The 72089-nt window shown below is 27.8% G+C and overlaps 4 protein-coding genes across 5 annotated transcripts; 3 read left to right on the top strand and 1 right to left on the bottom strand.

The window, feature by feature from the left end:
* The first annotated feature begins 8067 nt into the window (after positions 1-8067).
* Positions 8068-8780, top strand: LOC136082589 (uncharacterized). The gene is made up of 2 exons (XM_065802005.1): positions 8068-8426; positions 8552-8780. Exons 1-2 carry the CDS (start codon positions 8068-8070, stop codon positions 8778-8780), a joined length of 588 nt encoding a protein of 195 aa, XP_065658077.1.
* A 4082-nt stretch (positions 8781-12862) lies between these two features.
* Positions 12863-13547, bottom strand: LOC136082116 (uncharacterized). Its single transcript, XM_065800679.1, has 2 exons — positions 13092-13547; positions 12863-13005 (listed from the first exon to the last, which is right to left on the bottom strand). The coding sequence occupies exons 1-2, from the start codon at positions 13415-13417 to the stop codon at positions 12936-12938; spliced, it is 396 nt and encodes a 131-aa protein (XP_065656751.1). The 5' UTR covers positions 13418-13547; the 3' UTR covers positions 12863-12935.
* Positions 13548-17339: 3792 nt separating this feature from the next.
* Positions 17340-34122, top strand: LOC100200481 (sodium-independent sulfate anion transporter). 2 transcript variants are annotated; one of them, XM_065801187.1, is made up of 4 exons: positions 17340-17479; positions 18380-18572; positions 32898-33189; positions 33284-34122. In XM_065801187.1, the coding sequence occupies exons 2-4, from the start codon at positions 18459-18461 to the stop codon at positions 34081-34083; spliced, it is 1206 nt and encodes a 401-aa protein (XP_065657259.1). In that variant the 5' UTR covers positions 17340-17479; positions 18380-18458; the 3' UTR covers positions 34084-34122. The 2 variants fall into 2 exon arrangements, with proteins under 2 accessions (XP_065657259.1, XP_065657258.1); XM_065801186.1 differs by lacking the exon at positions 17340-17479 and having other exon boundaries at positions 17595-18572.
* A 19766-nt stretch (positions 34123-53888) lies between these two features.
* On the top strand, positions 53889-59284 carry LOC100208339 (sodium-independent sulfate anion transporter). The gene is made up of 4 exons (XM_065801189.1): positions 53889-53976; positions 54282-55101; positions 58044-58335; positions 58455-59284. The coding sequence occupies exons 2-4, from the start codon at positions 54292-54294 to the stop codon at positions 59240-59242; spliced, it is 1890 nt and encodes a 629-aa protein (XP_065657261.1). The 5' UTR covers positions 53889-53976; positions 54282-54291; the 3' UTR covers positions 59243-59284.
* The last annotated feature ends 12805 nt before the right edge of the window (positions 59285-72089 follow it).

Below are 72089 nucleotides of genomic sequence, written 5' to 3'. Positions count from 1 at the left end.
ATAAAAAAATAAAACCCAAGTGCAATGCTGATAGTTTAGAAAGAGCAATTATGTTAGTATGTGAGAAAAAAAAGACTGTTTATCATGCTGCTAAAGAACGTTCTGTTTCTAAAGAAACATTGAGACGAAGAATAAAACAACAAGAATTTAATGCAAACAAAAGTGAAGGTCGGAAAAGTGTGCTGAGTTATAATGATGAAACTATGATTGTAGCTGCAGCGCAGTATTGTCAAAGATATGGCCTTCCATTAGATTCTCTTGACATTTGTAATTTATTCCTGGGAAAGGTTGGATAATTTATTTTAAGAAGCTTCATGTTGATAAACTTTGATTACACAAACCTGAAATACTTAAATTTTTAAGAGCTAAAAGTTTAACACGTGAAGCTTTAGATATATTTTTTACAATTTTATCTGATGTAATTCATAATAATAACATTGTACCAAGTAATATATACAACCTTGACGAGACTGGGCTCTCCACAAATTACTTAACGAAGAAAATATTTGTACATTTGAAAAATCTGGCATACATTCTATGTGCACGCACCTTTTTTTTATAGTATATATACAAGGTTTTATTTTAAAAAGTAGTCTTAAGATTTTTTTATTGAAAGAGAAAGTGCATACATACACAGCACAAGAATAAAAATTAAATGCTCGGACAAATAAAAGTAAAAAAGTGGTGATTTAAAACAGAAATAATAATATTTTAATAAAGTGTTTTATAAAAAATAACTATTTTTTTGATCACTGCACTTTTATGGCAATTTTGCTATTTTGGGCACCTCATAGATCTTTTTGAGTATTTCTTTGATGCTTCAGTAGAGGTAATAGTTTTTTTTTGTAGATTTTTTTTTAACTTGGTTTTTTTCCTCTCTGACCTTTTGTTCCTCAAGTAACCGTCGTTTGACTTTCTCATTTGTAAGAAGTTCTCCACATTTTGCTTGTAGTCTCTTCCTTTTTTGTTTTTGTTGTTCTATTATTGCTGCTGTCTTATCAATATTTTTTTGTTGTGTTTCTCTTGCAAACCGCTTTATAATTTTTTTCCATTCATTCTTTAATGGTTCAAAGACACTTCTAACGGTTGTAAAGCGTGTGATCAGTTTGGCGGAAGACAAACAATATGGATATGGTTGTCCATGGCCGCTTTTATGGTACCATATTTTAAATGACTGTCACGACCATCATAAAGTGAGAGTATTAGTTTTTGATCTTGGTCAACAAAAATGGTATAAAGTGCTCGACAAGCCTAAACGAAGAAACAATAAAAAAATCTTAAGACTACTTTTTAAAATAAAACCTTGTATATATACTATAAAAAAGGTGCGTGCATATAGAATGTATGCCAGATTTTTCATAAGCAGCAGTATTTTAAACCATAACAATCAATATTTTATGTAGACTCACATTACCCCACTACGTAGGGTAATGTGGGTCTATATAGGCGTCTTCAAATAAAGGCTCCCCAGACCTATTGATAGTATTTTAAGTAACAGTTTTTTGTTAAATTTGTTTAGTAGGATGTCTAATCATGATTTTAAGACATCTTTTGTCAGAAAGCCGATATCTAAACATTTTTTTTTTAACTCAAGGTCAGAAATAGGTAAAAATAAACTCAGATTACCCCACCCTACCCTATTAAAATAAAAATTAAAAAATCTAAGCAGTTATTCATAATGCCTGTAATGTTCTGAATATAAATGTAACAAATAAAAATATAAATGAAAAAATACAAAAATTACCTCTGAATTAAGTCCTTAACAAAGGCTCTGCAATTATTAAGGCCCACAACTTTTACCTTTCTCAATTTTTAACTCAGATAGTCAATTTTCCAACTCGGTTTCCTGACAACCCGAATTATTTACCTTCTTTACTCAACTTATGTCTTGTTTCTGATCCTAGTCACTGCTCAGTTTCTCCACACTCACCGTGTGTGGAGAAACTGATCAGAAACCGTGATCAGAAACACCTTAGGTAACCGTGATCAGAAACACCTTAGGTGCTTCTGATCACGGTTTGATCTCTCTAAAACTATAAATCTCATTCTTCTTTATCATCAGAATCCTTCTATCATCGAATTTCTTACAACTATCTTAAAGCTGACTGAGACTCTCTCTCTGTGATTTTCTTCGTGATGGCCCTTGGGTATAAATCTTTTGTCTTCCTGCTGATAAATGTGCTTCTTGCATGTCTACTTGGATTCAGGCTGACATGGAATCTTGTGGAGAGGTTAAGGCTATTGCATTTGACATTTCTAAAGCTTTTGATAAAACTTGGCATGCTGGTCTTCTCTATAATCTTTCTTCTTACGGTGTATCAGGTAACATCTTTAAGAATATTAAATCCTTCCTAACCAATCGTAGTATAAAAGTTATCTTCGATGGGTAGCACTCTTCTTCATATCTTGTAACTTCAGGGGTTCCTCAAGGTTCAATCCTTGGCCCTATACTCTTTTTAATTTACGTTAACGATCTTTCAGGTAATCTCACACCTAAGGTTGGATTGTTCGCTGATGATACTAGCATTTATTCTTGTCTAGATAAGATCCCTCTCTGATTGGTTGGAGGGGAATTTGAGCTTGAAACAGCTCTCACTTTTGCTACAGCATGGGGTTCACAGTGGCTAGTGAGCTTAAATTCAGATAAAACCCAACTTTTTTTCAGCTAATCGTTGTCGCAATAATTTAGATCTTCCTATATTTATGAACGGTAATCCTTTATCTTCTTGGATTAACTCTAACTTCCAATCTTTCTTGGAAACCATATATCAAATCGATTGCATAATTAGCATTTGCATCTCTTTACCGTGCTCTCTTCTTGATCTCTATAAATCTCAAACTTCATCTTTTCTCTTCCAACTCTAATTGTAGTTGCTTGCAGCCTTTTTAGAAGCGAAGATGTTGGAAAAAAAAAAAATTTTGTCACTTGACATTTAAAAAAATTTTAAAAGATTTTGTATTTGATAAAATTTATTTTGTAAAAATAATATTTTTTAGTAGATTTAAATAGTATATATATAAAATAGTATGAAAAAATGTTTGCAAATATTTTATCTTGCAATGTGTAACTGCTTCACATCAGTGTTGTCTATGTTTAACCGAGAAAACACACTAAATATTACTTTTTGCTTTATTTGGCTGAGATGAGCAGGAGTTGTGGGAAAAAAAGCTGCCTAAAAATTTTTGAAACTTTATCTTTTCATAACTAGATTTTTATAATTGTTTATATTAATTAATATTTTTACTTTTATATTTTTGTTTTGTGTTTTTTTGTATGTCTTATTTTGTATTTATGCATTTCAAATTTTCATTAATTTTTAAAATTGTGTGCAAAAGATCTGGATTTTATTCTGCGTTTTTTTTTTGTATACTTGTGTTGTAAATTCATTAAATATTTTTATAAAGGATAAATTTTTTACTTGGTTACATATTATTAACTTATTATTAAGTTCTTATTAAATTGATAAAAACTTTTATTATTGAGTTTTATTATTTATTACAAATCTTTTATTATTGAAATCTTCCAAGATTGTAAAGACTGGGTACTACTAGCATATTAGTAATGGACTGAAATGTCAACAGAATTTTTTATTTTTACAGATTTAAATATTTTCTATAAATAATTTTTCTTAGATATGTTGGTGTGTGTATTAAAAAACTGTGCTTCTCTTATTTATATTCATTAATATCCATTTATATTGCATGTTCAATAACAAAAGCATATTTTAGTTTGTTTTTCAAAGTTGATAAACATCTGATTCAAGGTATTAGGTATACCTTGTACCAGGTTATAATAATCTGACACAACGTCAGTGATTGGAAAGTTCCTTTTTTAAAGGATCTCAAACCGTTCCCCGTTCATTTTGTAAACAAAGAACTAGTTCCAGTTCGTCGTTCTTTAGTCAAAAAAGAAACTCGCTCCACGTTCCTCAAAAAAGAGAACTCGTTCCTACTTCGTTCCTTTTTTAATACACTTTTTTTATTTTGAAAATTGTAATAGTAATTTATTGTTTCACTTGGGGAGCAATGCTTTTTTAACGTGTTTTATTTTGTTATTTATTTAAATAGTTTTTAAACATTTCTGATATCCTGCCTGCCTAGTCTGCATCAGCATGCACTTTATACACATATAAATGTTATATTAATTTTAATAAATTTTTTCAATAACATTTTCAGTAATTGCAAAATCACCAACAATTTCAATAATTGGATTCATTTTGCAAACTAGAACCGCGTGCAATAAAATTATGTTGAAAATCAAAACTTACAAGGAATTTTTCGGGTTTAATTGGCTACATGTACTTGTATTGGTTTATCTTGGTTTATATTGGTAATCTATATTGGTAACCAATAAACTTTAAAACTATATTGGTAACCAATATAGTTTAAAATTTAGTATATATGGCTAACTAAATATGAACTAATTCCGAACTAACCGACAATCGGTTTAGTTTAAAAATTAGTAGTTACGGCTGTTGGCTAACTGAAACCAAACTTAGATTTGATTTGATCTAAATACAACGCTTTTTGCTTTTGAGCCGTAAAAACAAATTTAGCGAAATCCAAATTTAAAAAGTTTTTAGGAACTGTTACTTTTCGTCACGTTCTTCTAAAAAAGGAATTCGTTCTCTCTCCTCGTTCCGTTATTTTAAAAGGAACCAGTTCCTCAAAAAAAAACTAGTTCCAGGAATCCGTTATTTTAAACGCGTTCTTCCAAACACTGTACAAGGTATCAGATTATTGAAAACCTCGATGTTTGGGTTAAGGTTATCTAAATAAAGCCATGATCCAATTAAATATTGTGAAAAAATAAGTACCACACATGTAATGACTTTCAAAATCGGTACTGCAAGCGTTGTGGCTTGAAAAGCTGCTCAGTTGTATAACTTTTTATCAAAAAATTTGTACTGACAAATATCAAAAAGAATGTCCAAGCAACAAGTATTTTGCTGCGGATGGTGATAGTTTCATTTCATTTCTGAAAACCATTTTGATCATAACTTGATATCAGAAATTTTTTTTGTTCATAATAGTTAACATATTTTTTAGGCTTGGATTTAATTTATATCATTTCAAAATATTTCCATATAACCTTAATGAAATAGATAACAGATTCCAAATATCAAAATAATTTATTTTTATTAGTTTTGATAAAATTACCAGTTATAAAAATATCAATAAGATGACACCTTTTTTAATGCTACGCTTTTTATATTATTTGAATAAATTAAGGTAAAGACGTAAATAGTAGTTTTATTGATTGATTAATTGGTTTAAGTTTAAGTTACTCTATAAGATTTAGTTAAGTTTAAGGTTAGCTATTTATTCCACAACATATTTAAACCTAGGGTGTTCAACAAGCTATGCAGTGTGTGTAGGTTTATGAATTAGAATTTACAAATTGAATGAAAATAGATCATGTTGATAAATTGACAGGACAGTAGTAATTTTTTATTTTTGTTTTTTAGGTATTTGGCAGGCTGTACGTGATGATTTATCTTCCTGCAACAAGGTTAAAACAACCTCCAACTACAAGCTAATTTAATATATTTTTCATAGCAGCATGTTCTAAGAAGAACTTGAATTTTATTTTATAATTAGATTACTTTTATTTCGTAATTTCCTGAAAATGTTTTTGGAGGTTATTTTATGCCGGTTTTTTACCAGATTTTAAGTTTAAAAAATTATTTTACACAGTAGCACCAATTCAGCAAAAATTTAGGTGGGGCAAATTTGTGAAAACAAGTTGACTCCCCCCTCCTCCCATAACAAAATCATAACATTGAGCAGAACATTTCAAGTCCTACGTGAACTAAATTTTTTATTTTTTTCAGTTAATAAAATATTAAAGATCAAAACATTGAAAAATCACAAAAGTTTTATTGCAACGATGGGTAACGACATTGGCGCATTTTGGCAAAGTCATTTACTAAATCGTCAAGGTCTAACGATTTAACTAATTTAGGCTCGAGAGCCATTAGCAATAAAAAATTTAGTCTCTCGTTACCACAAGTTGTTCTGAGAAAATTTTTCACACGTTTCAAAACTGAGAAATCAAGTTTATTAGATGCTGTGGTCACAGGTAATGTCAGCACAATTTATAGTAATTTTAACACTTCTGAATAAGCATTCGACAATTGTTGCAATTTCTGATGTAAATCAAAAATATCAAAAACTTTTTCTTCAGTCTGACAACATGAATTGCATTAAAAAGTAACTCATTTTGCATAAAACGCCTATCAAATTCTGTTACAAATGTATCCAAAATGCCGTAATATGAGCTTTTTAATTTCTCAAAAAAACAAATGGGCTAACTTGTCACATCTCTTTTTCCAGTTGTACTACTTGATAAATATTCTTTTAAAAAAGATGAAATTTTCTGTGATCTAGCAGCTCTAGATGATGGTTCATTGGGTATTGAATCAAAATTAACGTCATTGGATATTAAATCAAAATTAAATATACCGATAGATGTTGCAAACTCTTTTGACTTCCTAAATAACGCATTCCACTTAGTTTCAGATCACAAACCTTCAAGGTCTTTCAGAGTAGCAGCAATAGAATGTTAGGCATGCAAAAGTATCAGACTTTTTAATTGAAGCAATTCAGATCATGTGTTAGTTGTTGATAATACTTTTTCCGGAATGTGTAAATACAAGATGAATGATGGCGATGCAAATTTTTTTTGTAACCAATTGCCACTGACGATGCGTCATGGTTATCGATTTCCATTACTGCTCCCCCAGAACCGCAAGTATTGCCTGGTAACGAAGTATAATTTTGTTAATTGATCTGTACCTGTATAACCAACGAATTGCTGTTGTCCTTTCTAGTGATAGCACGTTCTCATATCCCATGTGCTTTTGAAACGCCACAAACATCTCGTGCCTAGTGTTACTGTTGGCTATGAAATTGTACTAACTTCGGATGGCGTCAAAAAATTCCGACAATTCTTTTATGCCGGAAATTGTTGCAATCAAAACAAGATTAAATCTTTTTTGTCTTAAAGTCTCTTTTGAATTAAATTTAGGAGATTTGAAAGAGTAAAACAAAATCGTCAAATAAAACAAAAGAATAAGTACTTTTGATACTTTTGTTTTATTTGACGTGATTTTTTAAAATACTTTTTATACAGAATGAAATTTTGTAGTGATTAATACAGTGCAAAGTTTTCCTTACTCATTTAAAGAAAATTTTAGCACGTTTAACTTTATTGTGAAAATTGTTTTTACTGGCGTGTTAATTCAGAAATACTAAGAATTTTAATTAAATAGCAATTACGAAGTAGTATAGTAACAAATTAACTGATTTATATTGTGTTTTTATACTAATAGAGTGTTATTATTTATATTTATGGAGCTTTAAAAGTTTAAAAATGTATCTTTAAAACTTTTATAAAGAAGTAAAAGTAATATTATATTTAATTAAAGATATTAAAGAAATAGGAGGTGATCATTTTAATTATTTTTAGCAGTTTCCTTCGATACTTCAATCCACAATGGCAGAAAGAAAAAATTGCCAGGTGCGCAATTTCGCAAACTACGGGCTGCGAACGAATCGTCTGTAACAAAACAGGTTGGTTCGCTGTTAAAGTATCTATGTTCGCCGCAGAGAATTGATAATGACACAGACGAGTTAAACAATCAAATTGAAGCAGTCAAGGAAGTCGATGAGATGACAGTATCAGAAGAGTTTGAGTTACATAATATAATACACGAAACACACAATGAATCTGAAGCACATAAAATTGATAAATTCTCTGGTCTATATGCTAACTATAGCGATACAGCTACTTGAATCGTATTTGATGATGAAATGCGACAACTTTTGATCAAACATGGACCAAAACAAGTCGATCAGTTTGACTTTCCTAAGGACAGTATGAAAACAAAATTATCAAAAAATCATTACAACCGCCGGCTTGTCAATTGAAATGAAGTTCACAGACATTGGCTGCAGTATTCTGAAAGTAATGACTATGTGTATTGCTTCTGCTGCTAACTGTTTACCAGTAGCACAACAGGTGCGTTATCTCTTTCTTCCAATGATTTACATGATTGAAAAAACATGTCTGCAATTCTGTCAGGGAATGAGAAAAGCAGTGAACATCTACCAAATTTTCAGTCATGGAAAGAGTTCGAACTGCGACTGCGAAACAATAAAACAGTTGATGCCGAACATTTGCGTCTTGTTAAAAAAGAAGGACAGTATTGGCAGCAAATCTTGAAGCGGTGTATAGCTTTAGTTAGAGTTCTTGGTATACAAAATCTTGCTTTTCGTGGAACACATGAGAAACTGAATATTGCTGGTAACGGAAAATTTCTGAAATTTGTGGAATTTTTAGCTTTATTTGACCCACTTATGGACCCACGTATGACTGAAACTATCATTAAGCAGTTTATAGCAAACGCTATTTCTATTTTCAAGTAGGTAGAAAATTTCAAAGTAAACTTTAACTTTGTTATTCTTGACACAGCAATCGGTTGAAGTAAACTTTTCTTCAACCAATACAATTGGTTGAAGAAAAATTTATTCTTATGTAAACAATAAGTTCGTTGTTTGGTTTTCTCTATGATGTTCACTGTTTACAGAGTGTAACTAGCAAAGGTGTTATAGAACATTGCTTGAATCTTGAGAAAGCTTTGCAATATGGAGACTCCAAAGATATCCATGCTGTTGATCTATGTAGTGAACTGAAATCAATTGCGACTATATTTACTAAATTTTATATTAAAAATAATCTAACAGATTGTGTCCCCAACACTGTAATAGCTTTATAAATTCTCTTGACACTTCTAGTTCCGTGGCTAGCGGTGAGCAAAGCTTCTCAAAACTCAAGCTGATAAAAACATATTTGAGAACTCTATGCAGCAAGAAAGACTTGCTGGATTAGCTACTCTGTCAAGTGAACATGATATTGCTGGAAACATTAAACTGACATTTACAAAAACAAAAGCACGAAAAGTAAAGTTTTGAAATTATTTATTAATACATTATAAAGTTACACGAATATACGTTTACTTATGATTATGCATTTATTCATCCGAATGTAAATACAAATGTGAAAGTAAGTTGAAGGAGGGTGGTGGAGGGGGTGGGGGCACAGTGTGTCAGATTCGCCTAGGGTGCCAAAAACTCTGGCGCCGGCCCTGAATATTGTTAAAAATATATTTAAAAAGTTTTGTTGAATTTTTTTGTTTGGGAGTGGGGGGGATTTTTAATGATTATTTACCAGTATAATCATAATAGGAGTGTCCATTTTTTGTAATAATTTTTCTGAAAATATCAATTTAATATTGTGTTATCAATGTGAAGGTACAATCTCAAAATATTATCAAAAAATTGTAGGATGAAGTATATAGACCTATGATCAATACGCTTGTTTTCTTATGTTTAGCGCAAAATGTCTGTGCATATAGAAACCACTCGCAGAAATTTTATGATATTGATTGGTCTAATTAAATTCTATACTTATTTATACATGGTTTCCACTTACTAAGAGTGTGAGTTAGAAAACGCGCAAACTGGCAATCGGGTGATTTTTGAACAAAAATTAGCGCCGTGAATACTTTTTATAATAAAAAGGAGTTAAATTTAATTGAAAAGTAAAAAATATTCTTTAAGTTTTTAAAACGCTTCCATGCCCTCTACCTTATATTCTCAGTCTCAGTGAAGTAGTATAAATAAATAAAAAATATGTTTAAAAAGTATATTGCTAAGCATGCAACATTTTTTTAACTTTTATATCATATTATGAAACACAAATAGTGGGAATCAAAAGCATACTCGTAGCAGGTAGGCTTTCAACCATTTCCTAAAATACTTGGCGAATGACTTGTATATACTCAAAATTACATTTCGAGTTTATAACATAGTATTTACTATTTTCCTATTGCATATTTTATAATGAAAACATCAAAAAGGATATGTTTTTGATACATTTTTGCGAATCTTAGCTTCTTATTAATACTTGAAAATACAAGTTGTAAACTCAAAGCACGTATTTTTACCAGGGCTGGATTATAACTGAGTCATTTCAGGCACTTGCCTTTGACCAGATTTTGTAAACACACTTTTTAAAACTTGTTAACACACTTATTAAAAAAACACGTTTTTTTACTTGAAGTATTTAGAATCATATGCCATTGGAAAGAACTAGAAAGGAAGAACAATTTATAATATGTTACTTTTAATACACAACAACAGTTACAAAACTTCGTAACAGCCATGAGTTAACTCAGTTGAGAGTTGAAATTCACTGCAGTGGCTTTTTACACACCTTGCTTTAATCATTCATTAAATTTAGTAGGCAAAAATGATACTGGTTGTTTTAGTGCAGCAGTTGGTTTTTTTGATATTGTGCATCGGATCTACACATTCTTTAGTGCCACCACTCATTAATGGACAATCCTGAAAAAAGCGCAAGTCAAAGACAAGACACCAGTGCCTAAAAAACTATCAGACATACTTTGGTCAGCACATGCTGAGGCAACAAGTGCTTTGCGGAAGTGTTACATGAATATTCAATCTGCTCTAGATACCATTGCAACTTATGAACGTACAAAAGGTGAAACCCGACAAAAGGCGTTTGGAATAGCAAAACATCTCGGTGAATTGAAAACTTGTACTTTGACTGTCTTTTGGTACACAATACTGCAAAGATTCAATAAAACAAGACTAGCTTTACAAGGTGCTACTTTAGATTTTAAAAAAGCTGTTGGTTTGTTACATTCATTGTCTGAGTATTTTCAATCATTGAGATGTTTGACAAAATTGGATAAATTTGGGAAGCATGGAAAAGAGTTCTTCAAATGTAAAGTATATATAAAATAAGTCAATAAAGTCAGAAACAGAAAGCAACAGTTCGATGAAGTTCCTTCTAAAGAAGTTCTCCTGCTTACAAAAGATAAATATCGAGTTAATGTGCTGATTTATATTATCAATCAATTAAAAGCAGCAATGGCTTCCCGGATCTGTCGCATGTTTAGATTTGACGAGCAGATTTGGTTTCATGAACAGTTTGCAAACATTGAATCGTATGGAAGTGATAAACTATTGTGATTTTACATCATTTACGTATGGAATTGATAAAGTATTGTGACTTTAGCAGCACATTACTCCAATAACATTAAGGTCAGCCTAATAGTGTCAGAATTTACCTCAGCCTAATGGTGGCAAATTGTACAAGAGAAAAAGATTCTTGCAACTAAAGTGTATAAAAAATGAATACTTTAATGTGTATTGAAAGTAAGGTGACTAGACAACTCTCATTCGATAACATTGTTGAACAATATGCAAGACAAAAATACAAAAAATCTCACTTTAATTTTTAAATACATGACTGCAATATTTAATACTACAATTCACTTTTTCTACAGTCAAAATGGCCCCAAAATATTTTTTCCTCTGGCCGCAGGTAGCCTTAATCCGGGCCTGTTATAATTACGTGATTGCCTTTTTTAGTTGGCTTATTTGTTTAAACAAAGCTACCCATAGTATTACATTCCGCAAAGTTTGAACAAGATATTACTACACGGACACGAGGTTGTGAGAAGAATGATCTTACCTAATGGCATGCTCTCTAAAGAGACACCGAAGCACTAAAGAAAAAATTTAAAGGTTTCCGTGAAAACTACTCTCGCAGATTCAGCCGTTCGTAAACAAACTATGATATGTTATGCCAATTTTTGTGCTCATTAAATTGATTATTAGATGTGCTAATCATATGATTTCTTATTTTATGCATGTATGAATGTTTTACAAACTCTTGATGCATTTTAGATTGTCAATGTGTTGTTGCGCAATTTTATTTTATTATTGATGACCTAAATCTTTACCTAAAACTATTACATAAATATCGAATATTTAACACGTTCAAAACCCGGTAAAAATTTATTCAAAAATTCAATTATCTGTGTACAACTAAGGAAAGTATCTGGCTGTTAAGCAGTAAGTTAATAATAAACTAGGTATCCATAGCAACAAAATGATAAATATTCCCTCTAAAGAAGAGAAAATTTCATATTAATGCACAAACTAATTATAGAGTATATTACACGCATAAAATATCTGCAACTACCAAAGGTAGGTTATTTTTGCTGAGCAAAATTAGGTATCCATGACAACCAAATATAAAAATATCACTTTTGTAAAGAAGCGCTGAACCTTATATTAGTACTTATGCCAATTTTAGTAAATAAAAAACCCAATATTTAGTTAGTTATTAATTTTGTCCATTAAAAGTGAATTATGGCCAATTTTGGGGCGCTCCTTTTTGTTTAATACAGTATATTAGGGTGGGTCAAACGCCCCTTATTTTTGAAAATCAAAAGGCACTGTTTTAAATGTGCTGTGGACGTACTCTAGGATCAATAAAAAACAAAATTTAACTTATTTGCTCAAATTTTAGACCCCGCTTAACATGCTCGAAATTTAAATTTTTGCCCTAAAAAGTCATCTTTTGAGTAGTTAAACCCCCTTAATTAATTTTTGTTTTGTTTTGTTTTGTTTAAGTGAATAGGGACATTTGTGTGATCAATTAAAACAATAATTCAGCAAAATAGAGGCTATTAGGACAGCTTCAGGTGTTGTTTTTTATGTTAAGTTTGACCTGGTTTCTCAAAAAAACTCGGTTTCTACGTAATATTAGACTTAATAGCTAACTATCGACAACAGAAGAAATATACAACTAGGGATAGTTTTCTTATTGTGTTATGCATAGTTATGCATATATGTGGGTTTAGAAAGCTTTTTTAAGCATATTTATAAATAAAAATTACAATTTTTTTAAATTTTTATTTTAAAATCATGTTTTAAAAATAATTTTTTTTATCAATTAACTTGACATAAATTTATGACTTGACATAAATTTATGAAATTAGATAACTTTTTACAATTTAACAATCTTGGATAAGTTTACTCCTCTCTCAGCACAATCATTTACTACAGTTAACTTTTTTATGAATTTTTTTAGGACTCGATATCCTGAAAAAATTATTCCAATCTCTAAAATAAAGTACATACAGGCATTTTTAAATATTTTAAATGCTAAAAAATTTAATACAATTAAATCAATTAAGAAAAAAACTTACTTTGAGCTAACTTGCATCCATTTTGTTTCTATTGCAGATAGATTTAGCTGTTGAATTAGAATCCAACTTTGAGGTCCAACCAGTTCCCATAACTCTGGAATTTTCGTTATGTTGATGTTTGAAAAAGATGATTTTCCTAATGTTAAACTTGAAGGTTTAGGGTATAAAAACAATTTTTTGGCAATTTTTTCTCTTGTGTTAATGTCTAGCGTTTCATCGCATATAGCAAGTACAACATTTCGTTCTGTAAGAAACCATAAATGATTTTTTAAACTTTTAACTGCTGCAGTTGAAATTGTTTTATTAACTGACACATACTTGATCATGTCCCTGATTGCACATAAATCTAAGCAAGGAGAAGAGGCTGCCAATGGTGCTTTCAGAAACCATCTTGCATGAAATAGCCCAGTAAACTCAGCAACTTGATGAACTGTTGCTATTTCTTCTGCACTAATTATACCAAATTGTTGTAAATTAAAGTAGTTCTATTGTCATTTAGTAGATAGCTTTTGATAAAAATCTTGCATTATAAAAAGTTATAGGTTTACAAAACTTAAAATTTGCTAGTTTATCACTGCCTAGTCAAAGCAGAACAAGCTCTGCCAAATGCTTGTAGTCACCACGTGGAAAATTGTCTGTGAACAAGGAACATTCAAGATAAATTTTGGTTTCAAAAGCCTTTGAAAAAATGTAATTCAAATTTGTTAAAATGATTTTTTTTTAATTTAGAAAAAAGAAATATAAAAATCTTTACATTTTCTTCTAAAAATGTTCCGTTTTGCTTGCTTCATTTAAACCTGTTAAGGTTGTTCATTTTATTTTCAATTTATGTGCAGCTTTATATTTTCCCAGAAATTTTGAATTTTTTTGAAAAGACTATCAACTGGTCCGTTTGAGACTATCCCAGAAACTGCAAGTGCTGCATGCTAGATAATGACAAATGAGAAAAAAAAAAAGCCATTTGAACAGAACTAAAACAAAAGTATTTTATAAATAAAAAATAAATAGTATGGTTCCAACCTTAATATGGAGCTCATATATGTGATGTCTGCAAGCAAACCATATTAACGGTCTGCACATCCATTTTTCAAGCAATACACATGTACTCTGCACCCAGCCTTTATTTGATTTATTTATTTGAAGAGAAAAAAATTAAAAAGTATAATAAAAATTATAAAAACAACAAATTACAAAAGTATTATCTATTATACTATTAGGTACACAAATTTTCTCACCTGGATTTGAAAATGTAGTGTCAAAACATACACTATGTATTAAATCTCAGAGATTCCAAGATTCCAATATTTGCTTAATAGCTTTGGCTTGTGTTTTTCCACGACTATCTGTTATAGAGAGACCCCAATAAGTTGTTCTTTATCAATACTAGGACTTGAAATCACTAGCGCTAAGCGCTCAACATTTCTATTTTCACCATAAAAATACTCTTTTACTAATTTTGTATCAAAATGAACAAAAAGTAGTTTTCCCTGGGCTATTTTAATGAAATCTTCCTTTATTTTTAAACCATTATCACGAATTGCATCATTTGAATGGACCTTTGCTGACTTAAGAGAAATATCAAAGTCTTTTAGGTTTCCACCAGCTGAGTTAATGACATTAGCCGAAGTAGCTGTATGTGCTGAACTCTGAATACCGCATCTCTTTGCTGTAACAGCAGTAGCCTTTAAGATTTTCCTAGGTAGCATAACTTCAACAAAATCTGGTTTTCTTTTATGAAATCTTGGTTGTTTGTTTTTTTTTAATTCAAAATTTTGGTTATCCTCTTCGGATTCTGATTCTTCACCCTCTTTTCGGTAAATTCAATCTCCCTTTGAATTCTACAAGCAGTAAATAAGTACTTCTGTCTATTCCACCCATCACAACTTTACGCTCTACTCGTTGATAATTCAAAAAATTTATATCGACATTTCTTTCCTCTTTATTGATTTGTTTGTTTGATAAAATTTTTCGCTGCACATCTTTCACACTTATATCAAATAAGCACTTTATTTCACATTTGTAGTTATCTATAGTACCTAAATTTTGTGGTGTTTTACGTGATCTGTTTTTTGATAGCTTCTTTCTACGATTTTCCAAGCACAAGATCTTACTTCTATATAAAGAAAACAATGTTGTAGTGTTATGGTAAGATTCTTAGAATAACGTAATAAAATGTAATAAGATTTTCATATATATATATATATATATATATATATATATATATATATATATATATATATATATATATATATATACATATATATATATATATATATATATATATATATATATATATATATATATATATATATATATATATATATATATATGTATATATATTTGTTTTAGGAAATTAGATTCAAAAATAAAGATATTATTTACCTAATATATTGTGTACCATTTCTTTTAGGAAATAAATTCAAAAATAAAGATATTATTTACCTAATATATTGATACACAATATATTAGGTAAATGATATCTTTATTTTTGAGTTTAATTTCCTAAAAAACAAATATATACACATATACATATATATATATATATATATATATATATATATATATATATATATATATATATATATATATATATATATATATATATATATATATATATATATATATATGTATATATATATATATATGTGTGTGTTTATATGTGTGTATATGTGTGTATATATATATATATATATATATATATATATATATATATATATATATATATATATATATATATATATATATATATATATATATATGTATATATATATATATATGTGTGTGTTTATATGTGTGTATATGTGTGTATATATATATATATATATATATATATATATATATATATATATATATATATATATATATATATACATATGTATATGTGTATATATTTGTTTTAGGAAATTAAATTCAAAAATAAAAATATCATTTACCTAATATATTGTGTATTATTTGTATCACTGTATCATTTATCTAATATATCAATTACCTAATAATTGGTCAGCTACTATTGGAAGTGAACTTCTGGCAGAAGTTCACTTCAGATTTTCTTCAGTGACAAAACAACACAAGTGCTTTTAAGAAAAACTTAAAACTTCCATCAGGAAACTATATCACTGAGTTTATATTGTAATTTTTCTTTTCTTGCTTTAATTAGTTTGCCATGTAAATATTGCAAAACTTGCTCTCCAGTAGGCAATTGAGATGATGGTATCATTGTCGAAAAAACTTTATGTTTCGATCTTTTATCTTTTCCCATTTTATTTTAAATATTAATTTATACTTGTTTTTTCTGTTAATGTAGATATATTATTTTTTCCTCTAAAATAAAATATAAAAAGGAAAGTAATAAAAATTATTTTTGATTTTTCTCTATGCGAAAAAATCAATTTTTCTACTTTTAATGAAGCTTAAAAGCGTCATAAATATTAGCGATCTTAATAAAATAAACACACCGGCAACGTAAAAACCGTTCAAATTTTTAAGAAAACGGGTCAAAACTCAGGGTCCAAAACGCTTAAGCACAGTCTAAATTTTATTCAATTACTATCAGCTTAGGCTTAAAATAATCATATAGACCTACAAATTCGGATAAAAAACAGCGCCTTAAAGATATCCATATTTAAAGTTATTTAACCGGTTATAATATGATTTTTTGAGGTGAAAATTTGATCTTTGAGCCCATTGAGCAGGGTCAAAAAATTGTGTAAATGAGTTAAATTATGTTATTAATTGATCTCAGAGTACACCCAAAGCACAAAGAAAACAGCGCCTTTCGATTTTCAAAAATAAGGGGCGTTTGACCCACCCTAGTATATATCTTTTGACCTGCAGGCTCTTCCTGCCAAGCTAAAAAAAAAAAAAAGAAATATTATGGTTTAAATTCTGAAAGAATTTAAATAAAAAAAAATCCCACGGACAAGCAGGATAGTACATGCTTGGCAAACTTTGTTCAAAATTTTAGTTTGAGTTATAAAGGCAAAATTAAGTTATTTGGTTTTGAAGCTTTGCAAATGACTCAAGTTTTACAACGCATTTTCAGCTGTCATATATGAAAAAAAATACATATATATATATATACTTTCTTTTATTTTAATATAAATTTTTTAAACTCGGAATATTGTATAAAAAACGGTGTATTATTTTACAACGGATTTTAATGATCTAGATTATCTGTAGTGTCGTAATCAACACATTTTTTCTTCAAAACACTATAAAGTTAATTACCTAAATACCATTCATAAATGTTGCATAGTTATATTTTTATTCAATGGAGTTATTAAATATTTTAAAACAAAATTGAGATTACATTCAGTGGCGATATTGGAAATCAGTTTGTTAATCGGCTAGTTTTACTTGCAAGCGTAAACATACAAGTTTAAAAATAAGTAAGTTTACATTCATAAATTATAAATGTACGTTTAGATGTGAAAATGACAATTTTAAAATAAATAAGACATTTTTAAAAGTTTTTCTTAAATTACTTTTTCTTATTTGAAGATACTTAAACACATTTTATAAAAAGAAAAATCAGAATCAGTCGTTGAAAAAAAAGAAATACAACTTTTTTCTATAAGTAGGCATTTTCTCAACGAAAATAAAAATCGATTTTTCAAAAATGGTAGTGTTTTTTTATAAAAAGTTAGCTGATTTTTTTACAGCACTTTAATAATGATTTTCTCAAACATTAAGAAAAGCGATCTTATAAACTTACTACATAGATTTTTACCAATATTGGTCTGGCTTCCTCAATATAACTTGATTAAATTGCGTGGAGATATTATCGCCGGGATAACATGTGGATTTGTTGTTATTCCTCAAAGTATTGCGTTTGCAAATCTTGGAAAACTTCCTGCACAAAATGGATTATATGCTTCTTTAACGCCTGGTTTGATTTATGCAATTTTTGGAACATCAAAAGATGTCAGCGTAGGTACAGCAGTTACTCTAGGGTTATATACATCAAGTTTTAACTCGACTCATAGCACTATAGGAGCATCCCTTCTAAGCTTTTTATCTGGTATTATTTTGGTACTGATGGGCATATTTAAATTAGGTTATATGATCAAGTACGTACCTCAACTAGTCATTAGCGCGTTTGTTTCAGCGACGGCTATTACTATTATGGCAACACAACTTTCGAATTTATTCGGAATTAAAAAAGCTCCTCAAAATGTGTTTGAAATTTTAAAATTTATCATCGTGAACATTAAACGTACCAATAAATGGGACTTAATTATGAGCATTTCTTGTTTAGCATTTTTATTGTTTTTTGTTTGGCTATCTAGCAGAAAGTTTGATAATGAAAAGCAAAATAAAGTTAGAATATTCGTAGCAAAATTAATCTGGATTTTAAGTGCATCTAGAATGGTTCTTGTGTGTTTCTTGGCAACAACTGTTGTCTACATATTTCACGTAAATGGCTTCAGAGAGAAGTTCTCTACGGCTGGAATAATTCCAAAAGGTTTGCCTAAATACCAGGTAACTAATATAAAAGTGTCACTATTTGACGTTTAAAAAGAATATTTTTTAACTAAGGAAAATTGTTACTGAGTAAAAACTAATTAAAAATTAAATTAAAAGAAAAAAAAAATTAGTTATTTCAAGTAAAATTATCAGATAGCAAGATATTTTGATCTACATAAATTGCGCATGTTTTTTGAGAACTTTTTATATATTTAGACTGGTCTATTTTGAGTAAATCTTAAAATCAGACCTATTATAAACAATGCGATAAAAAATATCAAATTATAAAGGAAATAAATTGTTGATATTAAAAAAAAAATCAATTCTAAAAGTGTTGCATACAGTAATTTTCAAATTAAAATAAATAATATTCAATATTATCCGTCAAATATAAAACAAATAATATACAATATTACATAATATAATTTTATCATATAATATTTTATATATAATTGTTTAATTTTAGTAACTTGAATATTTAGTTACTTAATTCAGACGAAATCTGAAACTTAAAAATAGCGATATAATGTATGTTTCTGAAAAAACTGACTATACAAAAAAAAATAAAGACACAAAAAAAACAACAGTTTAGGATACGTTTTATTGACAATTTTTTTGTAACCATGACCGTTGCTTGGGACAAGTAACACACTAATGATTCAGAAAAAAATCATTTATTCCATTATACATGGTAATTTTTGAATATGTTTTTCAGGTAACAAATCTCTTCAATCACTATTACTTCCTAAAAGTTATTTTGACGTACCCATTAACAACCTAAGTAACAAAAAGAAGTATTATTTATTTACATTATTAGTAATATTTATTTATGCTAAAATTTATCGAAATCTATATAAAAATTTTAATACAACAAAGCAAAACTTAATGTACTAACACAATTTTTTAAAATTGATTTAATAGCACAATTCATTAATAGATGTATGCTTAGAAATTACCTGGAACAGCATATAAATTTTATTTACGCACACACATTTACATATGAAAAGAAGTAACATTTTCCAAATATAATATGATCTAAATACATAGCAATAACCAACCAAATCCCCTACTATATATTATAGGACGATCCCCTACTACTTTCTTAAAAAAAAACCCACCTCGTCCTCTCCTGAAATCGCTCCTCGTAAACATCTTATTACAGTGTAAGCTGTTATATAATGTAACATTGTAATAAAGTGTAATACACTGTTAAAAAAATAGCGCGTTTTTAACAGAAAAGATTCGATAGCTGTCGATGACCAAACTACCCGTTATTTTACGGAAAAACCCATCGCGCCTAAAGACATTAAGTTAAAAAAAAACCGTTTGTTAACGGAAGTTAACAGTGGGTGCGGATTCACAACTTTTGCGTAACTCTTGCGTAGCTGAGCAAAAGTTACGAAAAACTTACGCAAAATATTTTTTGCGTAACTATTTGGTATTCACAACTTTTTCGCAGCATTTGCGTAAAGTTAAGGTTGCGCATGAGTTACACAAAACTTAGACAAAAACTTACGCAAAAACTTACCCAAAATTTAACTATTTGTATAAAGGAAGTAGTTAGTATAACTAATTTTTTTTTTATTAAGACACGCAGGGCAATGTGACCAAACAGTGAATGTTTCTTTTTCAATGACAGGGCTTAATCTTACATACAATTTTTTTTGTTTTTGTTTTTGTTGTTGCTATATTTAAAAATGTAGCGAAACCATATAGGGGCTATTCAAATAATACGTGACATTCTTATATGGGGTGGAGGTGTTTGAAAGTATCACCAAATATCACATGGGAGAGGGAATGGTTAGCCACATGACAAAATATTTAAAATTTAAATTCTAATCACAGCGGAATAGTAAACCTTTAGCATAAAAGTACAAACTCAAAGATATATTTGTTGAAAAATAATGTCACGTTTCAAATAGGGCGGGGAGATTATAAACAAAATTTCTATTGTCAGAAATACAAGGAACATTTTGAAAACATAAGCAAATGTTCAAAAACTTTTCCATAACATACTATGAAAAATACATTGTACTTTTCATAATATGTTATGGAAAATGTTTCAATTGTTTTAATTAATAAAAGTTGAGTTTGAATTAAAACCCACTTGTTTTTTGTAAATTTTTTTTCAGTGATATTTCAGATTGAGAATTTATGGATCCATACTTGCACGAATAAAAACATGATTTTTATATTTGATGGATAGCATAAAGTTAACTCAGGTACATGCGGTATAAAAAAGTTTGACTCTTTGACAGAGCAAGTATTGATTAAATCATAACAACAAGTATTGTAGAAGGTTTTCAAGACACCAAATACAGTATAATCTAATAGCTACAACCAGTGTGAACAATATGCTTTCATCTCAAGAGTTGTAATACTATTTTCAACAGCAACAGATAATAATTTTACTGAATTGTGAAAAGCACTATCACTCCATTTGGACTAACTGGTGGATCAAGGAACTTTTTATGGAATTCTGCTCTTTGCAATAACAAACTACACCAATGAGATTTCATATAGATATACAAAAAAAAAAGATCTACCAAAACAATTTAAACTATAACAGAATATGTTTATTATTTGCAAATAACAATATTATTTACCAAGAAATTAGGCTTTAAAAAAAAAATTTTAATAATTTTTTAATAACTTAACTTATCCATAGATATTAATATCTCCTGATAATTGAAATAATTAAAAACAGAGCATTATTATTCAAAATAATCTTAATATTGTTATACCTTTAATACCTTTGAATAATTAAAATTATCGAAAAACATAGCATCATTATTCAAAGTAAGTTTAATAGTTAGTTTATAATACCTTTTTACTTTAATAGCCTGATTACTCAGAGATAATTTTTGCATTATTCTATTTTGAAATAGTCTTGTTATCATTTATAAATTAAAAAAAAAAAAAAGATTTGAAAAACTAATAAATTGATTACATATTTTTGTTAATATTGTATCTATATTAGAACAAATATTTTTTCTCTCACACAGAGAGAGTGAGAGAGTGAGTCTCTCTCTCTCTCTCTCTTTATGCTAGTTATGCAATTTAAAGTATATACTTCAATAATATTATTGTATATATTTTTGTATAATATAGTATAGATAGTATAGTATAGATACAACCATAAGTTAATACAGTATGGATACATCATTATGATGTATCCTTTATCCTTATGATGCATCATTATGATGTATCATTATTATGATGTATCATTATGATATGATGATCATGTAGCATTGATGTATGACAATAACTAGTTATTAAGTTAATTTATTTAATAAGTTATTGGCATACTGCAAAACTATATGATATATCCGTACTATGGTCGCTCTACTTGTTTTAGCTAGGCTATGAGAGAGTGAACCATCCATTATATAGATTGAGTGTATATTTTTTTAACCTTGAATTTAAGGTGAAAACAAGTTTTATAAAACACGTTTATGTAGTACATCTAAATTTTTGGTAAATATACTGCTATTGTTGTTTAAAAAAAAACTATTTTTGTATTATTTAAATAAATAACTTAACGTATAGCAGCGTAAAATTAAGATAAAAATATATTTTATTGGCAATAACAAACAAAATCTGAAATCTTTCATAATAATAAAAACGCCATTTTTAAATATTATTAGATGATTAAAAGTTACGCCAAACTTAAGTCAGAAAATAGCTGACGTAACTTTTCTTGCGTAAAGCTTGCTGAGCACTTTTTAGGAAAATTTTGTGAATACCGTTTTTTAGACTTTTTGCGTAAGGAATAACTTATGTCAAAACTAAGGAATTTCGTAAGTTTTTGTTTACGTAAGGTTTGTGAATACGATATAGCGTAACTTTGAACTTAAGCAAAACTTACGCAAACTTTACGCAAATTTTGGACTTACAAAAATGTTGTGAATCCGCACCCTAGCTGCTGGATGGTTTTCGTAAATAAAAGTAATGTTGCAGTTTATATTCCGTTCATTTAAAAATTTAAACAAACTATTTCTAGCAAATATTATATATATATATATATATATATATATATATATATATATATATATATATATATATATATATATATATATATATATATATATATATATATATATATATATATATATAATCGGTTGTATGTTTTTAAAAATATTTTCTGAAAACAAATTTTCTTTGATTTACATAAAAAATATTAAAAGATATTTCCGTAATTTACATTTCAACATTTTACACTTCAACATCAAATACACAAATAAATGATAAATTAGTAAAGTAATAAACACTTTCAAAGAAATTATTAATAACTTTGATAAAGTATATACAAGCACATAATAATATAATTATATTACATATCTCTATATACATTTACAATATAGATATGGTTAAAACTTTTTAGTAATGTATATCGGTTAAATATTAAATACAAACATAAGTAAATCAAACCAAATACACAAAAATACAGTCTTAAATACAGTCAAAAATACAGTCAGTACAAAAAAACAAAAAAACAAAAAGTTTTTGAGTAAGGAAAGATTTTAATATTTAACAAAGTTATAAATTATAAAAAACACTCATTATGTGCAATGGTTATCTTAAAGTTTTACTCAATATGAGTGATTTAACTAAGGCCAAGCAACAAACAACTTTGGATAAAGTTAAAAGCTCCTTTGAGCAATAAATAAATACCTACAAGAAATAAAAACTGATTCAAACAGGGGTTTTAAAGTGCAATGTAACCAATCTCAGTTTGTTTGTCATTGTAATGGTGATAACCAAATTTCCTGGTTTTGCCATTGTTTGCGCCATATGCCATTACTCCCAAATTTAAAATTAGTTTTTTTTATATTAATAAATAGATAAAATCTTTACAAATTCTTTAAAATCAAATTCCAATAATTAATAACTAAATTTACTTACAAAATAACTCAACTATTTAACAATAAAACCCAAGTTTACTTTTGTGTTCTATAATGAAAACTTAATTTATCAAATTATTATTTTTATTTAATATAAAACCATTTCAAAAATCAAATTTAAAATTTATAATTAAGATACATACTTTGGTCAGACCTTTAGCAAGCTAAAAAAAATTATAAAACATATCTATAATATAACAGAAAATTAATAATTTATAAATGAAACAATTTTTACCTATCTGGTCCACTGTCATCACTAAAAAAATAAATATGAAATCAATAAAATACTTTTTATCATTTTTAAAAAAAGTTATTTTTTTTTGTTCATGCTTAATTTAAAAAGTGTTAAAAACCAAAAGTACAATACCTATCTTGAATCTCTTTTTACACCTTTGAGTGTAAAAAGGGATTCAAGATAGGTATTGTACTTTTTTTTTAAGTTAAATATTTTAACAATGTATCATTTAATTGACTTTCTTGATATCTTAAACTTTCTAGATAACTCAGAAAAAATTGGTGGTTTGTCTTTTTATTAATAAGTTTTTCATCTGAAAAATTTGACATAAATTTAGCTTTAATGGTTGATGTCAATGTTCAGGTTTTTTGCCATTTAAATCATCTTTTCTTTTGATTCGAGCCATATTATTTTTAACTCAACTAATGATGGTTATTAAAACATTGTATGATTCCTTTTCTAATAATTTCATAATTAATCTATACAAATATTCAAGTTGTACCTACAATAAAACGTTCTTTAATAATTTTTGTACGTTCTTTAATATTTTTTGATTTTTTTTGTCGAAATGCTTTGTTTACATAAATCTTTTTTTCCGCTAACTACTTTAAATATTTGATTAATGGTATAAATAATATTATTAAATATTGTTTAATTAAAAAGTAATCAAAATTCAAAAGCTTTTTCATATATATATATATATATATATATATATATATATATATATATATATATATATATATATATATATATATATATATATATATATATATATATATACACAGTAGCGTGCAAAAGTAACCGGACAAGTGCATAACTTGAGATAACTTTTGAATCAAAAGTCCAATTTCTTTCAAGTTTTCGCTGAAATGTCAAAAATTTGATTGCAAATCTAAAAACAAAAGAATTTTTACTAAATCTAAGCAATTTAATCTTAACTAAAATTAAAATATGCAAATATGCGCGTGCAAAAGTATCCGGACAAAAAAAAAACTTGAATAAGGTATTTTTTTTCAAACATTTTTTAAATTGAAAATGCTTTATTTTAAAGTATTGCTTTACTACTTTGTCGAGAAGCCCTTAGCATTTATTACTGCTTGACAGTGACAAGGCATTAAGTCCACAAGCTTCATAATCACAATAATTTTGATTTTTCCCATTCTTTTTTCAGAGTATTCAATAAATCATGTTTACTTGTTAGTTTAAGACCTGAAATTTGTCGATCAATGAGCTTACATAGACATTCAATAGAATTAAGGTCAGGACTTTGCTAAGGCTATTCGATTAATCAAATTTCATTGGTTTTGAAAAAGTTTTTCACAAGGGTTGAAGTGTACTTTGGGTTATTGTCCTTCTAAAACATCCTTCCTCGAGGCATTTTGTCTTTAGCATGTGGTAGCATAACATTCTTAACGATATATTTGTACATATTTTTGTCCATTATGCCATCAATCAAATGGATAGGACCGATACAATCTCTATTTAAGTTAGCCCAGTTCATAACGTTTCGACTTCTGTGCTTTACCAGATCCAAATAACATAAACTTAAATTCATCACTAAAAAGTACTTACAATCACTGTTTTCTAGCCCAAATCAAAGGTTCATTAGCAAATCTTAGGCGTGCTTTTCGATTCTTTATATAAATAAAAAGTTTCTTTGTAGGACGCCTTCCAAGTAGATTTGCAGACCTCAAAAGACGTTTGATTGTGTCAACACCACATTTTTCATTATAAAGTTCTTTAATTTCAGCATTTACCAAGACAGCATTTTGGCGTGGAACATTTTTCAGGGCTTGAGGATGGATATTTCAGCAGGATAATGACTCAAAAGACATTTCAACCTTATAAAGGACTTTTTCAAAAACAATTAATGGAATTGACATAGCAAAGTCCTGGCCTTAATTCTATTGAACATCTATGGAAACCCATAGATTGACGAATTTCAGGTTGAAAATTAGCAAGTAAATTTGATTTATTGAATATTCTGAAACAAGAATGACGAAAAATCAAAATTATTGTGATTATGAAGTTGGTGGACTCAATTCCTTGTCACTGTCAAGCAGTAATTAATGCTAAGGGCTTTCCGACAAAGTACTAAAGCAATTTACTTTAAAATAAACTATTCTTAATTTAAAAAATGTTTAAAAAAAAAATCTAATTCAAGTTTTTTTTTTCTGTCCGCATACTTTTGCACGCAGAAATTTTAATTAAATGAACTTTTAAGATTAGACTGCTTAGATTTTGTAAAAATTCAGTCGTTTTTAGATTTGTAATCAATTTTTTGACAATTCAGTGAAAATTTGAAAGAAATTGGACTTTTCATTCAAAAGTTATCTCAAGTTATGCTCTTGTCCGGTTATTTTTGCACGCTAATGTATATGAATATAGACATCAAACATCATCAAAACATATTGAAAATTAAAAAAATTAGTTTACTTTAAGAGAATTTTCATCATAGTCATTTAAACAATCTCGAAAAAAAAACAAGTTTTCATTTCATACTTAAACTAAAATATAGTAAAATCAGCTTATGTAAAGATGAAATATTGACAAATAAAACAAAAATAAAAATAAATTAAAAGTATAAAATACCAAAAAACTGACCAAAGCAGAGTATCTAATTTTATCTAAATCTAATTTAAAGCAGAGTATCTAATTTTATCTAAATATAATTTTCACAAAAATATATTTACATTTCACTTAAGTAAGTACAAAAGCATTATGTACGTCATCAATCATTTAATCGTATATATATTCACAAGATAAATTTTTATGGATATTTACAAATAGTAATAAAATAATAATTTTAAACACCATTTAAGTATACATTTAACATTATAATGTTATAATTTATAATATTACTTATAATATTAATTTATATTTATTACTTAAAATTTATAATAATATATATATATATATATATATATATATATATATATATATATATATATATATATATATATATATATATATATATATATATATATATTTATATATATATATATACAGAGGTTAAAGTAGAATAGAAAACCAAGTGGAACGGTGTTTAAAAGTTAAAATTGTTTGTTCAAAGGGATGCGGAATAGCCCATTTGAGTGCGGAATCAGTCCTTCAAATTTTATTTTTAGTGTATTTTTGTTAGATGCATTTCGAGGTGTCGCATGATGACTAGATGACTTCCGTCCACAATTATTTGCTTATGTCAAATGTTTCAATTAAATAGTTATATTTGGGAAAAAACTTTAAAATGAGCTAATTTCTGGTGTTCAAACATAAACTTAATAACATAAACAAGAAATAGTTATGTCTATGAAATTATTTTAGTAAATTAACAATTTATTTATGAGTATTAATAATTTTATGAAAAGTAATAAAAAATGTTTTATCAACTTGTTGTTCTCGCGTTAAGGGCAGAGGAATCTCAATTTTAGGGCTTTTTTTGTTCCCAGGTTTTCTTCATTACAACTTTTTGATAAGTATCTTTATTTGACATAAGTATAAACGTATAAATGTTTTGAGTTTTCCTCGCGTCTGGTTAGCTAGCTCATACGAAAAGTTAGCTATATCAAACACAAAAAAATGCGAATTTTCTTAAAATCTTAAAGAATTGTTTTATTTTATTACTAATTCTTTTAGATCATTCATAAATTACGTTAAAATTTATTTGTAAGCAAAAAATTAAAACTTTATTAGCAAAAATTAAATTTATAGCTATTTAACTTCAAGAAAAATCAGCTGGCAAAGTGAAAATGATCTACTACTTTAATGAGATAAATTAGGCGTTGCGTAACTTATGGACAATATCATTGTAAAAAAAAAAAAAAAAAAATAAACTCAAAAACGAAGTGGAACGGTTGGAAAGAAATAATGAGCAAGGCGGAACGATTTCTTGATTTTTCGACTAAGGAGGAACGGCGTTCCCCCCCTACTTTAACCCCTGTGCGTGTGTGTGTATGTATATATATATATATATATATATATATATATATATATATATATATATATATATATATATATATATATATAGATACATACATACATACATACATAGATACATACATACATACATACATACATAGATACATACATACATACATACATACATACATACATACATACATACATACATACATACATACATACATACATACATACATACATACATACATACATACATACATACATACATACATACATACATACATACGTACATACATACATACACACATACATACGTACACTAGAATTGGTTATATTTAAAAAACACGCTAGCTAAAAAATCTAAAATTGCATTTTAATGTGATGTAAATGAATGAATATAGATTATAAACATGAATATTTGTCGTAATGTACTAAAATTGTCAAAATAAAGTTCTTATATTTATAAATAACGTAATTATTTAAAGATATAAGAACCCTGCAAGCGTAAGGTTTTAATAGTACAAGATTTAAATCTCGTTACGCTTTAATACTATGTACACAATAAGTTGTAATATATGTTGGTGCTATTTCTTGAGAAATTGTTTTGTTGGTGCTATTTCTTGAGAAATTTTTTATTGTAAAATTATCTATACATCTAAAATAATTTTTTACATAAGAAAAAAATTGTTATATTAGAAAACATTGGTTACTCAAGAAAACAAGTGGCTGCTTTTGACTTAGCTCCATTCCAAACAGAAATTTGAGAACAAATTTCTCTTTGGAAACAAATTGGCGTTCAAAAAATGTACAAATGTAGAAATCAAACGACTTGTATATTTGTTGAAAAACTTAAACACCAAAACGTTTGTCTTAAAAAAACTAATGTTTTAGTCTTTTTTTTCTAATCTATTACATGTCTAAACTCAAAATAAAAGCAGATCTTTTAATAAAGTAGGCTTATTTCCAATATTAACATTTTTCCTTTTATATAATTAATATATTTGATAATGTTTGATGTATTTAAGTTTAACTTTTTTTAGGCTGTAAACGAGTTACAAAATTCTAGAGCTAAGTGTTCAAAACCCTTTATAGAGAAAATATTTGTTAAATTTAATGTTTCACATTCAACCAAGCTAAGCCAATGAACTGTTTTAATATTGAAAATGAAGTCAAAAGCGAGTGACTTAACGAAGACTCAAAGACAAAAAAAAAAGATGTGCGCCATACTATTTATAAAGTTACACCTTTTTTTAAGTAAAATGATAAGATAATAATAAATCTTATTTATCTATATAAAGAATTGCATTAATTTAAGTATATATAGTTTCCTATATATTTACATATTATATGCAAATAAATAAGAAGTAATGTATATGGAAATAAACGAAAAGTTATGTATATGTAACATATACACAACTTTTTATTTATTTACATATACGTTACTTCTTATTCATTTACATACACACAACTTCTTATTTATTTACATATACATTTATTCTTATTTATTCACATATACACGAAGTCTTATTTATTTATATACATAACTCCTTACAGGGGCGGATCCAGCATTTTTATGGTCTTGGAGACGGCTAACTTCCAGGCATGAAGCAAACTTCAAACATTTATATGTTTACTAGCAGTAAGCAACCCGTAATATGGGTTAGTAATGAATAATTGACAATTTAACTTGATATAATATCTGAAAAATATAAAATACAAATTCAACTATATATTGAGCTGACATTGTCCCAATTTTTCCGCTGAGAAACGTTATAAAAGTTTTAATTAGTTTTATAGAGGAGAGCGTTGCGCTCTCCTCTATAAAAATCGGGACATTGGCAGCCTTATCTATATAATACAATCTTTTTGGTTTTGTTAGCTTTTATTGGCCTTGGCATTTAGTAAAGACCACGAAACTTAAGATATTAGGTTCTTTTTAATAACAGCAAGCACGAGAGAAGAAAAGCCAAGTACAATTTACCAATACCTAAAAAAAAAAAGATCATTTAAACTACAAAAGCATTATTTTACATATTTATTATTGTGTTTTAGAATAAGTAAGTTTATTAATAAAGGGAGCATTATTTTACATATTTATTGTGTTTTAGATTAAATAAGTTTATTAATAAAAGGGATCATTATATTACATATTTATTATTGTGTTTATGAATTAGTGGCTCGTAAAACATTTCTTAAACATGGTCATTATCAATATGGTACTAAAAAAAACACAAAAGCTTTGTGTTTCCAATAATGCTCTTCTTTATTAATAAACTTTCGTTAAACAGAGAGGAGACAGACTGTTTTAAAGGCACTGTGTTAAAAAGACCACAATAAATTATTATATTCATAACTTAAGTTATTGTTTTTAATGATAATGACAAAAAGTATATATATTAGCACAAAATAGCTATAGCACAATTAACCATTAAAAAAAAAGGCTTTTTAATGTTACTAATAAACAAAATTATTTTTAAATTAGTTTGAATTCCAATTTCTTCATGACTATGAAGAATGATTAACACAGTAAATTAATGTAAGTAAATTAATGTAAAGTAAAAATAATGATTAACAAAGTACCATATAAATTTACTAAACTAAAACCATGGTTCAACAGTAAGCAAACTTAATAAAGCAACGACAACTAAAAAGAAAAAAAAAAAGAATTTAATTATGTTTGAATTTCAAAAAAAATAAAAAATAAAATCATTTCATTTTAGAATAATTATAATCAATTATATGAAAATTTAATAAAATTTAATTCGTAAAAAAATGTAGTGACTAATATTAGAACTAAAATATATAACAAACTTGATAATAGTCTAATTAATTACAGTCATAAAAGTTATTCTAATAATCTTAAACTTATTAGTCTTGATATCGTAGTCATGGTGATATCGTAGTAAATCTGAAAGATGAGTATAATAAAAAGTATATATACGTAAGGTTGAATTTCAATTAAAATATAAATAATCGCACTTATCTGATGGGTCCAAGAAATTAAAATTAATAACTTTGAAAAAAAAAAAAAAAAGATATGTAGCTCAACAAATCCTTGTATTTATATTTTGATGCTGATTATAGTAAGATTTATACTTAGTCAGTTCCAAAGTGCCCCGAGTAAAAAATAATTAACAAAAAAGACCACCCGGCCCTATATAGTGCCAAGTAATACCACAACTTAGTAACATCTCATCACTGGCAAGATAACAACAAAAAGAAAACTATTTAAAAAGAGCAAAAGTAAAAAAATAAAATACCTTATTTAAAGCAATATATATATACAATATATATATACACATATATATATATATATATATATATATATATATATATATATATATATATATATATATATATATATATATATATATATATATATATATATATATATATATATATATATATATACATACATATATCAAAAAAATATATATACATATATATATATATATATATATATATATATATATATCAAATGCAATTCTTTATATAGATATATATGTATATATAATTTGCTAAATAAAAAACAATACAAACTGAATATTAAATAAACTTAAATTTATTTATTGTATAAAACAACATTTATTAGTATCAATTTTTTTTAATGTAACAAAAAATCCAGACTACAATGCACAACATTTTTAATAAAAATGAAGTCAGTATATATTTATCTAAAGTAATGAAAAATATGAAACCATTTAAAATTTCAAATAAATTCATATTCAGATACCTTAAAATAAAGTATAACACAACATTATTTTGACAACTTCCAGCAGAATTTTTTTTACTTTGTTTATTCCTTATTATTTTTTCTAAGAGAAAATATACATATAGATAAAAAATAAAATAATACTTGCTTAAATTGTTCTAAAAGATAAGGACAAAACTGAAACACAGAAGTACGTGAGACAGATCAATAGTTTGAGGGGTTCAACTTTGTGACGGTACTTTGCCAGCTTTAAGCAATTCAGAGAATATAATGCTTAGTGGGATAGCAAACCCTCCAGCTTACTATTTCAGGACGCGTGGGTAAATGCCATCGAAGCCCATTGATTTGGTTTTGTTTAGGTCCGAAAGTTTTTCTTTGGCGGATTCGTATGATGCGAGTGTGGATGGTTAGTTTATGCTTGTGGAACGAGGGTTGAATGTTGGAACAGGCCCTAACGGCTCGATTTCGAAAGCTGATTGAAATATTCCTTTAGTGTGTTGCAGATTACTTTAGGGTCTATGGCAGCTTGATTATTAGTCGTTTCAAGTTGACGGATGCGGTCGTGTGTTTCTTGTTTGCTTTTGACGTACGAGTGGATAATTTTCGGGTTATGCCTGCTCTATATATATATATATATATATATATATATATATATATATATATATATATATATATATATATATATATATATATATATATATATATATATATATATATATATATATATATATATAAAAGAACTTTTTTATCGTTTAAAACATTAACATTATTAAATAAAGTTAATGTTTAAACAATAAAAAAGAACTTCAAACAATTAAAAGAAGTTCCAAAAATTAATTTATAAAAAATTAAAGTGAAATATGAAAATGTGGAATGTGAAAAGTACTATGTAATACAATTAGCCACCATGGCGTATGGTAAATGTAAAGTTTTCAATAATTTAAGTAGTAGAGTCAAAGTAAAGGAAAAGTAGAGTTGTATTGCGAAGAAATAACACTTTAAAAAACGTGGAAAAATGAACGCTTCAAAAAAACGAAAAAATAGCTTACATGTTTTTACATATGATCTTATTATATACCAGTTGATCAAATGCAAGAGTTCCTAAACTAGGTTATCAATGGTGATCTAGGTGATCAAATGCAAGAGTTCTTAAGCTTGGTTATCCTGGTCAAACTCTAATTTTAATTGAACTTTTATTAAACTTTAAAAAAAAACAAATAATGGGTAAACTGTTTATTTTTGAAGTTTTCAGTTTTATTTATCATATCTTATATAATTATTATACATATCTAAAATAATTGCTTTATGTCTAGCAGTAAGCAATTGAAATTTATGGAAATAATTTTTTTTCCATCAAATATTTGCCACTTTTTTATTAAAAAAAAACAACAATAAAAATAGTCAGTAACACATCCATTTAAATTTGGATGTCACAATCCAAATATCTTTCCGTTATAAGCTAATTTTTAAGATCAAACACTACACTTTTGTATTTATGACTTGGTCTTGGACTTTATAATAACGAATAAACGCTGTAGTCCTTTTTTTAAATTGCGCTTTATTTATAGAGTCCATTTCAACCATACAAAAATGGAAATGTTACCGTTAAAACAACTGGTCAACTAATAGAAGGCTTTGGTGCTTCTCTTATCATATTACCCATAATCATGTTTATTGAACAAATGTCTATAACAAAAGCATTTGCTAAAAAGTTCAATTATAAAGTAAAAGCGCAGCAAGAGTTGATTGCAATCGGAATGTGCAACATAATTGCTTCTTTCTATGGAGGTTGGATTGTAGGTGGTGGCTTTTCGCGTTCTGCTCTAAATTCTATGAGTGGTGCTCAAACTCCTTTAGCAGGTATGTTACTTAATCTTATTCAATAAAATGTCATTATCAACAAAACTCATAAAACAATGACATTTATTTACTTAAAACTTTTTGATTTAATTAGGTGCAATTTCAGGACTGATTGCGTTGATAGCTCTTGAGTTCATGACTCCAGCCTTATATTATATTCCATCAGCAGCTTTAGGAGCTATGATGGTGATGGCAGTTGTCACGATGATTGAAATGAGTATACCAAAACATATTTGGAGTTTGCATAAATGGGATTTGGTGCCATTTTTTGCTGCGTTTTGCACAAGTTTTTACAAACTAGAGTATGGCGCCATTGTAGGAACAGGTTTCGCAATCTTAGTACTTCTTTCCTGTGAAGCGCGTCCAAAATATTTACTTGAAAAGAATGAAGCGGAGAAATATATGAAACTACTATTGTTAGAAAACTTGACCTATCCTGGTGTAGAAGCAGTGAATAAAACAATTTATTCTGAAGTCAATAACTGTACTTGGATTGAAACTCTGTTTTTAGATATGTCTGCCATGGTCCGAGTTGATTTTACAGTACTTAAAAACTTTGAATTTTTAAAAAGCGAATTTTCAAAAAAAAACATTTTACTATGTTTCATAAACTTTTCTTGCATTTCTGTACAAAGAAAATTTTTAAAGGCCGGTTTAATTGACGTGGAAGAAGATTTGACAATAACAAAGGATTCTTTAGCAAACACAGTTATGTTGATCGCAAATGACAAACCATTTAGTGAAACTAAAACTACGAAGTATCTGAAAACTGGATTAACTGAGGACGATGATTTAGAGTTGAATACCAACAACTTGGATACAGCGAGTAGTACAAACGAAGAATACAATTTCAACCATAAGATTGACTGTTACTTATTAAGCAAATATGTATAAATTCAATACAAGTTAATATTGATATATATATTTTTTGAATACTTTTTTTAACTAATTTCGACTTTAAAATTTATTAAATTTAAAAAAGAGTTGTGCTGCTTGTTACCCTTTTGCATTTTAGAAATTTTTTAATATGATTTTTTTCCTCATCAAAACCAATAAATAACAATAATTTTTTTCTTAAAAAAAAATCTGATAGTAACTGTAAAAATTTTTTGTGAAATGGGATTGTATTCTGCTGCATAGTTTAAAAATTCAAAATTTTCTTTTTTGTGCACTAAGCTCTATGACGACCAACCAAAAAATGAAAAGAAAAATCGTTGCATACAGGATTTAGGTTAGTTTATTTTGTTATATTATATATGGGTATATTAAGACCAATTTTAAAATATTGCTCTCCAATTTGGTCTCCTCGCAGCACTGAATTAATAAACGCAGTCAAAAAGCTCAATGACAGTTTACCAAACTTAAATTCGTAGTTCAGGAACTGCTAGATATTCGTCTTCTATATCAAGACTTTATTACATATTTCAAAATATCGAACAATTTAGTTTGTCTTAATATATTGAACATCTTGTTAATTAATAACTATATTTACACTCGAGGTTATAAAATTCAAGTGTCAAGTCCATGTTCGTAAATGTTGTTTTCCCCTCAGTATTGGTAATATTTAGAATAACTTGCTAACTGGCCAAAAATATGAAGTGCTTTAAATTAAAATTAACTTCATCAATTTAAAAAAATACTGTTCCTGCTAACTTCATATCCTGTGTCAAGTTTTGTTTTGTTGTTGTGATTTGATATTTTTTTTTTTTTGTATATTGTTCTAATACTATGGGATTGCATTATTGCACTAGTATTATAGATTTGGGGGCATGTTGTCACGTTTAATATCCGCAAGCTTTGATATCACCAAGCAGTGCTCATCCTTTAAACTTATGGAGATCTTTTAAATTTATGTGAATCTGATCATTTATTAGATACATGTAACATTTTAGCAACTATGAAAGAGATATATAACATTTATTTATTTCATTTATATGCATTTAAAAAACATATAAAATACAAAACGGGGAGACAGGTAGTTGCTAAATTATTCTTATGGAGCCCCTAATAATAGTAAAACTCCAATAACAGTAAGTGTGAAAAAAAAAGTTTATAATCTGCATATTCTAGATCAAACTTTTTAAAACTTGATTTGAATTCAAACAGTGATTTATTAGTGATGAAGGATTTTAAAAGCAAGTAAACACGAAAGTATGATGTATTTGAGATACGAGAAAAATTATTAGAAAACTTAGTAATAGAAGACATTTGATTTCAATATCCTGAATTAAACGAACAGTGTCAATATTTATATTGAAACTGTTTATTTAATTCAAGATATTTATATTTTTAATATATCAATATATTTATATTTTCAATATAGCAAAAAGTTTACCAGAAATAAAAGAACCGAGTGTTGAATTTATAAAAACTCAAGCTGAAATTGTTTCAAACTTATATTTTAATGACGTATGCGCATGGCGTACTTTATAACAGGCCTATTCACCGTGCGGATGACGTCATAAACTGGAGGCGAGTTTTTTAAACAAAAAATACAGAAAAAATAACCTAAACTGAACATAAAAATTAATTTTTAAGGAAGAAATAATAATAAACAACAAAAATGCATTTAAAATATATTACAAAATAATAATACTTTTTTCTTTTATTCTATTATAGCGATATACAGTATAATTATTTAAATTTAACAGTTCAATTTAACAAAAAAACAGTTGCTTTCGACCTTTGTTATTTAACACTAAGTTTTAAAAGTTTTTGTTTCGGTTCTTTTTCAGACCTTGGAGAATATAAATTACAATATTTCTTAAAGAAAACATTTGAAAGTGTAACACCATAGTTTCTACACATATTTAATTTATAGGATTCTGATACAAGCATCATTAGATTGCACAAGGAAGATATGCATGTATTATCAGCTACTTCACGAAACATAATATAGCAATATATTACCCATTGACAAACTAAATCACCAGGTATAGTTAATCCTCCACGACTAATTTCTTCAGTAAAATCTCTAAATTTCTCATAATAAAAATATGAATCATCTGAATCTTTGTCATTTCGGACAACATAACCAGCTATGTAAATTAGAGTCATTTTGACATCTATAGATAAAATATTTTCTAATTCTGGCAAATTATCAAATATCAAACAATTTTCTTCATTTTAAGTAAAAACTACATCTTTCACAAGAATGACCTGATGTAGTAAAATCAAGATCAACACCATATTTGTCTAATTGCAAAAGTAGTTTTGTTTTTTTGATACCTACTTTCTCTAGTATTTGTTGAACAGTGATAAAATATGTACCTCCTGATCCCTGTCTCAGTTTTCCAAACTGCTTTTCTAAAGGATCAGTGTGACATTGCAAAGTACTCAAAAGCTCTAATCATTGTTTCAACAGAATACTTTTTATCTGTAACAGGTTTATCGTTCATTGAAAAAAGTTGCTGTTGAATAATTTTTTTTTTACTGCTTATCTCATATGAATTTAAAAAGTGAACTGCTTTTTCAATATTCGACCATCTATTCAATAAGGTAATTCTGTTCTGTGAGAGTGTTTTTATTAAGCATTTGACTCCAAAGTGAAAAGATTCATACTGAAAATTATTATTTATTTTTAGAAGAAACAATGGAACACCTGTGTCATGAACATATTCTAACGATTGAATCAAAACTTGATTTTCTGTTTTAGTATTAAATATATCAATTCCATTAAATTTATAGTTTTCTATGTTTGTTTTCAGATCATTAAAAGATTTTATAACATCTTTTAAATTAAAAGCAGACAACTCGTCAGGTTGAACATTTCTAGTTTCTGCATGTGATCTTGAAGTTGTTCTGGGACAACCAGATGGTTTAGGTATTAAACTTGGTTTTACACACTTAAACACAGATGGAGGATCACATGGTCTTTCTTTGCCATAATCTTTTGTCGAAATGTATCCAACAGGCCAGTGCCTTTCACAAACAACGGTGTCTTTCTTATCTGGTATGTTGTTTCTTGGCCAACCACTTTTTTCTTTCTTCTGGTGTTTGAGGAAGACGAAAGTTTTTTCTTTGGAACTTTTATCATAATTGCCGTTGCAATTCGTGACACAGCATTTACGACCCATGTTTATAACAAAGTAAACTAAAAATTTTAAAATTGATTTAAATAATTTAGCAAGCACTTCGACTTTATGTTACAGAATGAATAAGGTAATAGGTTCGCCTCCAGTTTATGACGTCATTCGCACGGTGAATAGGCCTGTTATAAAGTACGCCATGCGTATGCGCTATTAAAGGAGGTTTTTTTACAAAATATTATTAATCCAATAAAAAAACTGCAGAAAAATATTATTCAATAATCAAATATGTATTCGTCTTTAAATACGCATTACGATTTTTACGTCAGTGTTATTAGGAGAAATATTTTTCAGCAATTTAAATTAATAAAAAAGTTAATTACGTTCAACAACATAATAGAACCGGCTTAACTATTTATAATATCTTTCGATCGAACATAAGTTAACAAAGAAAATAGATTATGATATGTTATGGAGAGCTTTGTTGATAGATTATGATATGTTATGAAGATTATGATATATTATGGAGAAAATGATATGTTATAGAGATTATGATATGTTGTGGAGAGCTTTGCTGATAGATTATGATATGTTATGAAGATTATGATATATTATGGAGAAAATGATATGTTATAGAGATTATGATATGTTGTGGAGAGCTTTGCTGAAAGAAAAGCTAGAAAAGCAACTTTAAAACTTTTTTATTTAATTGTAAAGTATTATAAATACATAATAAAAACAAAACAAAACTTGCTTTTTCTTGCTAACAAACCAGTGTAATATCAAAATTTAATTATGTCTCATGTCTGAAATAAGCTCGGAACGACCAGGGGCAATTCTAGGAATAAAATGAGGGAGCAAATCCTTAAAAAGTACCAACATTTAAAGGGTTCATCCCTTTTGCAAAAGTACTAACAGCAAAAAAAAATCACCGACTGAAATGAGTCAAAGGCCCAATATTCCTATATTCCTCAAAATCCGATTGCATCTTGAAAATCACCTTCTTAGAATGCGGGGAAGGAGGGGGGGGGGAATAACACCTCTCTCTCACAGACATACCGGTATAATTGCCTCTGGTAACAACCTTCATCAATCCTATATCGAATACCAACAGTAAAACTAAATTGAGCATTATTGGAAAAATCTAGCAGTTTCTGGTAAAGGGATACCCAAAAACCAAAACAAGTTGTGTTCATATCCTTAAAAATAAGTTCTATTCAATTAAACTTTCCAAAACAAATTATTTACCAAGATATTAGCAAAAAACTTTTTAAACTTTTTTCTCGAAGGTAAGTTCTGGCATTTTAATACTAAAAAAAAAATATTGGTCTAATTAATGCGCTTTTGTAGTTAATAAGTATCATTTAACTTATACTGGATATTAGTCGCTGCAGAAGTGGTATTAAAATTATGGCAAAGTGTTTGAATCCGTTAACCATGATGCTGACATTAGGATCTTCTGACAGAGGTCTCTAAACATAAATGGTAAAAGTTTTTTTTCAACCCAAACGGAGATCCAAAAAGATGTAAGAATTGATAGAATCAAAGTTGAAATCTTTGTGGCAGCAGTTTCTTGTTAATAAAGACCAGCCTCTAAGTCTTGAATTCTATATTTCACCAGTCTTCTGTTTAATTATTATATTCTAGTTCATAGTTTGAAATACATTTGAAACTCTATGTATACTTTTGTATACATAGAGTTTCAAAGTTTTTAAAATTTTTAATATATATATATATATATATATATATATATATATATATATATATATATATATATATATATATATATATATATATATATATATATATATATATATATATATATATATTTAATTTCAAAGACCAAAAAAATTTTATATTAAAATTTTTTTTTTTAATTTATTGATAGACTGCCTGCTCAAACCAAACCCTCAGTCGATGTAGCAGCACTCCGTTGCGAGTCAGGCTATAAGATAGTTGATGTAGCAACACTCCGCGCATGTTTTACAGTTAAAAAATAAAAACATTCAAAATGTTTTTAAAAACATTTAGAATGTTTTAAAAAACATTCTAGTCTTTAAGTTTGCGTTTTTGTGGTTTAAATACTTTCTGCAATTAAATTAATGTGCTTTGACATAATCTAACCTTAATTTTGTCAGCTTTAAAACCACAAACAAGCAAAGAGCCATTTTTTAACACAAACACGTTTTTTTAGCCGTAAGGTATAGGAATTTATATATATATATATAATTATATATATATATATATATATATATATATATATATATATATATATATATATATATATATATATATATATATATATATATATATATATATATATACACACACGCATATATCGGGACATCATAACGGAAGCGAGTCATCGCAGCCCCGCAATAGACGTAATATACACAGACTTTGTGAAGGCGTTTGACAAAGTACTGCATAGACTGGATCTCAGCATGGTTACGCAACCAAATTTAACGATTAGTCATTAATCTGCATCACATCTGAATGGAAAGTGGTCACTAATGACGTGCCTAAATGCTCGGCCTTGGGCCCATTGCTCTTTGTAATCTTCATTAATGAACTGTCAGAAAGCATTACTCATCATATGAAACCGAGTCGGACAGCATATGAGTCGGACAGCATCACTCTCCGAGTTGACATTGACAGAGCAGTAGAATGGTCGCATACTTGGCTCATGTATTTCAACATTGAGAAATGCAAAGTAATGCATGTTGGCCGCGCATCTAACAAGTTGACGCGCAAATACTCAATATCTGACGTCGACGGCAATCATTGTCCACTCGAAAAGACTGTAGTCGAATAAGACTTTGGTGTGATGGTCTCTAATGATCTAAACGTCAGACCAAAAGTAGAGTCAGTGGCATCAATAGCGAATAGAATGCTAGGGTGACTCAAAAAACATTTTGCAGTCGCAGTTTTTATTTATGGCGCACATTTTATCTCATTTACATTTACCCCCACCTTGAGTTTGCTGCGCAAGTCTGGTCGCCGTATTCAAAATCCGACAGAGCTATCATCGAGCAAGTCCAACATCGAGCAACAAAAGCAATATCATCTGTTAAACACCTATGAAAATCGAATCCAACAGCTCGGTCTAACAAAACTTGAAGAACGTCGTAAAAGAGCAGACTTTATCGAATAATTTAAAATCACGCACCAACCCGAACTTGTCAGTTTTTTGTCCCGCAAAAACTTTCAAACAGTTAAGTCAAGTGCATTTTGAGGGGGCATAACTAAAAACTAGAACGCCAGCTTGTATAAAATTGTGAAGAACGACATAACCTTTTTTTCAAACAAACTCTCATGGAATGCACTTTCCTAAGCAGCAGTTAACGCTCCATCAATTTATGGTTTCAAAGACAGCATAACAAAGTAACTTTTAGAGACATTATTGCTGCTTTATCTGCAGCGTTTATGTTTTTATTTTTGTCAGCAAAGAAGGGCCTGGTGTAGAACCTTTTTATCAAACTATAAATAGATTTATTGTATTTGTTTTTATTTTGATCACTGAACTAAATTAAAAAAAATATGTTTTGTAAAAAAATTATTTTCTTTTCTTTTAAAATTTGTAATGCATTGAGTTTTATTAAACATTTTGTTTGGAGACAGATCTTATAGAAAGAATTAAAGATTGATTAGTTTGATCAATAACCTTGTAACCTGTTTAATAATAATGGTCAATAAATTGTAACTTGATTCTATGGTCGCTACATATGCTAGTATGTTTAGATATAAGGAAATTTTCACATTTCAAAGCAACAATCCATCTTTTACACAATAGATTTCTTAATAGGAAATTTATCGAAGGATTTTGTGTCGTTTTTTAAATGCAGCACAAAAAACCCTGATTCAACAAAACTTTCGCAACTCTTGCGTAACTTACGGAAACCGCACGCAAGTATTTTTTCGTTACTAGGAGAGAGTGATCTAAAACGGGCTCCTTTTCAAAAAATCATAGAATCAACTAGCTTTAACTAACCAAAAATTACAAACAAAGTTTTTTTCAGGAAATTCAATCTATGTTTTACAATTTAACATCAGAAAATTAAAGGTGTAACTATGTACATTACGTTAACTATGTACATTACGTTAAGAAACAACCGTTGAACAAAGTTATGCTAGGAGCCCATTTTCCATGGTAATCCTTTTCCATGGTTATCCAAGGTAATCATGATAATCCTTTTCAAGTTAATCATGGTAATTCACTTTCCATGGTAATCATTTTCCATGGTTATCCAAGTAGCCTAAAATGGGCCGCGTAATTTAATTTCTGAATAAAATCTGATTATTAATCAAAAATTGCCTATAACTGATTTGTAGATGGTACATAATCTTCTGTTCATTATTCACATTAAAAATTGTCACTCTGAGTAAAGAAAAATTTACAATAACTTCAATTTTAGTCAAACTAAAAAAAAATTTAGCTCAAAAAAATTTTAAAAGTAGCACTTTCAAATATTCTTTTTGCCAAAAATTAACAAAACTAAAAAAGACTATTTTTCGGATGGTTTTCTTAAATGCTTATGGTCAGCTGAACAATATTCTTCAGTTAAACTTGTTATAATTATTGTTCAAGCAAAAGATTTGATAGGGGCCCATCTAACCTTAGGGGCCCGTTTTAGACCACTTTTTCCTATTTGGTATTCACAAACATTTCGCAGCGCTTACGTAAAGTTAAGGTTAGGCAAAAGGTACGCTTAACTTACGCAAAGAATCTGCAGATTTTTTGCTTAAGTTATAGTTAAATTATAAACAAATGAGAAATCATTCGTTTACATTTTTAACTAAAATAAACAAGGTAGCATAAATGTATCATTAGAGCAACTATTATATATACACAAATACTTTTGCAAATGCTATAGTTTTTTTTTAAGTGTAAATTAGTGAAACTTGACAAAAAATTATGAAATCAATTTTTTTTACTTTAAATAATATTTTAAATGATTATAGATACATTTGAAATCTGTATAAAAATTTTTTTGAGACTCAGGCTGACAAACTTTTGAATAATTTTTTTTTGACAGCTTTATGAGCTTTACCCTAAATGCAATAATAAATCGTATTATTCGTTTAGCAACAGAAAATTATTGTTGTTGTTGGCCTGTGCAACTATTAAAAGCACTATTCTAAAGAAGTTATATATTTAGAAATGAAATAATGTTCTTAATATGCATTAGTTTTAATGATTAGTAGGGTTTTTAATCTAGTTAAATGAAAACTGCTATTAGAGTATTAATTACCTGTAATAAATATTTAATAACTAATATAAATTTAATAACATCTATTTATCAATTACAAAAAATTTAGGTGGTCAAATTTATAAAATCATTTTTTTTCAACAATCATTCTTGATTTTACTCTACCCTAGTTTTGTGTCGCTAACTAAGCTTAAAAAAAGTTAAAAGATTCATGGATAGGTATTGAGTTTTAGATCCTATGAAAGCTCAAACTTTCAGTGTTTTCTTATAATATAACAAGATACTCATTGAAGTAAAATCATAAAGTCAGTTTAAAGTATGAATGTAATAAAGTATGATTTTAGTATAAATAAAGTATAAACAACTAATTCAGAGCCAACAACACCGGGGGGCTCCCACGTGTTGAAAAATTCTAGATATAGAAAACTTTTTTTAAAAAAGTTGACAATTGTGTCCCCCTCCCCATCACTTCGAATCCCGTGTCGTCGGCCCTGTAATAGGCCAAAACTTATCCCAAAACGCTTTCTTTGGAACTTAATAACTCTGCTAAAGAATAAAATTAAAAAAATATATTGCTTCAATGAGTTTATCATATATATTACAACAACTGTAGTTTATCATATATATTACAACAGCTGTACACAATTACAAAGCAACATAATGAGTAGTTCTCAAGTTATTTATTGCAGCATGCTAAAAAATGACATTCTGAGAAAAAAACAATTTACGATCATTTAGATAAAATAAAAACATGTTAAAATATTAAAATAAACTGTTATTTAGTTTCTAAAGCTTTGTTATCACTCCTCAATGTAAGAGGAGTTGTCTAATTTTATAAAAGCAGTTGTGTAAATTTATAAAAGTTTTGTATAAGCTTTATTTAACTATTTAAGTTCCATACAGTAAATAATATTCATGTGTAGCAAAACTGAAAAATGTTGAGTTTACAAATAAGTATCTATAAAATGTAAATTCCCAAAAAAAATGTAAAAAACTTCCAGCATCATAAGTTATTTCATCTCTTTCTTTATCTTGATCAATTTAAAAAACTTTTAGCATCATAAGTTATTCCATCTCTTTCTTTATCTTGATCAACTTAAAAAACTTCACAAAACCGCAGTTTTTGTAATGTTCTTTTCATGCATTGCAATTACGAAGTATAGATTTATATCCAAAATCATCAGAAGTTTTATTTGAAACTTTTTTACTTATATAGAACTTCATATTCCATAAACATTCAGTGCAATTAAATAGCAACAAAGAACTTAAGCTTTTTTTATTTTTATAATCTATATTCATGTTTATAATCTATATTCATGTTTATGATCCATATTCATGTTTATGATCGATATTCATGTTAAAAGACTTTATCTCACAGGGCATGTTTAAACAAAGTTAAGAGATTGTATAATCAACATCAAGTTAAATATTATTGGACTCATTTTGATTATTGTGAGGTTGTGGGATAGCTTCATCATTGACAATAAAATTGTTGATTGAGATCGTTAAGTGAGAAAAAAAAAGACAATTCTTCATTACAAAAGTATCTATAATTCAAGAAAAACTGGCATTTTTGATTTTCTTTATCCTTTTTAAAAAAAACTTAAGAAGCACAAATTTTTTTTCTCCTCAAAACATCAGTTTTTATAATGAACAATTAGAAATAAAAGTTTTATTTCATACTCCACTTTACATACAAAAAAAGAATAATAAAGAATCATACTTAGGCTAAATTTAACATCAACTAAAAAAGATAACATTAATCAATCTACACTTAAAAAAAATTAAGTAAAATTTCAGCACAGTAAAGTGGTTTGGTGATATAATTTTTATGAAACTAGCCGAGTTTTTACCCTTTTGTTTTTGAATCCAAAACTTAAACCTATTTACATTTATAATGTGAATAGGTTTAATTTTCTTGAATAATTTTATGGCTAAGAACATGTATTACCTTGAGATTACTAAGAACATGTATTACCTTAAGATAACTTTTTCTCGATTAGAATAAGGAGCTTCTGAATCTAAACAAAAAGAATATTACAAAAGAAGAGAGGATAGCAAATTTTATCTCAATATTCATGGTCCTAACCTTTTGATTGCTGCAAAATCAGACACTGCTGCAATCCAAGTTGTTTCAGAAATTGAAAAAAAAATCATCTTTTATAAATTGCATAATATATGATCAATATTATAGGCTTTTTAAAATCTCTCTTTTCAGAACCAGCACTTCTTTTGGCAGATGGTCTATCTGGAGAGAATCGAACCAGTAGCTTCAGTAGTTTTTAGAAGATGGGAAAAACATAGTTGGTACTTAGATTCTACAACAGTTTTCTTTGCCCTGACTTTGATAAGTCTAGACTTATCAAAGTCAGGGCAAAGAAAACTGTTGTATAGACTTATTTCGTTTTTTCGTACCTATAACGTACGAAAAAAGAGATTTCCAAAAAAATGTTGTAATTTCCTTGACCCAAAACCTAAGATTTTAAAAATAAAAATAATTCTGGGTTTTATAAAAATTAAGGAAGAGTTTATCCGTTTCGAAGTACTACATACCCTTGCAGATTACGTAAGTTGTAAATCATGGCTAGTTTTTGATATTCTGGAGCATAAGTAACAATTCAAACAACTCTTATTCCCTTTTTAAACATAGAAAATTGATCCTAGCTTCATAGCATTTCAAGTTTTGTAAATATCTTAGCGTTAGGTTGTCAGCAATGTGGCCGAGAGAGCTGTAAAGTTCTTTCAAGGAGCGTTGTTAATGACTTATCAAGAAAAATAGCTACAGTATAAATGCTCCTAGTCAAGATTTAGTTTCTCCAGCTAAAGCACCACATAAGAAGGTTGCTAAACAGCTATCACCAACAGAAAAGCTAATCTTATCTATGAGAAAGAGTGTTTTTAGAAAGCTGAATTGCTTCTATCCAGTGATAGCGAGCTGAATAGCAGTATTGGTATTGTAGAAGATATTCAGGTTTACAAGACATTATGGGCCGAAAATGAGTTTTAACTCAAATATTAATGCAAAATATTGACTTATAAGGTATACACTTTATTTAGTATTAATTTAGTATCAGACGAAAGGAGGGGCTCTACTGACATTTCTGATCAGTTTCCAGAGTTTGTAGTGTCACAAAAGTGCGATAATATTTTAGTGCCCAAAAAATGAAAAGAACAATAAAAGTAATAAATAAAACTATAGGTACCGGAAAAAGTTTAGAACCACTTTACAATTTTCCGTAATTTCATTATTTTTTCAATGTATGAAACTAATATTGAACTTTGATGATAAATTATATATATATATATATATATATATATATATATATATATATATATATATATATATATATATATATATATATATATATATATATATATATACATATATATATATATGTATATATGTATATATGACATGCTTTAATTAAAACCTAAAGGAATTTACACCGCATTCAATTGCATACACATTAAGCGATTAATAAACAAACACACACAAATTGAGTAATTTTATGTCAAAGGATATTTAATAATACCATCACATAAACTAATAAATCTTTATACCGTAAGCAGGTTTGTGATTTTATTATATCGAATTACAATTTTATTTCAATATTCTAGTATTTTCCAATGGGTAAAAGTAAAAAAATACCAATTGAAGTTCGTTCTCAAATTATTGCTTCATATAACCATACTTTCAAATCGCATAGGCAAATAGCGACAGTTATTGGAGTTTCCCATAGCTCTGTGACCAAGATTATTAGACTTTATAAAGAAACAGGGGAATTTACTTTAAGATCTCGAAGAATGTCATATATATATATGAATATCATATATATATATATATATATATATATATATATATATATATATATATATATATATATATATATATATATATATATATATATATATATATATATATATATATATATATATATAAAATAATGAAATTAAGCAAAATTGTTAAGTGGTTCTAAACTTTATTCGGTACCTGTACTATAAATTGTTTTCATACCCTATTATCTTTTATAAATTGAAATCATCTTTTAAAAATTACAAACGTTAATAAATTATAGGATATGTTTCTTAACAAGTTTCAAAAGGTTTATAACAAAGTTTTTCCGGAGACTACAAAATTTGTCAAAACAAAAATGCTCTAAAATCCTTAGATAACAAAGGTATTCTAAAATCGTCCAAAAAAAACAGCGCTAATATAATAAGTTTATAAAAAAAAAAATGATATAAAAACTATAAGCGTTTATTTAAATTAATTTTAAGGCGTTCTAAAAAATATTATTACTCTGAACAGTAATACAAAAATTATAGCATGATTAAAAAAGTAACTGGAAAAAACTTAATCGGAATAGCCTATTAATTAATCTTAACTCAAATAATGAATTTATTACAGATAAGTCTTTGATTGCATAACAATTTAATCAGTATTTTGTTAATGTAGTTTCCAACTTAACATCAAAAATATAGAAACCGCAGAAGTAAAATTCGAATCTTTTTTAAATTTTAATAATACCAATGTAATGAACAAAAAAGAACGTAAGGAAAGAGAACTGTTAGATGCAGCGTTTTTTTTAAACCTAAAAAAAGTTTAAGGTATGATGATATCAATAGTCGTGTCATTATAAAACCAATAAATTATATAACTATTCTACTATTGCACATTTTTAATCGATCTTTAAAACAAAGTGTTCTATAAAACAAGGCGTCCTGAAAAACTTAAAATTGCAGAAAATCTTAGATATAGAGGACTTTTTTAAAAAAAAGAGCGATTGTGTCCCTTCACTTTGAAACCCGTGAATTTCGGCCCTGTGAGATGATGAAAAAAATATACAGTAGGGGTTTTAATAGATTTCAGCAAAGCGTTTGACACAGTTGATCATATCATTCTTCTTGCTAAACTAAAACAATATGGCATAAATAAATCAAACTTGGTTTAAAAGTTACTTAGCAAATAGAAAAGAATATATATCGTATGACGAAGGAAAATCAAAAGTAATATAGTAATATTTTCAGTATAAATTTTATGATACGATGGTGTTTGCTGCTTCTATAATATCAGTGGTCTTCATTCGGAAAAAAAAAAGAATAATCTAATAAAGATTTTCAAAGACAGTTTTAATCTTAAAATCACGATCAGACCTTAAAAACCGTAAACATTTTTGATATCACATTTAATCTTTCTGAGAACTCTTTTAAAAATTATAGAAAACCAGGAAATAACCCTTCATACATTAACATCAATTCCAATCATCCACCAAACTTCATTAAATCGATGCCAAAATGATCTCTAATCACATCAGTAATATAACTTTATGCAAAGAAGCTTTTCATAGAGCCGCACCATTTTACAAGAACGCTCTCAATTCTTGTGGATTCAAAGATAAGATCAATTTCATTCCAAATATCCAGATATATAACACAAAATCTTGAATAAGAAACATTATCTGGTTTAACCCACCTTATTCGCTCAACGTCAGAACAAACGTAGCAAAAACATTTTTGAGTACAACTGATGTTTCCCTAAAGGCCACAAGTTTCACAAACTTTTTAACCGGAACAACTTAATGGTTAGTTATAGCTGCCTTCTAAACATCAAGAGTATATTACTTCTCATAATACAAGTATAATATTTCATTCTCATGAAAATGCCAATCAATTATGCAATTGCAGACAAACCGCCCACTCAATAGAAAATTCCTTACAAAAAACCTTATTTATGTTTGCAACGTAAAAACTCACCAAGAAGAAGATTATTAATTAATATTAGAAGGTATTATTACATTGGGCATAATGTTTATACCACCGTATAAACATAAAAACTCTTTTGTTTATGAAAGTAAGACCAACTCCACTGAACTTTCGCAATTTGTGTGGAAATGTAAAAATAAAGCTTTAGAACCTATATTAAAATGGAATATTTTTGATCAAGCGGAGCCATTCAAACCTTGTGGTAAATTTTATAATTTATGCTTGACAGAAAAATACCACACTATTACGTCACCATTGAATTTGCTTAATAAACGAACCGAGCTGGCGTCAAAGTGCCTCCATGAAAATAAATTTCGAATTTATAACTTTAATGTCATTAAAGCGGACACTCCTCAGCATTTTTTGTATACAATTTTTGCCGTTACTTTTTTTTTGTTGTTACATCTGATGATCGCTATTGCGTGAAACTTCTAGTTATGTAATTTTTATTTAATTTTATTTTTTTTGTTTTTTCCTTATGCGAACAAGCTTGCATTTTTCTGTTCTTGTTAATATAATCTTAAAACAATTTAAAAATAACCCTTAATGCTACATGACCGACGACATGGGTTTTGAAGTGGAGGAGCACAATCATTAATTTTTAAAAAAAGTCCTCTATATCAAGCATTATATCAGAAAAAAAATAGGCCGTTCCAGCCGCCCCCCCCCCCCTCCTTTCTCCGCCGGTATCATTGGCTCTGTGCTATTTATAATTGAAACTTTAAATCATTTTACTGCAATACACATAAATATAAGAAGTATAAATAAAAATTTTGATAAACTAAAACACTTTTTAATAGATTGCAATTACTTATTTAGTATAATTTGCATAGCCGAAACGTGGTGTTCTGATGAATCATTTCAAACAAACTCAAATTTTCAAATTCCAAATTGTAAACTAATATCTTTTGGAAAAAAAAACAAAAGGGGAGGAGGGATCGCAACGTATATATTCGAAATGATCAAGCGTTTAAAGTAAGACAAAGCCTCTCCATCTTTGACACTGATAGCGAAGTCTTTACTATTGAGATAACGGGTAATAAATCAAAAAATGCTATAATTTCCACATGTATAGACCTCCAGAAGGTGATATAGTTAAATTTTCAAATTTTTAAATAAAATTTTCCTCAAAATAAATGACAAAGGAAAAAATATTTTTTTTATAGAGGATTTAAATATTAACAGCCTAAACTAAAAAGAAAATACCATTACTAAACTCTTTTTTGATAATCTGTTTCAATTGTGTATCCTCCCAATCATCAACAAACCTACCCGGGTAACCTCAACCTCCGTCTCTGCTATCGACAGTATATTAACAAATACATTTCTAGAAACTTCTTTAAATACATCAACAAAATTTCTATTGCTGAAAACTTTAAAAGTTTTTTTGCAAACATTGGCTCAAAAATTCAATGCCCTGATATCTCCTTCAAAACCTATACCGGCAACCAACATTTCTGTTTAAATATTTTCTCTGGACCAAACCATAAAGAACTAGAAATTGCAAAAAACTCGCTTAAGACAAATAAGGCTCCTGGGATAGACGATATTTGTTGCTATATAGTTGTAAATGTGTTTCCGGTGATAAAACAACCAATCTATGAAATATTTAAATCTTCAATTATTACAGGAACTGTACCCAATAAATGAAAAATAGCTAAGGTGATACCAATAATAAAAACCGGGAATCATTTATGTTATCTTAATTAGGAAAATGAAAAAATATGGGATAAAAGGTGTTGCCCTAAAATGGTTCAAAAATTTTTACTAGACAGAAAACAATGCGTTATTACTCATGAAAAAAAATTATCAAAGTTACTCAAGATAAAATATGGTGTTCCCCAGGGTTCCATTCTTGCACCTCTCTTGTTTTTGATATACATTAACGATCTTCCTAAAGCCTCAAGTAAATTGGATGTCATAATATTTGCAGACAAACATTATGACATCCAATTTACTTGAGGCTAAATTTCTAGGGATACTTATTGATGAGAACATCTTATGGAAATCACATATAGATATATTAAATACTAAAATATCAAAAAACATTGGTATCCTTTCCAAAGCTAGTTCTATACTGTCTCCTGATAATTTAAAGTTTCTATACTTCTCGTTCATACAAAGCTACTACATATACGCCAATGTTGTATGGGCGAGTACTCATAAATCCAAACTAACCACACTATATTAAAAACAAAAACATGCTGCAAGAATAGTTTTTAATAATATAGACTCTCGCATGCTGAGCCACTTTAAAAAAATTTGAAAGCATTAAATGCATATCAAATCAATATTCCAAAATTTGTTGTTTATGCCTAAATATAAACTTGGACTTGTTCCTTCTCACTTTTCAAAGAATTTCTTCCAAAGCAGCAAAAGTAGATACCATATCAGTGGAATGGCAAACTTCAACGTACCTTTTAAAAGAACTAATCTCTCCATTTCGTACCGTGGTCCTTGTCTACAACTCTAATAACTCTAAAAGCTCTAAATAACTCAAAAACAACAACAACAACAACAAAAAACTAATAATATATAATAGGCTTATTTGTCAACACGTGAACGACTATGTGTTACCTATTTAGCAAATCGTGCACCCACTCATACTTATGTGTATTAAAATAAAATTAAAAAAATTAAAAACTTCTTTTTGTTTGCATTCTTTGTTTTTTGCATTTTGCATTTTTATTTTTATTCTGTCGAAAGTGATAACATTATTTTTTAAATATAAACTTAATTCAAATTGAAGTATCCGAAATATTAGAAACGCATAGTGGTTTCTTGATGACAAGACCTTCGGTCTACCGCAACTTTCCCGCGTTCTTTAAAGTAATTTATAATACTTTACAGTTTTATTTTATTTATTTTTTGTATAACGTAACTTTGTGATTTTTTATTTTATTTTATTATACTCTGTAAAGATTCTATTATATATTACGAATTTGTAGAGATTAAAGAACAAAAATATTAAATATATGTATATATATATATATATATATATATATATATATATATATATATATATATATATATATATATATATATATATATATATATATATATATATATATATATATATATATATATGCAGAATACATTACATGTATATTAGGGTGGAGTGAATTTTAGTTTTTTTTACAATTCGTTTAGCCTGGGTGTGAAAAAGTTGTCTATTCATTTCAGAAATACTCTGGAAAAATATCAATGCTCTAGGAAATTATCTTGAGGTTCCTCAAGACCTTTAAAATTTTAATGGGTTTATTAATATTATGTAAAAAAAAGTTTTTCAAAAGTATGTCATGTTGGGTCTCAAAAGAAGCAAAATTTTATAAAAATTTCAAAAATAACAATTATTTAAAGAAAAAAATTGTTATTTTATAGTTTATTGCAGAAAAAATGACCTTTTTAGCTAAAAATGAAAAAAGTTTATTTTTTTAAATTATAATTTCAAAAAAATCTTAAATAACAATTTTTTTATAAAATAATTCTTATTTTTGTAGTTTTTATAAAACTTTGCTTCTTTTGAGACCCAACATGACATACTTTTGAAAATTTTTTTTTACATTATATTATTGACCCATTAAAATTTTAAAGGTCTCGAGGAACCTCAAGATAATTTCCTAGAGCATTGATATTTTTCCAGAGCATTTCTGAAATGAATAGACAACTTTTGCACACCCAGACTAAACAAATTGTAAAAAAAACTAAAATTCACTCCACCCTAATGTATATATATACATAATGTATTGTGTATAAATGAACATGTAAACATTTTTTTGTTGCTAAGTAAAAAACATGCTATCGAATTTTAAAAGAAAAACTAATAAAGGTTATACTTCTGCAGATTTGATTATGAAAGTTTTATAAAAATTTCTTCGTACATCTTGAGGTTTTGATTGTCTTTTGTTAAATTATATATACTTTTTTGTTTTATGCTTTTGTTAATTTAAAATATATTTCAAGTAATTATTAACGCTATTATAGAAATCTAATAAAATAACTGTGTGTAATGTAAAAATACGATGTAAGCTAAGGGGCTAAGCTATAAGACTATTATTGTCTTCTTCTTGAATATATTTATTTATATATTTTGGTATTGTAGCAATATTAAGGGGGCAAAATATATATAGAAAATCTATACAAAAAAATGTATATGTATACGCTCATAGCGGTGTGTGCATAAAATTAAAATGCAAAACACATTACATTTAATGTCATAATAGCATTTATTTTAAAACTTAATAAATGTGCATAAAATATATATTAAATTTTTTAATAATTAAAAGATAAATCGTATAAATATGGTATAGTAGGAAAAGTTGGGGTACAGTGGATCGAGGTGCACAGTAAATAAGAGGCATTTTCTCAAAGATTTGAATTTTCTTCATCTTGATAATGTAGTCATTTTATGTGCCCATATGTCAGCCATCTTTATTTATAGTTATAACCACATAATTTTTGCTTTTCTTATAACAACACTCGTGACCCAAGAAATTAACAACACTCATGTCCCAAGAATTTAGACTTAAACTTAATTTGTTATGGTGGGGCACAGTGAATAGTTTGATTCACTATGCCCCATTAATGATCGTAAAGATTAAACTCATACATCTTTAACAAACAAACTACATGAAAATGAATTTATTAATTTTAAGTTATAAATAATAATATTTGAATAATTTTTTAACTTTTTTATAAGTTTTGTTATCAAACTTATAACTATCTTTTATTTTATTTTTCAAATTTTAAAAATATCTATTTTTTCGATTTTATAATGCCAAAAGTATAGTGTACATTGTCTTTACTCCCTCAACCTCGTAGTTATTTGACTATACTCCTGTTCACTGTCATTAGTTAACAGCTGTGTTCATTGATTCTCTGTGCTCCACTACTGGCGCACAGTGAAAACGTAACACAACTCACTTTAAACCTTTCTGTGAGCCGTTAGATAATAAATATTTGAGTTTTAGTGATTTATTATCATGAAGAACATATATCTCAATCCCTTCGCCTTGAAAAAAATAAAATACATATTTTAACTTTTGCTCAACTTAAAAAATAAAAGAAATCCGATCCACTGAGTCCCAACTTCCCCTATATAATATAGCTTATTTATCATAAAAGTAAACTTATTTGTTAACACTCGTTCGTATGGAAACCTTTTTTTTAAATTAACTTTAGCGTTATAGAAAACTCTTCCGATAGCAGTTTTAACAGTTGGGCAGAGCAGGGTTAGATTTTGGTGTTAACTGCCTTTCGATGACTAAATTCTTGTCGTTAACTAAACGAAGAAAATGAGAATACGAGCTTATTTTAACGCTAGCGTTAAAAACTGCCGTTTTATTTTTAACCAGCCGATAGCTTACTACAGGATTTAATGAAGAGAAATAAATTTGGCTGCCAATCCTTCAAATAAAATAGGTGTCAGGTCTTTTTTACCTTGTCTTTTAATTTTTCAGCAAACCTGATAAATTTAATCAATCAAAAGTCAAATAACAAGTATATTTATATATAACGGAAGTGTCACCTTTATATATAACGTCATAACGTGTCATAGATTAGAGTCATAGTCAACAAAAATTTCTTTTTCACTGAAACACTTAAAATTTAATTACCCTACTAATATCTATTCATAAAAGTTGCGTAATAATATTTTTATAAATGAAGTTATTAAATATTACAAAACAGAATTGTATTTTAAAAAATTCTTTTAATGAGGATATTGGAATTAAATATAAAAATTGGCCAGTTATTCTTGCAAGCGTTTACGTACAAGTTAGAAAATAGTAAGTTTGCATCTATAAATTATATATGAAAATGTCAACTCTAATGAATAGGTGACTTTTTTAAAAGAACTGTGTTTTCTTGAAACTTTTTTATTTTAAGATTTTAAAATTAAAATAAAATGTTAAAATTGAAGTCTTAAAATAAAAAAATAAAAATATCTTATAAAAATAATAATTAGAACCAGTCGTAAAAAAAAGGAAAAAAATTTTAAGATTTTTATTCTATGCTTTAGAGTTTTCTCAACAAAAATATAAAACTATGTTACAAAATTGCTTTTTCATAACTTTGACTGATTTTTTTACAGCACTTTATTAATGGTTTTCTCGAAGTTAAAGAAAAGCGATCTTATAAACTTACTACATAGATTTTTTCCGATATTGGTTTGGCTTCCTCAATATAACCTGTTTAAATTGCGCGGAGATGTAATCGCCGGATTAACGTGTGGATTTGTTGTTATTCCTCAAAGCATTGCATTTGCAAATCTTGGAAAACTTCCAGCACAAAATGGATTATACGCATCTTTGACGCCTGGTTTAATTTATGCAGTTTTTGGCACATCAAAAGATGTCAGTGTAGGTACAGCAGTGACTCTAGGGTTATATACATCAAGTTTTAATTCAAGTCACAGCACTATAGGAGCTTCTCTTTTAAGCTTATTAACTGGTATTATTTTGGTACTGATGGGTATATTTAAACTAGGTTATATGATCAAATATGTACCTCAACTTGTCATCAGTGCGTTTGTGTCAGCGACAGCCATTACTATTATGGTAACACAACTTTCGAATTTATTTGGAATTAAAAAAGCTCCTCAAAGCGTGTTTGAAATTCTAAAATACATTATTGTGAATATTAAATCTACAAATAAATGGGACATAATCGTGGGCAGTTTTTGTTTAGTATTTTTATTGCTTTTTGTCTGGCTGTCTAGCAGAAAGTTTAACAATAAAAAGCAAAGCAAAGTTAGTATATTTATATCAAAGTTAATCTGGATTTTAAGTGCATCAAGAATGGTTCTAGTATGTTTCTTAGCAACAATTGTTGTTTACATATTTGACATAAATGGCTTCAAAGAAAAATTTACAACAGCTGGAATAATTCCAAAAGGTTTGCCTAAATACCAGGTAATTAATAAATATTTTTTTTTTAGTTTAACTTTTTTATAAAATAATTTTAAAAAAAAAAAAATTGTTTTTTTTTAATATTTGTAAAAATACATTTTTTCAATTAACTCATAATTACATATATTTTTTAGCTCACATTAGGAAGAGGGGGGGGGGGTTAGAGGTCAAACCTTATATGGTCATATTTGTGAACGCTATTAGGTTATTGTATGAAACTTGAAACATATTTATGAATATAAATTAAGTTCAGAACATTATATTCATTTATTAAATATTTATATATTTGCTCTCACGTTTGTGATAGGTGTACCTAAAGTTTTAGGGTTCTTTTATTCCCAGGCTTCAATCATTGCATTCTTACGCAAAGCATTCTTATTTGACATAAGCATTAATATATAAATGTTTTCATCATGAAAAAATGTCAACATATTCATTTATACACAATACATTTTTTGCTGCTAAGTAAAAAATGTGCCACCGAATTTTAAAAGAAAAACTAATAAAGGCTATATTTCTGCAGATATAATAATGAGTATTTTAAAAGTGTAAAGATAAATAACATGCCTACTAGTTCAGCAGCAAAAATAGGATTAACTACAGAACATTTATTGCACAATTAACATGTAACGTTAATTAAAACAAAATTTAAAAAAAGTATTATTATAGTGTTAGTTGTGTTACACTTTAAAAAAAAAGGAAAAAAATTGTTTTCAGTTCCTTTTTTTTTTTGAAAAAATATTTTTGTTTTCAGATCACGCAGAAACTTTATTCTCAGTATTATTTGCAAATTAAAATGTACTCAAATTTACATTAACTGGTTATAATCTAAACCTACCAAGAAATGCAACAACCCCCCACACTATAATACAATCAACCCAGCGGGTAAGGTTGACTGTCATACAAGAAAGGTCTTTGAGAAATGATTTTAAAGTAAAATCTATCTAACGCAATATTATGAAAATGTTGTAATAATTAATTAAAATAGTTAAAGAACCTTCGTGTAAAATATGGCTTTGATTTAATAAAAATATAATTTAAATAAAAATTACTTATTGTATTTTCAATTAAAAAAATTTTAATGAAAGATTTTTAAAAGAATTTTTAAAGAAACTTAATAAAAAGTATTAATAAAAGAACGCAAGTTGCATTTAAGCATGGTCTTAAAAGTGTTCTTATAGTGTATTCTTTTTTATCATTTAAGCATTTAATCACTGTATATCATTTAAGCACTATGGCAGACTATTTGAAATTTTATAATCTTTGTTAGTTTTAATTTGTTCAGAATTTTTTTTCTTATAAATATTATTTTCCTAAAAATAATCCAAAGTATTTTTAAAAATTCAATAGTATTTAAAAAAAAATTGGTTCTGCACAAAATTGCATAATCTTTAGAAATAATACTCAACACATTTAATGCAAGTTCTCATAATTTTAATGTCTATCCATAGAAATCGAAATATATTTTTTTCGAAAAAAATATATTTCGTAAAGAATATATTATTTCATATTTTTATATTTGATACAGCATGTTGTTTGAAAACGGAAATAAATTAGGGAAGCTTTTGATATAAAATTTTAATAAAATTGCGTGGTGCAAAAAAAAAAAAAAAAAATAGGACTGTTGGGATATCAAGTGTGAGGTAATTTTATAGTTACAAAGATTAAGATGCAACACTAGTATTCTTGTAATATTCTAAAAAAAATTAACTAAAAAAGTTTAATGATTTGTAGGCTCACAAATTATTAATTTAAGTTTTATGATTTGTGAGCATGCACATTACTAGATGGTCTGGATCCACCGAATATAAAAAACAAAAAATTGCCCCTTCCTCTCCTTACTAGATGGTCTGGATCCACCCCTGGTAACCACAAGCGGCAAAATTTACGATCTGCATCATTTCAAAAATTTGGTAATAAGTCTTGTGAAGCACTATCAAGAACTGGGTTTTCGAATGTCTTTAAAGCTACATTTCTTGTATTCTCATCTTGACTTTTTTCCAGAAAATTTGAGCAGTTTCAGACAAACATGGTGAAAGGTTTCATTAGGAGATTCGGACCGTGAAGAAGAGGTATCAAGGCAAATGGAATGAAGCTATGATGGCCAAATATTGTTCGGTTTTGAAAAGAGACACTCAAGAGACTCATAATCGACAGTCCACGCTCACTCACTCATTTCTAAACACTTGTAACCATATTTTATTCATGTCATGTTTTAATTTCTTTTTACGAAAAGTAGCATTTACACTAAAAGTGTTTTTCGAATCTTCCTAGAAATTGGAACATGTAGGATAAAAACTAATGCAATTTTTGGATTCAGCATGCTCGAATTAACTAGAGAGACATAGTTATATCAGCTGACAAAAAAATTTGTTGACCAGTGTTATTAAAGTGTTACGTATAAAATGTACTTAAGTGTTTCTTGATAAACGCAGGTGATATGAATAACGGTTGATTAAATCTGTTAAATTTTTTGAATATCCAAATTTTAAACAAATATAATATTAAATAATAATTAACGGTTTTAACTTTCCAGCAAAGCAAAATGAATTTTAATACAATTAAATAAGTTTCTACAAAATATAACCATATATTTGTAAATATTTCTGTACCGAGTATGATTTTTTATATTGGTAAGGGCATAGTTTTCTAAAGCATGTGATCGATGGTAAGCATATTTTTTTAATTAAAAAAAAAGCAAAAACAAACATCACTTTTACATCAAATTATAACGTAGGAGTAAACATGTATAAGATGTGGAAATTAATTTACAACTTTTTAAACTTCAAATTAAAATATCAAGCACCTTGAACATTTGATTTTTCTTTTTACATACCAAATATTTTCCCCTTAAAACCTATTTTTAAAGATCAAACTGTTTGATCTTAAAAATTAGTAATAAAAACTAACAGTAACCCATTTTAAAACTTCCGCTTGATTTCTAGAGTCCATTTCAACCATACAAAAATGGAAATGTTACCGTTAAAACAACTGGTCAACTAATAGAAGGCTTTGGTGCTTCTCTTATTATATTACCCATAATCATGTTTATTGAACAAATGTCTATAACAAAAGCATTTGCTAAAAAGTTTAATTATAAAGTAAAAGCACAGCAAGAGTTGATTGCAATCGGAATGTGCAACATAATTGCTTCTTTTTATGGAGGTTGGATTGTGGGCGGAAGCTTTTCACGTTCTGCCGTAAACTCTATGAGTGGCGCCCAAACTCCTTTAGCTGGTAAGTTAATTCTTTTACTATCAACAATATGTCATTAACCACAAAACTTGTAAAATGTTTATAATTATTCACTTAAGATATTTTTAATTATTATTTTTTAATTAATTATGTTTAATTAGGTGCAATTTCAGGACTGATTGCTTTGATAGCTCTTGAGTTCATGACTCCAGCTTTATATTATATTCCATCAGCAGCTTTAGGAGCTATGATGGTGATGGCAGTTGTCACGATGATTGAAATGAGTATACCAAAACATATTTGGAATTTGCACAAATGGGATTTGCTGCCGTTTTTCGCTGCTTTTTTCACAAGTTTTTATAAACTAGAGTATGGGGTCATAGTAGGAACAGGTATCGCAATACTAGTACTTCTTTCCCGTGAGGCACGCCCAAAGTATCTACTTGTAAAAAATGAAGCGGAGAAATCTATTAAACTTGTATTATTAGAAAACTTGACCTATCCTGGTGTTGAAGCAGTAAACAAAACAATTTATTCTGAAGTCAATAATTGTACTTGGATTGAAACCTTGTTTTTAGACATGTCTGCCATGGTCCGTGTTGATTTTACAATACTTAAAAACTTTGAATATTTAAAAGATGAGTTTTTTAAAAGGAATATTGTTCTTTGTTTCATAAACTTTTCTCGCATTTCTGTGCAAAAAAAGTTTTTAAAAGCCGGTCTAATTAACAAAGAAGAAGATTTAACATTAATAAAAGATTCTTTCGTAATGTTGATTGCAAATGACGAACCGCTTATTGAAAATACAAAATATCTAAAAGTTGGATTAACTGAAGAAGATGATTTAGAATTGAATACCAATAATTTGAATACAGGGAGTAACACCTTCGAAGAATATACTTCAAACAATTCTAAGATTGACAGTTACTTATTAAACAAACATGTATAAACACTAATAACAAGTTGATATGAAATACAGCATATATCAGCATAGTTTTTTTTCAATATCATTTTTATCTAACTTAGCTGTTTCCAATTAAACGTATAGTTTATATAAAGTCGAGAGGGTTTGGTTGTCACTCTTATTACATTTTAGACTGCTTAGAATTTTTAACTAAATCAAAACCAAATTGTGCGCAAAGGTAACATAATTATTTGCGGTAAGTATTACAACGTTTTCATGACATTGAGTTAAATAATTTTGCTGTAAAATTATTTCTAAAAGACTAATTTTGTGTAACAACCAACCACTACTGCGCGTTTTGTTGTTACATTGTTTGAGTTGGTTGACGCATTTTAAAGCATGTTTGAATTACACTCTATAGCCAAATGGTTTTTCAAAGAACCTTAAGAACTCTTTACGTTGGCGCGTAACCCTTTAATGGGATTCTTCGGAAAAACCAAAAAATAAGGTTCTTTAAAGAACCCGTAATACTAATTGAAAGAACCTTAAAAGGTTCTTTACGTTTGCGTTGGTGGAGCACCCCCAGAAGTTCTTCAAAGAACCCTTTAAAAAGGTTCTTCGGATGAAACTTTAAGTTTTTTAGTCGAATCAGTTAAAGTTCTTTGAAAAACTTTAACTGTTTTTTGCGTTAGTACTCAAGGTGCAGCAATGTTCTTAAAAAGTTCTTAAAATCATCAATCTAAGATTTATCAAAAGGATTTTACTTTACATCCAAAACCATTTAGGGTTTTTGGCCTTTTATACCATAGAAGCAGAGGCTATATTCTTATTCGTAAAACAATATAAAATATTACTTAAAAAAAATTTCTTAATAGGCAGGTCTTTTCCTCTAAAATTAGTTCTTTGGAATTAGCTTCATCTTGCTTTCCTGATTCATATAATTTGCAATATTTTAAGTTGTCTGTCAATTATTGTCTTGCTCTATAAACTACATCTTTTCTCTTCCAGTAACTTCCAACTCTAATAGTGCTTGCTTGAACCCTTGTTGGAAACGAAGATATTATAGAAAAAAAAATTAACATAAAGAAATTTATTTTACAAGAAGAGACCATGAAAACCATTCAAAATAGATTTATCTTTTTAGTTTAGTCTCATTAGTTTCTTTGTTTCCATTAGCAAGCTTTTGCAGGTGAATTAGTTTGAACATCTTTGCCAACAATTTTTTGATGCTAACCTTAGACCTGTTTATGTATTAAGGTAAAAAAAAATCCTAATTTTTTTTTTCAATTTTATGTAGAACTGATCCTTTATTTTGACTTTTTTAAAGAACCTTTGACTTAAATGCTTTAATATATTTATTTTAATTGTTTAATATATAGCTTAATTTTACCATTTGCCGTATTTTACCTCACTTGTGCCGCATTATAATATAAAATTTCCAAGCTACCTCAAAGCTGTTATTTCATTTTATTTTTTTAAGTTATTCTGGACTTTAATAATAAATTTAAAATTTAAAAGTTTTTTAATAATTAATGCGAGATACTAGTATGAAGTCATCAAGAATAAACTGCTCTTGTTTTTCCCGGTCTAAACTGCATTGGTAGTTTAGACCGGTAAAATTGCTTTTTTTTGCTATTAATGTCAAGTAAAAAGAGTTTATTTAGACAAATTAAAAAAAAATGAGATGAATGCCGTCTAAATAAAAATTATTTTACAATTCTTTTCAGTTACAGTTATTTTCTCTATCTTTATCGGTTGCTCCATCTAGTTCCAGTGCTAAGAAACTTGTCAATAGTATTAAAAGTAGTCACAATAAATAAATTAATACAATTATCAATAATAAATAAATTGTAAACACTTCAAAATGGTCTGTTCTTTTTTTATCTTTTGCTTTTTTTGCATTATTGTTTTTTTTTTTAGCGTTTTGTAAGATTTAAAACACGATAACTTTAGTAAAATTTAAGTTTATGAAGTAATGTTTTCAAGAGATGTTTACTTTTATTATCGAAGCTTTGGTTGAACTATTGTTTTTTATTGAACTTGGTTAGATAAAAAGTTATTGGTATAAATCTACAGAAATAGTTTCAAATTTTTTCTACAGAAGAATTTTATTGAACTTGGTTAGATAAAAAGCCATTGGTATAAATCTACAGAAGGAAATTTTTTTTAATAAATTTGTGATAAAAAAAGTAATTTTCACAAATTTTTAAAACCCATGCATCAAACGGTGTATAATTTTTTAATCCATAAATCTTTTACTAGATCATGATATCATGTTTTAAAATAGAGCCTTTTTCGTTCTTTATTCCGCCATTATGGATTTTTAATGAGTTTTTAAATGTATTTTTTTGAGCTTAATTAATTATAACAATTTATTGAAACAAATTGTCATCAAAAATAAAAATTTAAAAAAATATTTCACATTTTAATTTTTTCCTGGTGTACCACCATAAACTCTTTGGCATTAGCTTAATACTCTCAGGTGGTTGTAATTGAACTTTTATAACTAAAGGAATAATTGAGCCATGGTTAGAGATCTTTCCTATAAACCAATCTATTATTTTAGCGTGCACCTGATTAGCTGATATCTAAAAATTTTAAACCTTTTAATAGCTGATTTTAATTGAAGTGAAAAAGGTAGGCATACTTTTTTATTTTTTAGACCTGTGAACAGGATGAATTAGGACAACCATTTACATAATCAGAACAATAGTCCTAAATTGCCTAAATCCATCCTAAAAATATTTTTGGGAGATTCAGCCTGTGGAAGTCAAAATCTAATTCTTCAATGCTACGATGGGTTTCACAATTGATTAGCGACAATAAACGTGAGTTTTTTATAGTGTATTTAGTATTGCGTACAAAAGGTTGCAGATATTTTACAAAGTTTTTTTCTATCATTCAAACACTTGCATTAGCATTTTATGTTGCTCTTATAAGAAATAATCCTTAATGTTTTTACAGAAAAAATTAAGAAAAGGCGGAAGGTTATTTCAATAGGAATTATTGTGTATGTTACAAATACTAATTCAGCTGATGTTGTTACTCTAACATATTTTAACCCTTTATAGGCAACAGGAGCGAACTACGGAGGGTGTAGTGCAACAGCCCACGTTCTACGGGGGGTGTAGTGCAACAGCCCTCAAAAAATGTAATTTTCAAGTTATTGTTGGTTTTTTTATGATTAAATCTGATTTTTTAACTAACTTGGTCCGTTAGTTTTGAGGAGCTTTTTTTTTTTGAAAGCAGTCGGCAAGATTCGCTCCCTTTTTAGTCTTAGAATCGCTCCTGCTTAGCAATATCTTATTTTAAATTGTTACTGCTATTTCGTCAAGGTTTCAAATGTCATTTGATTAGTATGAGAAATTATGACAGCAGTAGAGCAGCCGTTGCACAGTGGTTAGAATTCTGGCTCAGAAGCCAGAGATCCGAGGTTCGATGCCAGATCTAGCTGGTCTCCCGCGGTGCTTCGTGATAAGACCGTAAGGACTTCTGGGAGCACCTAAATAACACAAGAAATAAAAAGACTGTATTGCAAGTTATTAAAATGATGAAACATTTAGCTTTTTAAAACTGGTTGCTTAACTTAAACAATGATTTCAGGTTGCCTAAAAGAAACATTTAAATAGTACTTTATAAATGCTGCAAAACAATCTTAACCAGCTTATTCTTATGAATCTAAAATTTGGAAACTTTTATGTTATTTTTAGTTACAAGCTGAAGAGCAAGATCTTTTTTTAATAGGATTTCGCCCAAAAAAACTGCTGCTCCCAACCGGTAAGTGACCTTTTACGCAGGCAATCGTAGTCAATTTTTGTACCTAACATTAATGCAAGTTAACTCTTGACCCTTATCAATTAGATCTTTAGGTTAGTGAGAATAATAATATTCAAAACAACGCGTTAATAATCTGTCGTCAATTCAACGGTTTTTTGCAACTAACCGAACAGACATTTTATTATTAGTTTATTTGTCTTTAACACCACACATTACACTGGCCAAAAAAGTTCTGTAACAAGAAAGGTGTTTGCTAATTTTAAATAATCAACAACCCTTATTTTATCATTTTGCAGGGGTTGTTAGCAAGGTCTATTAAAACATTTATAATATATAATGTATTATAGGTTTTTACATATATTTACTATTTATTAAATACTGGCATTTATATATATATATATATATATATATAATATATATATATATATATATATATATATATATATATATATATATATATATATATATATATATATATATATATATATATATATATATATATATATATATATATATATATATATATATATATATATATATATATATATATATATATATATATATATATATACATAATAGCAAACATATATGAGTATAATCATATTTTTGCTATTTATTTACATGGTGGCATACCATATCCTTACATACTTATACCAACTTTAGTTAGGGAGATTTTTCAAAATTGAAATACCTACAGTGGTGAGAATATTATTAAAATTATCTACAAATTTTACGGATATTTCAGTTTAAAGCATATCTGTTTAAATTTTTAAAGTAGATACAAGTAAAAAAAATATTTTTTATGTTATCTGTTTGAACAATATGCTTGAGATTTTAACTAGTTTAATAAATTTTTTTAATTTTTAACTATGGATGATTTTAATAGTTTTTAAAAATACACATACAGTATGATTTGGTCGCTATTTTGACATATTTTATCCAGACTAATAAAGTTTTTAATGATTGTGGGAAAGTATGTGCATACCAAGCAGCATAAAAGACACTTTGCTCATTTTATATGTACTTTGAACAGATAATATATACTATGATACATAGTACAAGTAGAACTTTATGACTAATGTCACTGACTTAGTTGGAGCAAAAATTAGAGCAGAAGCCCTATTAAAATTGTATGCATTTTCTCAAGACTGTCAAAAACGTAGTTTACAGCTAGTAAGTAGTTTATACCATCCCAAAAACCAAAAATTGTTCCTAAAAAGCTCAGATTGCAGTTAAAAAGTTGGTCATGATATGTGCAGTACTATTTTGATTGGTTTAGTGCAAAAAAAAAAAAGATCTTTAAAGCAAATTAGAGCTATAAATAATATTAAGGTTTTTAATAGTTGCGTAAATTGCTATCTGATCCATTTAGGTTTTGTTTTTGAGACCAAGCAAGTAGCAACTCCTGAATAATCAAATAGTCATATATCTGTTGTAGGACAAGAATCACCAACATTCGTCATGACTTAAACCAACCTCCAGTTTGGAGCAAACCAAGTTGAATCACATTATTTTATTGCAAAGATTGTTGTTGTCCTTTCCTCATTTTTTTTTATATGCAACCTAGATTTTAAAAAATTTGAGCTACTAATTCAAAGTATTTGCTATATTTGTGATCCAGAACATATTTGATATTGCCTGCCAATGATAGCTTTGATAAAAAATTTACAATACTTCATGTTCTAGAAGTTCATCAGATGAATGCAATTTGAAATAAAAAATAGTCAACATTCAGAGAGCTTCACAGCATATACAAACTTGAAAAATCTCATTAATTTTGCTATATTTAATCTGTGAAAAAAAAAATGTATATAACCCTAAAATCGAGGAAATATGTCCAAAATTTAAAAATGGTACATTTAAACATGTTAAAGTGTTTGTTAAACTTTAGTGCATCAATTAAATTTAAACAAAGAATATACAAATTTCTTTATACAAAGCCATTGTTTTATTAAGTTTTTGATTCTAATATTTTTCTTACCACTGAATACACCCAAGAGGAATAAAGTTCAAGCCAAAAAGAATGTCCCAGGGCCATGTGGACTTTTTTGGAACCGTAATGATCCCTACTTTTAGAAAATAACATATAGGGAAAATTTTTTTTGGATCCAAGAAACAGAAAAAGTATTTTTGTTAAAACACTTAAAGTCCAGTATTTTCCCGTATATGTACAATAAATATTGTACTATATCATGAAACGTTTTCAATTTTAGACTTAAGAGGACTCAGAAGATTAAACATCAAGTTTAAAATAAATAATAATTACATCAGCACTAAAACATGTAACATAGGATTATTTTCATTTCTTATTATTCACTCAATAAAGTATTATTTTGAGGTTTATGATAGTAAATGTTTATTTTTAAATTGCGCCTAAACTACTTCTTCGACGCTTTGATTTTATCCAGTACCTTGCCTAGGGCCCCTTTAAACCTCTGGGTGGGGAACCTAGAAATTTAACTAACCCCATGAATTTGAATAATCTAACCCATGAATTTGAAGGAGCCTTTCTAAGCAGTATGTAATAGAAGTTTTTGAAATGTTAATAAAACCAAAATTATGAAATATGTGTTTTTGTTTGTTTAAATGTTCCAATTGTTATTTGATTCGCATTGTTCAAACACTAGTTTTTCACGTAGTTTAATTGTATTTAGTTAGGAGGATGCATACCAGTTGTCTAGATAAAAATACTTTAAATTAAGCAAAAATTTATTTTTTTATTAGATTTTATAGATAATATATATGCTAATTCTTAGAGGTTATCTATTATCAGCAGAGGATAAAACTTTTTGCTTGTTCATTACTTTATTTATTTATGGCATTAATAAGAATATATAAAAGTCTATAAATATGTTTTTAATAATGTCATTATAAGGTAGTGAACAAGAAAAAGTGTCTTTTATTTACACGATGTGCATTCATAATATTAGACTGTAATACAATGTGTTAAATGTACACAATCTAAAGCTTTATAGTATTATAAAAATAAGGTTTGGGTTTGGAGTATTATAATTTACACAATGTATTCTACAAATTACTTAAAATAATTTCATTATGTACTACACATTTTTTTCCAATAATATAAGACCTTGTTAACTTATAAATTCGATTTTTTAATTTACAAAATTATTATAATTACAATAATTATGATAATGTGTTGTTAACATTGTGTAAAGTATTTAAAAATAATATGCATTAAAAGAAAATCTTTATTTTTTTAATTTCAAACCTAAACCTTATCTATAATACTATAAAGTTTTAATAAATTGTAAACATTTACCACATTGTATTACAGTCTAATATCATGAATGCACATCCTGTAAATTTCGTTTCCATTTTAGATAATAAAGCCTCTAAAGCCTGGTGCAACTAAACGAAAAGAAGTTGCAGCAACAAAAGATGCCATCAGAAAACTTTCCAAACTGACATCAATTTTTACACTTCAAAGTGGTTTCACCCAGTAGGCATGCGTTGTTTAGGGGACATCCATTGGACGTCTTACGGACGTCTGGACGTCTATAAGACGTCCAATGGCCGTCTTCCGGACAGCGCATGGCCACTGGGCACCAGCGATGGATAAAATTACTCTGATGATGTGAAACTTATTCATGAACAGTTAGATATTGCCAATGATCAAAAAGTGTACATTTTATCAAATTCACTATATACTGATGCTAAACAATGTGATCTAGTCAAACGAGGATAGATTGGTTTTTTATACAAGAATGCTGCAGGACCTTGAATTTCAACGATCCATTAAAAAAATGTGATGAACAATGGAGAAACTGTCCTCGGTTATGGCTTGTCTATTCTGTAAAATCTGAAAAGATGTTTTGCTTAAAAATTTTTTGAAAAAAATAAAAGTCCATTTTGTAGTCATACTAGAACATAAGTGGGACTATTAAAAGTTGGAAGACCATATAACAGGCACTTTTTATCAAAAGTGTTACAAATAAAGCGTGAGCTTAAAGAGAGTATCGAATAAAATTAAAAGTGTAATCATACATAGATAAATAAGAAATATAGTTTTTTCTTAAAAAGAAACACTTCTGAAAAAATGTGCTGAAGCGTCTTATTGACACTGTAAAGTTAATGTCAGAAAACACCAAAGAAGTACTTGGGTTATTACACAATGGAAACCCTTAGGGCCTGTTTTAGTTTTTAGCTAAAAGAGACCCTGAACTGAACGTCTTACAGAAAAAGATTGCAAAATGATGTCTGAGTAATATGCAATAACTCTGGATTTCACTCCAGATGGTTCTCACCAGAACAGTAATTTTGCTTTTTGTCCAGTGTAGTACAGGTAATAAAGCCACAGCAAAATGAATTTTTTTTGCGGATATTTTGCAAGTCAGTGACAGCAGGGCTATCTTAAAGAGTTATTAAAGGTCAGGGGTGGGGTAATTTATCTGCTTTTTGTTGACTAAGGCCTAGAAAAATTTGGTTGACTAAGATCTTAAAATGGTCATTGTTGGCTAACATTTGCCTACTATCAACAGCAGATCCAACTTTGCTGACTCCAATGTTGAAATTTGCCGACTAATTTTTGAATATAATTTTTCTAGGGGTTTAGACACCCCCCTCAGTACGGCCTTAAGTGACAATTAAACGAGCTCTTGCTGTAAAAACCAGAAAAACTGCATTAAACTTTTGCGGGATAGTTTTGACAATGTTTTGATTGCACTGGATAGACTGGATGAATATGTAACAGAATAAAAAATGGAAAAAAAGGACTTGGTACAAGGTTGGCCAAGAACTTGGTTGTTGATAACATATATTTAAGACTGGACATTTCTTTTGTCCATTGTAATCTGGTATTACATTTTATTCCAAGTTAATAAAATAAGCAAGATGGTTCAATCTTTAGGTATCTCTTTAGGTGTCACAGAGAATGAAATGAAGCCAAATTTTTTTAGAGGCATTTTTAGAAAAGTATTGTGAAAATGGATTTTCAAGTGCTGAGACCACTGCCCGTGAAATTGCAGAAGAACTAATCATTACAAGAGTTTTTCCTTCTGGTGCGAATCGATGGAAAAACTTTTAGAATGGTCAGTTCTTCTGCAATTTCACGGGCTGTGGTCTAAGCACCTGAAAATCCATTTTCACAATACTTCTCTAAAAATGCCTTTTAACAAATTGGGTTCAATTTGGCCACCGCTTGGTTAATGGTTACCACTTTGTCGTGTCCTTATAAGGAAACGACCGCTTTGTCGTCTTCTTATAAGGAAATAACAAAGCGGTAACCAAATGCCTACAATTCAAATCTGACTTCTTATTTGTACTTATGGACCAGACTTTACCGTTTGTGCTGGAGAGTTTTCTCTGTACTGTGTTTTCATTTCTATTCAATCAGAAAATTCTCAACAACCTTTTGCTAAATTACCAGAATGGGTAATATAGATCCATTTGAAATGGAGTTGATGTGATTTATTCATCTAGTTTTGGCAAACAAAGAAAAGCTCACAACTGCAATATGTTTTCTAAACTATATCAACAGCTAGTGTATCCAGGAGGTGTAGTTCAATACCGCTATCGGTATCCAGTTTTTGCTGACTTGCCCCGTGACAGCAGTGATTGCTGAAAGAAGCTTTAGTAAATTGTAACTTATCAAAATTTCCATTGCTTAACAATTAAGCAAGACCGGCTGTTTTCGTTAGCCGTGCTCTCAATATAATGTTCCTGAGCCCGGTCGATAAACTGTGACCGCCTTATTGAGGTCTTTGTAGACTTAAAAGTTCATCAAAAACTTTTGATTTAATCTCGTTAAATTATAGTTTAACTTATTGATGTAGGTGTAATACAAAACTGTTTCTTTTTGATTCATTTTAATAATATAGTTTTGTAGTAGTTAGTTAAAAAAATTCAACTTTAAATACTGATCTTGCATGTTGAATGACTTATGCCAACATATTCTGTCTTCTGTTTTAATATTTAAAGGCATAGTGTGGGGCCCAAAATCATCTTTAGGAGGAAGGCACCAGATTTCTGGGATTTTATTACTGATCAAGTAAGGAAAACTTTATAGTTGAAATCAAGGAAAATCTAAACTGTTTTTTTATATCAACTTATAAGATAAATTATTTATTATCAAATAAATTATAAATAAAGTTATTACTTGAATTTTAAATCACATTGCATTAAACACAAAAAACCATATAATACTTTGCACTATAGTTCATCCAGTGCAATCAATACAGTCTAAACACGAAATTAAATCACCTAAAAATAAAAGACGCAAAAAAGCTTTAAACTAATGATGCGCGTGCATTTTTTAATTTTCAAGATCTATCAAAACGAAGAAAAGAATTTTTAACAAATCCAAATATAGCTATGAGGATTTATAAAATAAATCTCTCCCCCTTAAATATGGCATTGCATTTTTTGAGAGAGGAAATGATTAGCAGATGATAAACAATGGCTAACAGAGGGTGAATGGAAAAGAGCATTTTACCTCCCATAAACAGTCCTTTAATAATAAAAAGTATTCAAAGGACACCATGCTGTCAAAATACATATTGAAATTAAAAGATAAAAATATTGGTGATTTTATAATGAATTGGTCCATCGTTGAAACAGCACCTGCATATAATGTTATTCCCATAAAATGCATATTATGCCTACAAGAAAAGTTTGAAATAATTCCACATGCAAGCCAAGTGTATTATTAAACAAAAAACTGGAATTGAACTCTAAATGCAGGCATAAAAATAAGTTAAAAAACTATATATAATAAGTGAGTTCAAAAAAAAATTGTATTAAATTCTCCCTAAAAAAAGCAGAAGTAAACAATTCTAGAGAATTTTTTTTATAATAGTGTCAAGCATATTCCATAAATGAGTGAAAGTTTACAGCAGCTAAGACCTTAATAACTTCCTGTAATTTAATTTTTGGTATAAATAAAAGTTTTATTAATTTAAACATTCATTTCGGATGTGTCTTAATGAAACACAGTGTAAACTGAAAAAAGTTTGGTAAGTGTATTTTTACTAATTTATATATACACAGCAAAATCCAAGATTCTAGTTCAAGAGTTTTTGTTCTTATTTTAAGAACTTGATTCTTATTTTAAGAACTTGATTCTTGTTTTAAGAACTTGATTCTTATTTTAAGAACTTGATTCTTATTTTAAGAACTTCATACTTATTTTAAGAACTTCATTCTTATTTTAAGAACTTCATTCTTATTTTAAGAACTTCATTCTTATTTTAAGAACTTCATTTTTATTAAAGGATATTTCAATTAAAAGCATTATTCCTAATTTTATTATATCATAATAATATTATAAAATTAGGAATAACAATAAGTCCAGCGCCTTGGGGGAAGGGGAAGGGGGGGGGAATGGGGGGAAGAGGTGTGACACCCATCCATCAATGATTTATTCGTTCATTTAGTCGGCGAATTTGACCATTTTTGGCAAGCCAGTTGGCAAATGCATACCTTTCAGACAAGTTAGTCGGTAAATTTAGACAGATTCGGCAAGTGTCGATAAGGCAGTGAGCAAATTCAAAAAAAGAAGGACATTATTATTATTTTTTTTTTTCAGTCAGCAAAAGTTGTAGTGGAAAACGTGACACCTACTCGCGCTGACCATATATATATATATATATATATATATATATATATATATATATATATATATATATATATATATATATATATATATATATATATATATATATATATATATATATATATATATATATATATATATATATATCAAAGACCCTTACTTTTCACAGGCATGCCTAAAAAAATCATAAAATTTTGGATAGGACTCCTAAATTCAGTGAAATTAAAGCCCCCTCCTCCACTATCTGATAGACCTTGCGTTCATGATTTTATGTAATCAAATAGTCTAATCCGTTTGATCGCCATTAAGACTAAAATACCAAGCAGAAGGAGTCATTAATACAAGAATTCTATAGAATTCGCATTTAATAAGTGTGATATTCATATCTGTTAATCTGCATAAATCTAATCTAGTATAAATGTGAATCTTTTGTAAGGGCGAAGTAGCAAAATAATATAAGTGTTAAGTGCAAGCATAAGTGCAAACAACCATAAGTTCGATTTAGTTTGAAGAGCTCCAAAGCTGTGCACTTTTTTATAATAAATGAATACAATAAAGCAAAAATGAATCTACTGCCTGGCGACGTATCAAGGAATTTTTGTAGGCCAATATATATATAACATTATAAATTGCCGACCTTAAACTGTTGCAGGTCGACATTAGATTACAATTGGCAAACATAAAACCATTTTCACAAAGGTTTCACCATAAAAAATAAAAACGAGGTCAGGGTTATTCCCAAATGAAATTCTAAGAAAAAAAGACTAAAACTGGACATATTTTTTAGAAAATGCTGTAAGTTTGTATGATCTTTTGAAAACACTTGAATATATATATATATACATATTTATATATATATATATATATATATATATATATATATATATATATATATATATATATATATATATATATATATAATTAATTAGTAAAAAACACTTATCTAACTTTTATCTTCGACTTGAAGTTTCACCATTGCTGGATCATCAGGAAGAGTTACTAAATCTCAAAAAAAATTCAATTTATAGAAAAAAATATTTTACAGGAAGTTATAAATTATTATAAAAAATTTTTAATTACTATATTTTTTTGTTAACGGGAAGTTACAGAAAGTAATTATGAAATAATTTTCTTTGGAATGGGGGATAGTTTAATTTGGTCATTTGTTTTTATAATTTTTTAAGAGGTATTTATTTTCGTGCCTACATTTAGAAATTAATTCAGATTTTTTATTTAATAAATTTTCTTGATTCAAATTTTTTTTTTTATTTATAATTTTTTATAATTTTTTATAATAATTTTTTTTATAATAATTTATAACTTCCTGTAAAATATTTTTTTCTTTAAATTGAATTTTTTTTGAGATTTAGTAACTCTTCCTGATGATCCAGCAATGGTGAAACTTCAAGTCGAAGATAAAAGTTAGATAGGTGTTTTTTACTAATTAATTATTGCTCTGTTCTTTAAGAACATTGAGCACTCTATTTGTAAAATACACTAACATAATTTACATATATATATATATATATATATATATATATATAT

Source organism: Hydra vulgaris, chromosome 07 (genome assembly GCF_038396675.1).
Source record: "Hydra vulgaris chromosome 07, alternate assembly HydraT2T_AEP".
NCBI lineage: Eukaryota > Metazoa > Cnidaria > Hydrozoa > Anthoathecata > Hydridae > Hydra > Hydra vulgaris.
The sequence above is the reverse complement of the archived record's forward strand: the minus strand, read 5'-3'. Positions and strand labels throughout refer to the sequence as shown.

Coding starts and splice junctions, on each gene's coding strand:
- LOC136082589 (XM_065802005.1), top strand. CDS start 8,068: ATGTCTGCAATTCTGTCAGGGAATGAGAAAAGCAGTGAACATCTACCA. Junction 8,427..8,551: donor AACGCTATTTCTATTTTCAA/GTAGGTAGAAAA, acceptor GTAAACAATAAG/TTCGTTGTTTGGTTTTCTCT.
- LOC136082116 (XM_065800679.1), bottom strand. CDS start 13,417: ATGATCAAGTATGTGTCAGTTAATAAAACAATTTCAACTGCAGCAGTT. Junction 13,006..13,091: donor TGGATGCAAGTTAGCTCAAA/GTAAGTTTTTTT, acceptor ACTTTATTTTAG/AGATTGGAATAATTTTTTCA.
- LOC100200481 (XM_065801186.1), top strand. CDS start 17,763: ATGATTTTCTCAAACATTAAGAAAAGCGATCTTATAAACTTACTACAT. Junction 18,573..32,897: donor AAGGTTTGCCTAAATACCAG/GTAACTAATATA, acceptor CTTTATTTATAG/AGTCCATTTCAACCATACAA. Junction 33,190..33,283: donor TGCTCAAACTCCTTTAGCAG/GTATGTTACTTA, acceptor TGATTTAATTAG/GTGCAATTTCAGGACTGATT.
- LOC100208339 (XM_065801189.1), top strand. CDS start 54,292: ATGGTTTTCTCGAAGTTAAAGAAAAGCGATCTTATAAACTTACTACAT. Junction 55,102..58,043: donor AAGGTTTGCCTAAATACCAG/GTAATTAATAAA, acceptor CTTGATTTCTAG/AGTCCATTTCAACCATACAA. Junction 58,336..58,454: donor CGCCCAAACTCCTTTAGCTG/GTAAGTTAATTC, acceptor ATGTTTAATTAG/GTGCAATTTCAGGACTGATT.